Source organism: Primulina tabacum, chromosome 18 (genome assembly GCF_025594145.1).
Source record: "Primulina tabacum isolate GXHZ01 chromosome 18, ASM2559414v2, whole genome shotgun sequence".
Taxonomy (NCBI): domain Eukaryota; kingdom Viridiplantae; phylum Streptophyta; class Magnoliopsida; order Lamiales; family Gesneriaceae; genus Primulina; species Primulina tabacum.
The window spans coordinates 10681358-10753446 of NC_134567.1; positions in this window are offsets into that span (position 1 = coordinate 10681358).

A 72089-nucleotide genomic window follows, 5' to 3' on the forward strand; every position below is an offset into this window, starting at 1 on the left:
ATGCCATGACGACTCCACTGAACTTTCACAAGCGGAATAGTCTTTGTTCTGAGCTGCTTTTCTTTACGATCGAGAATCTGGATCGGCTTTTCAAAATAACTCAGAGTCTGATCAAGCTCGGCCTCATCTGGTTGAAGAATATGAGATGCATCAGGAAGATACGTCCGCAATAAAGATACTTGAAAGACATCATGTATTCCAGATAGAGACGGAGGTAAAGTGAGTCGGTAGGCACGATCTCCTATCTTCTCGAAAATCTCATAAGGACCGATGTATCGTGGAGACAACTTTCCTTTCTTGCCAAATCTGACAACGTGTTGGAAACTAAATTCCGGCGTTTGACAAAATATGAACCAACTGAAAATACGAACCAACTGATCGAGTAAAATGAACTCAGCAACTGGACTTAACAACTGAAATCAGCTTATCTAATAAAGAAGACTGATCAGTTTCCAACTGATCAGTTGATATATTCAGCCGTATGCTAAGCACCCTTCAACTAAACATGTCTCGGGAAAGAACATTCAACCGTCAAGAGACATAGAAGATTGCAACACCGCAGTTCAATCAATACAGCTTAGAAAACTTATTTCGGCGAAAGCAATTAAGACGCCGCATCACAATAAATGAAGCAAAAAATGTCCAAGGAATAATCAAGTAGAAATCAACGGATATAAAGATTCAAATTCATCTCAAGTTACCGTTGGAGAAAAGAAGCTTATAAATATGACAGAAGAACATCTGAAGGAAAAAGGGGGAGTCAACACTATTCAAAAGCTTGCTGTCACTCTTACTTGATATATTCGTAGCAGTTAAGGCTACAATTTGAGCTCACTAGCAAGTTGTAATAATCGTTGAAATTCGATAGTGCTAAGATCAATTACGCACTGAGAACATTCTGTTAAACTGTGAGTTTCAGTTTTTGGCAGTGTTAAGTCCAAACTGAAGTGGGTCAGTACAATTCTTGTATTTGATCAAAGTTCTTTAGTGGATATCCTATCCTTGAGCTAGAAGGGGTGACGTAGGAGTAATTAAATTCTCCGAACATCCAGAAACAACCCTTGCCTACTTTATTTCAGTTTCGTATTCTATCTTTCAGTCAGTTATTTTCCGCAACTACTTTAGTTTAACTAATTGTCATTGACCAACAAGATTCCGAGAATCAGTTTGTCACCAAACTTAACTCAAAATTAGAAAAGACCAGTTTTAACTGTGAGTGTTTATTCAACCCCCCCTTCTAAACACACTTGATACGTTAATCGATCTTATCAAGTGGTATCAGAGCGATTGAATCTTGTTCTTGAATACTTGTGATCTAAAAACTTTCCAGCATGACTTCATTCAACAAAATTCCCATGTTCTCCAGAGAAGAATTTGATGATTGGAAAATCAAAATGCAGGCTCATTTGGCTGCACAAGATGATGACATGTGGTATGTCATAACTGATGGACCCATGAAGATTCTAAAAACAAATACAGCAGTTGCCATTATAGAAGGAGCACCACAAAGAATAGAAAAGCCCAGAGATGAACGGACAACTGAAGATAATAGAAAAGCAAATCTTGATAATGTGGTTAAAGACATTCTGTACAAAACGCTGGACAAAGTAACCTTCAGCAAAATAAAAATGTGTAAGACAGCCAAAGAAATTTGGGAAAAGCTGATCCAGCTGTGTGAATTAAATGATCAAACCAAAGAAAATAAACTTTCTGTTGCAGTGCAAAAGTTTGATAACATCAAAATGAAAGCAGGAGAATCGATGCACGAGTATGATGAAAGAGTAAGCAGTATCATCAATGAGCTAAATGCACTTGGAAAAGTGTATACCAACAAAGAGATTGTACTGAAGGTAATAAAAGGTATTCCCAAGGAATGGGATGTCAAGACCATGGCAATGAGGGAGTCCAAAGATCTGAACCAAATCGAACTTCATGATCTGTTTGCTGATTTAAAGGCCTATGAATTTGAGCTGCAGACCAGAGAAGGAGAACCATCTACCTCTGCAGCCACAACTGCTCTAGCTGCTGTCAGAACTGAACCAATTAGGTCAGTCGAAAAATCTGCTGATTAGTTGAGTAATGATGCTATTTCATTGTTCATCAAAAAATTTGGAAGGTTCATGAGAAAGAATCAAGGGAACTTCCAGAAGCCATACCAAAGGAACAATTCCAAAGATGAACCAAATGCCTGCTATAACTATGGCAAATCAGGTCACTTCATTGCTGATTGTCCTAAACCCAAGAAGGACAGTCAAGGCTCAACTGATAGAAGAAAGAAATCATATGAGCGCAAAAGAAGACCCAAGGAAGATAAGAAGGTCTTCAGAAAGAAACATGAGGTACTCTTAGCTGAAGAAAACAAATCTAAATGGGCAGAAACTGACAGTGAAGAGTCGGAACAGAAAGCTCATGCAGTTCTAGTGATGATGAGGAAGTAAAGTGCTTGATGGCTAATGATGCAGCAGAAGAATCATCTAGCCAACAGGTATTTGATTTCAGCTCAACTGATTTCACACGAGAAGAACTCATTCTAACACTACATGACATGGTAAATGAGTATCAAAAGCTTGCATCATCATTTGAAGAAATCAAAGCAAAGCAAACTGATCCCACAGACAATAAAACCAAAACCGATGAATCAGTCGATGTGTTATGTCTAAAAATGGAAATTGCTGAGTTAAAAGCAGAAAGAAACAAAAATCAGTCATTAATACAGAAGTTGATGCTTGAAAACTCAAAACAAACTGAGCTTATTCAGTCTTGGAACAAATCATCTACTGCACTAAATGAGATGCAGATTTCACAAAAATCAGTTTCTGATAAAACTGGTTTAGGGTTCAACACTCGAGGAGAAATGTATCCAAATGATACTCAACCAAAGCTAACAATAGACAAAGGAAAATACATTCACTTTGTCAAATCAGCATTGGTACAAGAACAAATTGAGCTCAGTAAACTGATTGAGCAACCTACTGAGAATATGAACAAGGCTAGAAGATATGGGATTGGTTATAGTCAAAAATTCTCAACTGATTCACAAAGTCAGTCATCAAAGAGATTTTACAAAAACTATTCGAATGGCTATTCCAATTACTATAACTGCAAGCCAGTTCAGAAGAGATATAGACTGAACAATCAGTTGAATAAAGCTAAAACACATATTGTATCATCCGTACACTACACAAGCACACAAAAGCCGAGAAAACCATTTGGAATACAGCTACTGGAAAGTCTGTTAGACTAATCCAAGTATGGGTTCCTAAAGGACTAATCAGTTCAGGACCCAAATAGATATGGGTACCAAATTATATTATGTGTGTGACTGCAGGTAACAGAAACAAGAACTCAATATGGTATTTGGACAGTGGATGTTCGCGACATATGACAGGAGATGCAAGTGTGCTATCTCAACTGATCAAATACAGTGGTCCAAATATCAGTTTTGGGGACAATTCCAAAAGTAGAACTGTAGGTAAGGGTAAGCTTATCCATGGTAACTTTACTTTTAAAGATGTTCTATTAGTAGAAAACCTGAAGTATAACTTGATCAGCATCAGTCAGTTATGCGACAGTGGATTCTCAGTACATTTTGACAAAAACTCATGTTCAGTCAAAACTTCAACTGATGAAATCATAATAACTGGCAAACGTTGTGAAAACACATATAAAATCAGTTGGAGTGATCAAACTTATGCACCAGTTTATTTTATTGCTTCCAAATCATCTAAAAACTGGTTTTGGCATAAGAGACTAAACCATTTAAACTTTAAAACCATTGCCTATCTGAGTAAACATGAACTTGTAACTGGTTTGCCCAAAATAGACTTTTCAAAAGAAAAACTTTGCTCAGCATGTCAGTATGGTAAACAAGTACGATCTTCTTTTAAAAACAAGGGTTGTAAATCTTCATCCCGATGCTTAGAACTGTTGCACATGGATCTCTTTGGTCCTATACCAGTCATGAACTTAGGGGGAATGAAATACACCTTGGTAGTCGTAGATGATTTTTCAAGATTTACTTGGGTTATTTTTCTCAAATCTAAAGACCATACTGCTTCACAACTGATAAAGCTCTTCAAAAGACTTTTAAATGAAAAATTAGTTGGAATTGATCGAATCAGATCAGATCGAGGAACTGAATTAATCAATTAAACTCTTTCAAATTTTCTAGAGAATGCTGGAATTAAACATGAGCTCTCAGCAGCCAGAACTCCTCAGCAAAATGGTGTAGCTGAGAGAAGAAATCGGACCCTTAAAGAAGCTGCTAGAACAATGCTTGCTGATTCTGGTATTTCTCAAAGGTTTTGGGCAGAGGCAGTAAACACTATGTGTTATACTCAGAACAGATCAATGATTAATAAGAATCATATGAAAACACCTTATGAGATCTGGAATGGAAGAAAAACTATAGTTACTTATTTCAAAATATTCGGCTGCAGATGTTTTATCCTTGATAATGGTAAAAATTATTTAAAAGCGTTTGATGCTAAATCTGCAGAGGGAATATTTCTTGGATACTCATCAGTTAGTATAGCTTATAGAGTCTTCAACAAGAAAACCCTAAATGTTGAAGAATCAGCTCATGTTGATTTCATATAAACTGAACTAACTGATAAGCCAACTGATCAAGTTGAGCTAGTTGATCGATTTACAGATATCAGTTTGGAAGATGATGACAAAATTGAATGTCATAATAATCCAAACATATTTCAAACTCCTGAACCAGAAGTACTGGATAAATCAGATGCACATGAACTCGTTGCTAATGATCAGTTGATAGAGCATAATGATAACATTCAAATACCAGTTGACGAAGCACCAACTGAGACTGAAAAATGTATTCAGTTACCAACTGAAGAAATTGCTGATACAACAAATACTGAGTACAGATGGAGAATCACATCCACCTGAGCTGGTAATAGGAAATCCATCTGATCCAGTAAGAACTCGCAATCAAATGCTAAATTTATTTATCTATTCATCTTTTGTCTCACAACTAGAACCAAAGAAAACTGATGAAGCTCTTGCTGATCCTAACTGGGTAAATGCAATACAAAAAGAGCTAAATCAGTTCACTTATAACAATGTCTGGAACTTTGTTCCAAGACCAATTTCAAAAACTATATTATAGGGACAAAATGGGTATACAAAAATAAACTGAACGAGGATGGTTTAGTTGTGCGCAATAAAGCGAGACTTTTAGCACAAGGATATAGGCAAGAGGAAGGAATTGATTACGATGAAACATATGCACCAGTTGCAAGACTGGAGGCAATCAAAATATTCCTTGCTTATGCTTCATTCAAGAACTTCAAAGTCTATCAAATGGATGTAAAAAGTGCATTCCTAAATGGCCCGCTACAAGAGGAAGTATATGTTGAACAACCCCCAGGTTTTGTAAATCACAACTTTCCTGATCATGTATATCATTTGAACAAAGCATTATATGGTCTTAAACAAGCTCCCAGAGCTTGGTACGAAACTCTCTCAAAATTTGTAACTGATCATGATTTTTCTATTGGATCAGTTGATAAAACCTTGTTCAAATTTACTAAGAATAATCACATTTTATTAGTTCAAATTTATGTTAATGATATTATATTTGGGTCAACTAACCCCAAATTATGCGAGAAATTTGCTAAGCTAATGCAGGATAAGTTTGAAATGAGCATGATGGGTGAACTGACATTCTTTCTTGGACTGCAAGTGAAGCAACTGGAGACTGGCATATTCATCAGTCAGACTAAATATACAAATGAGCTGCTGAAGAAATTTGGCATGGAATCATGTTCAGCTGCAAACACTCCCATGAGCTCATCAGTAAAATTGGACACTGATCAAGGGGGAATATCAGTTGAGGCGACATTATATCGAGGTTTAATAGGGTCATTGTTATACCTAACTGCCAGTCGTCCTGATATTGTATTTGTTGTGTGTATTTGTGCTAGATTTCAAGCAAATCCTAAGCAATCACATTTCTCAGCTGCTAAAAGAATTTTGAAATATCTTAAGGGTACACAAAATGTTGGGTTATGGTATTCTAAAGACTCTACTTTCAATTTAGTTGGATATTCAGATGTAGATTATGCAGGATGTAAGCTTGATCGTAAAAGTACAAGTGGATCTTGTCAGTTTCTAGGAGACAGGCTGATCTCTTGGTTCAGCAAGAAGCAGATATCTATAGCTACCTCAACAACTGAAGCAGAATACCTTGCTGCTTGTAGTTGATGTGCACAACTGATCTGGATCCAGCAACAACTGAGAAATTATGGAGTAATTACAAATAATTCGCCCATAATTTGTGACAATACGAGTACAATTGCCATCACCTATAATCCAGTTCTTCACTCAAGGACAAAAGCATATAGATGTCAGACAACCACTTCATTAGAGATCTACCACATGCCATTCCTTCCATAACATTGCTTCTAACAGACATTTGTCATCAATCAGATCTGTAACATGCCTAACTTCAAAACGATCAATGTATTTTCTTGCTGTTGCTGCTTGAGCACGAGAAGGAACAGCACCACTACTACTTACCCTCTGCAAATCATGAATCTTGAACCATGTTGACATCACTTTCATCAAGACATATTCTTCCATTGTCTTCTTCAATTCTTCTAAATAAGGACTTAATTGCTCATTAACTTGAATATGCGAACTACTGCATGCATCAGAGTTACTTGAATCCGACATATTGAACTGTTATTGTCTCACATTCTATCATCTTATTTATAGACAGATGAAATTTAAATATTGAAGAAACTGAAGAGACTCAAATCAACCGAAGCGTCTTTCTCATTTACCGAGGCTTCTTAACTATCAGTTGTTCATTATCAACTGATATCAGTTTGACATTTATTACTTAACGCTTAACCAGTCATCAGTTCATCTGTTTATGATCGTAATTCATATATAATAACTAATGAAACTTATTATTTGCAGGAAAAAGAAAAACAAAGTTAAGCCAAAATAAATGTTTCATTCAACCATAAATATTTGCTTGGATTACATCATTATATTTCTCTTCTACAACAATTATCCACATCTTCAACCAAGCAGATAAAGGTCTAGTAGATGTCTTGGAAAAGCTGTGAGAACCAGCTATGCGCCTAAGGATCTTCAGCTCCTTTCGAAGCAGCAGCTGATAGATATGACCATCTGTGAAGATATCCACCCACACAGCTATGTGCAAGTGCTCCCGCACTTTTCTCAACTCTGCCATCAGCTCGGGAGTGGTAGCCTCGCCAGTATTATACAGGAACTCAAGCTTCTGAAGCTTCTCCCAGTAGTGAAGACTCTCATAGAAGACTTCATCTTCTATCACAGCCTTCCTAGTTTCCAAAGAAAATGGCGAAGCACTCGAGCTACTAGCATCTGCCATTCCTTTTAATTTGAATATGTTTTTCAATATGACTGAAACTAACCATGTCACTTCTACTTATAGCCAAGAGTCATGGAAGATGAAGGGTCGTCAACGTTTCAGCAAACGATAATCTTTCTGACCTTTAAATTTATTTTATATCGTCGCTTTAATTATTTTATGCATCGATTAAAGGGGGGATATCAGTTTTGAAGAGGTTAACTGAGAAGACAATTGTTTGTGAACTCTCAACTGAAATGAATTAGTTTCCCAACTGATCGTTCAGCTGGATATTTTACAAATCTTCTCACATAAGTTAACAAATTTAAAACTTATTATATTCCAAATCAACTGACGTGACTGCAGATTCATAACGTGGCCTATTTTAAACTATTCATCTTTTTCACAAACGCCCACATCACACGTACACATAGTTTTATTCAAAATTTTTAATGGACTGACACGTGTCCCGAATTTGAACAGTCACGAACAACTGTACTAAACCCGCTTCAATTCAGTTTTCTTCTTATGCATACAATCAGTTTCTAATAGCATACTAATTCCAAAGCTTATCGTTTACGAATTTCAGATCATTTTATCTGTCGAAATGGCGAATCAAATCCCAGCTTACATGTTGAACGCTATGGCCATTGATTTTGACTCAGTTTTATCAGTTCAAGAAGCTGATGTTAAGAACGTTTTTCTGAAGATTGAATCTGCTGGTCTCAGAATGTTTTTGGGACAATCTTCGCAGGAAATATACCCCAAGGAAGTAAATGAATTCAATATGAAGGGGTTTGTCACTGCTGATGGAAGCATCTCTGTAACTTTCAATAATCAGCTGTTGATCCTATCTGAAGAAACCTTCAGGAGAAATTTTGTGGGGACCCGTACGCTAATCATCTTCTTAATCATCTTTAGGATTTAATTATCAAATAAGATAAACAGGGTCTAAAAATTTTTCTTTTTAAAAATGTAAGTGCGGAACGTAATGGAATTTAACTAATATACATTTCAGTATAAAAGTACAATAATGTACAACAATTATTCAAACTAATCTAAGGTTCAACTACTAAATTTCAAGTATTAAACCAAGTCTACAATAAGTCCGGAATCACCACTCTAACTCATCTTCTCTCATCATATTTTTGACCCTGATCATGTCCCACCTGTTGTCATGCACACATACAAAACAAGACAACAGCCGGATACTCCGGTGAGAATAAATCCCAGTATAAAACATGTATACATGCATGTCATACCGTTTAATACAAATCATAACACATAATCAGTAATTATGACACATTAGTGAATACAGATAAAACAATCTGACTCTTACTCTTTAACTTGACTCGTATCTAAGTCTAGGGATCCCGATGTGAATAAGATGTAACAGGTCTCCCACCTACTCTCCCAATCGGGGTGGCGTTACATTTTATTCCTAAACTTCGGTCTGGTCTGTATCGAAATCTACAATCGGAGTGAATCTGATCCGAAGCATCGATATTACCGAACGTTTAGAAAATTGGCGTATCTACCAATGATACTCCTATCCAGTACATATATATAAATCAATATAAAGTACAAACAGAACAAGTATGTGATTTTGTTGGGAAACTCAAATTGAATCTCATTTGAGTTGTTTCTTCCAAAAACAAAACATGAATTATACCTTTCGTCGTACAGTCTTTATCGTGATCGAAGTCTCGATGTCGAATCTGTCAATATCAAATCTGAAATGGCAATGTTCAATAGATACAAGATCAACATTCAACTCAACCAATACATGTATGTAGCAATATTCATTATCGGTATATTTCGACGGCATAACGACGTGATCTTGTAATACCAAATCAATTCAAATATCAATACTCCATATCAATAACTCATAACCACTATCATATACACTTCAAACTCTAAAATTCTGCATAAGTTCATACATATATATGCTGGAAATTCATAACAATTACATACGATAACATTTCCTCTATCCGTTTTCAAATATACGTTCGTAATCATCATAAGAACACATAATAACAACCAATATCTGATTTCCCCAACATCTCAACTTCAAAGCATGTTGAAAGTGAACAATACTTACATCCTCTTGTAGCCTTTGATGTAAGGAACACAAATATGAACTCGGATTGAAAATCAGATGGCTAATTCTTTCACAACTCAAAGTTTACTATGAAGAAAGCTTTAGGGAATTTCTGAAGTTCTCTCGGTTCTCAGCTGCTAGAAGGAATGGAAATGAAGACACATACAACATATATGCATGGCAAGGACAAGTGTTATTATTTTTCAATAACCACGTTGCACCGCGGGTGCGGTGGCTTCTTGACCGCAGGTGCGGTCTGCTCTCGGCAGCCCTATCCAAAATGCAGAGCCATCGACCGCGGGGGCGCTCTGGTTTACACCGCGGGTGCGCTCACCCTATTGTAGCAGCACCGCGGGTGCGCTGCCTCTGCGACCGCGGGTGCGGTGTTGCTACTGTAATTCTATTCAACTTTCTGTCCATGCACCGCGGGTGCAGTCCTTCTTTAGGCGCGGGTGCGGTCTATATCTCATGCAACACTTCATAATCTCATTTAGTGCCTCTCATTACATGTCATGCACACTCATATCTTCCGAATATCACATCAATGAAGACTACTGAATCTCAAGCCTTACATTTCTCCCCCTCTAAGAAATGATTTCGTCCTCGAAATCGCAAACAATCTATCAAATCATATATGAAAAGCACTATATCAGAAGAAATGTATAACAGAGTTTAATCAGAACTCATCTCAATAAAATCATTCTGAAATCTCAGTCTCATGACAAATTCTATCTTTCAGATAGTCTCTTTGATGCCCTGTCAACTTACTGTATTTTCAATAATAGAATAGTCTTTATTCTGAAATATCTTTCTTGTACGGATCTGTGATTCTAAATTGGAATAATAATTCAAGAGCATAATATCATAATACCCTTCGAAATAACTCTGACAGAATCAATCTCACAATACTGGCTATACAACATCCGTATATACCAATCAACAGCTCATACCAAATCAATATCATCAACTGTTATCAAATCTGTTTATCCCAGTCAAGGATATATTAAATCTTCGGCCCCAGATACCCATCGTCACCATCCGACGTTGGCATATTAAGTCTGTCTGGTCTGAGCTATCTTCATTCTCTTCTGAATTAGCTACATTTTCTTTGTCATATCTCTGACCGTATCAAATCTTATCTAAGGTATCTCCGAGATATTATTCTTATACTAAAGAAATCTGCAGTACTCACTGTACAATATATCGTCTATAACTATTTCATTATCCATCTGGTTATCTGATAACTATTATCGTACAATAATTCACACAGCGACAATATGTCATATCAACTGGTGCTAGCATTCATCACTGCAGCTCTCTGGATATCTCTCAATATCCGGATAGTACACTTTGGCTATCTGTCAGTCGGTGGATAATATATGAATGAGTTCATGGTATGTTCTGCCACCATTACAAACTCAATCAAAATTCACAATCTGATATAATCTATTTTAACATTCTGATCAATCTGACCATTTTTTAGACATCGATCTTTGTCATCTGGTCATGTTTGTACGTCATCTTGTACAAACTAATAGATATAGATTGAACAATCTGTAAATCACAATCATATTATATCACAATCTGGAAAGTATTATAGTGATCTCATTACGAAATTCATCGAATTATACTCCCTATGTCTAGTCAGAAATATACAAATTCTGTAATAATTCTTCTGATTTCTATCTTTCTATCTTCATTTATTGGCGATTCAAACATTTCAGTACAAATTATGCCAACGTTTCAGTATAAATTCTGTCACAACTGATTTAATCTGTCTATGTCAAAACTATCTGTTCGAATAACATACATTCTCAGTCACCAAAATGAAAACTGAATCCACTATGGTGCGTTTTTGACACTATCTGACATTTCAGATTCGAACTATTTAGTACAAACAAATCAGTTAATAATATAAATTAAAAAAAATATACCTACCTGGTATTCAGTTCTGACTATCGATATCAAATTCTGTCGTGCAAATCTGACACATTTGACATCATACGATAATCATTCTCATACAGTAAAAATCACATATCTTTCACTCTGATCGATGTTCTGCTCTGATTATCGAATTTAAGTTCTGAACATTCTGGTTAAATCTCTGAACTGCCGAAATTCTCGAATTCAGCTCTGATTCGGTTTGAATAATCTGTATCAAACACTGACTCAGAATAACAGTACTATCAAATTAGATTCACAATATCACTAATCTATACTGATCTAGTGAGTTCACTAAACTCATAAAACGGCAATTTCTGGCAATATCGTCAATTCTGACTAATCAATCACGTCTTCATGTCGTTCTGATCAACTGCTATATATCATCTGCAATTATAATCTGCCCTCAAACAATATAAGTTGTCTCAAATATTGTTTTAGAACAATAACAATACTCAAGCAGATACAAAACAACAATCGTATAAGATAATCTGCCAACTCAGACAAATAATAAATTTCTGAAATTTCTGAAATTTCTGATCTTTTGGTATCGGTATCGTTCTCAGTCACTGATCACAATCTCAACTATGTCAAAATCAATCGGTATATTAACTTCAAATATCGCTTATTCTGAATACATTTTGTTTCAAGCAAGATTCTTATCTAAATAGTTTCTGTATACAATAATCACAGTTCTTAGAGTATTCAATATAATCTTCAGATATTCGATTCAATCAATCAGATGCTGCAAATATATCAAAATATCATAGATACAACGAGCATGAAATCATTAGAATATCTCTGAACATACTGAAACATGCCACAGAGAAACACTAAATCAAATGTAACTCCTGGCCGGTAGTCTTCTACAGATCTTTCAATTCTTTCAATTCATTCAGTGACATTCTGTACATTTTATGTACTGAATTCTAAAACACAAACAGTACCTGGTATCAATTCAATTCTGAAATCTATCTTCCTGATATAAATCAAATTCAAAATCTTATTTAGGAAGACGTCAACCAACTCGTACATCACTTGGCAAATCTGCCAATACTAGGCTCGATTTCAGTATGTCTACTGAATACATAAGGATATCATCTGCTCCTTTCTGTATCTATCGAGTCATAAACAATACAGATATCAAAGGAATTCTAGATCTAGAATCCTTACCGTGTAATTCCTACTCATCAACCAAATCTGGTCTGAATCTTATATTTTTCTGGAAGGAATCTACAATAGTTCTGTACTTTTTCAGCATATTAATATCAATAATGCGGTCAAATCAGAAACACAAGTGCATCATAATCTAACTCGACCTCATTCTCATCTTACTGTAGTATACAATATTTCACAGAAATCTCTGATATCCATCTTTCTTTCCCAAAAAGTAATGGAATCAATACTACAGTACAAACAGACTCAACAGATACAGCATATCTCAATGCAACTTAGTCAAAGATAATCGTAGGGAATGCATTAGTATATATCAATACCTATGCAATATAATCATAAAAGAACAGTACCTGCCACTCTATCATCAGGTGTGTCCGGTGTCTGTTCCTCGGTCTTCTGCTCCCTGAAATCTTCAGGAACTTCTCTGGGGACAAACTCTAGCAAAGTGTCCCGGCTGTCTACAAATATGGCAACTACCAGTCACTCCCTGGCATTGCTCTCTGGGATGTCTTCCTCCGCAAGTTCTGCAATATACTCCAGTATAACTCGGGCTGGAACCACTGGAGCTAGACGAATCACTCAGTCCGCTTCCTAAATTCTTAAACTGTTTCTTTCGAACTTTCAGCAAATCTTGCTTTCCACTCGTACTCCGTTTATCAAATCTAAGAGGGAGTTGCTGTGTCTGGAGTGGAATCACATCCAATCTTTCTCGTTGTCGAATCAGACTGCACCTCAGCTCTCTTTGCCCTACTCAAAGTATCAGCAAGATGGTAAGGTCGCTGCATATTTATCAATGCAACTATATCTGAATTCAATCCTTTGATGAACTGCTCAGCTACAGCTTCATCATTCCCAGCTATCTGAGGAACAAAACGCAGTAGAGTAGAGAATTTAGCAACATATTCTTCAATACTCAGTTGGCCTTGTCTCAAATTCTCAAACTCTACTCTTTTGTCTTCTCGGTATGAAACTGAGAAAAATCTTCGATATAATTCAGCTTTGAAGACTTCCCACGTGATCACAGTACCACGTTGTTGTAATATTCCTTTGATTGTAATCCACCAACTTCTGACAGCCTCTCGTAACTTGTTGGGCACCAATTTAATTCTCTGTTCATCTGAATACTTAAGCAAATCAAACAACAGTTCTATATCATCTAACCAATTCTGACACTCTTCAGACATCTCAGTACCCCTCAAAATCGGCGGTTGAAATGACTGAAATTTCTTCAACTGTATTTCCATCGGAGTTTCTGATATATCTATCTGTTCAACCGAAGTACTGCCTCGTTCTGAAATTCTTCTAGGAGGTATATCTGATTACCAAAATCATTAGTAACCCAAATACTACAAACCTGTTCCATTCTATCTCGGATCATCTTACTGCTGATCATGAATCAGATCTGGTTCATACTCAATAATACATAATACCAACTCAAATCGGATAATCAGGTAAACATGTATTTCAAAGCAGTAAATCCTAGTATCATGCTAGCATACATAATGTAAATCAACATTAAAATAAATCTCATGCTAGCAATCACATGCAAGGAAAGAAAACTCAATCTACCCCGCTCATTCTCTTCTATCTCAGTCTAAAGGATCTATCAGCTCTGATACCACCTATTGTGGGGACCCGTACGCTAATCATCTTCTTAATCATCTTTGGGATTTAATTATCAATTAAGATAAACAGGGTCCAAAAATTTTTATTTTTAAAAATGTAAGTGCGGAACGTAATGGAATTTAATAAATATACATTTCAGTATAAAAGTACAATAATGTACAACAATTATTCAAACTAGTCTAAAGTTCAACTACTAAATTTCAAGTATTAAACCAAGTCTACAATAAGTCCGGAATCACCACTCTAACTCATCTTCTCTCATCATCTTCTTGACCCTGATCCTGTCCCATCTGTTGTCATGCACACATACAAAACAAGACAGCAGCCAGATACTCCGGTGAGAATAAATCCCAGTATAAAACATGTATACATGCATGTCATGCCGTTTAATACAAATCATAACACATAATTAGTAATTATGACACATTAGTGAATACAGATAAAAAAATCTGACTCTTACTCTTTAACTTGACTCGTATCTAAGTCTAGGGATCCCGGTGTGAATAAGATGTAACAGGTCTCCCTCCTACTCTCCCAATCGGGGTGGCGTTACATCTTATTCCTAAACTTCGGTCTGGTCTGTATCGAAATCTACAATCGGAGTGAATTTGATCCGAAGCATCGATATCACCGAACGTTTAGAAAATTGACGTATATACCAATGATACTCCTATCTCAGTACATATATATAAATCATTATAAAGTACAAACAGAACAAGTATGTGATTTTGTTGGGAAACTCAAATTGAATCTCATTTGAGTTGTGTCTTCCCAAAACAAAACATGAATTATACCTTTCGTCGTACAGTCTTTATCGTGATCGAAGTCTCGATGTCGAATCTGTCAATATCAAATCTGAAATGGCAATGTTCAATAGATACAAGATCAACATTCAACTCAACCAATACATGTACGTAGCAATATTCATTCTCGGTATATTTCGACGGCATAACGACGTGATCTTGTAATACCAAATCAATTCAAATATCAATACTCCATATCAATAACTCATAACCACTATCATATACACTTCAAACTCTGAAATTCTGCATAAGTTCATACATATATATGCTGGAAATTCATAACAATTACATACGATAACATTTCTTCGATCCGTTTTCAAATATATGTTCGGAATCATCATAAGAACACATAATAACAACCAATATCTGATTTCCCCAACATCTCAATTTCAAAGCATGTTGAAAGTGAACAATACTTACATCCTCTTGTAGCCTTTGAGGTAAAGAACACAAATATGAATTCGGATTGAAAATTAGATGGCTAATTCTTTCACAACTCAAAGTTTACTATGAAGAAAGCTTGAGGGAAGTTTCTGAAGTTCTCTCGGTTCTTAGCTGCTGGAAGGAATGGAAATGAAGACACATACAACATATATGCATGGCAAGGACAACTGTTATTATTTTTCAATAACCACGTTGCACCGCGGGTGCGGTGGCTTCTTGACCGCAGGTGCGGTCTGCTCTCGACAGCCCTATCCAAAATGCAGAGCTTTCGACCGCGGGGGCGCTCTAGTTTACACCGCGGGTACGTTCACCCTACTGTAGCAGCACCGCAGGTGCGCTGCCTCTGCGACCGCGGGTGCGGTGTTGCTACTGTAATTCTATTCAAATTTCTGTCCATGCATCGCGGGGGCAATCCTTCTTTAGGCGCGGGTGCGGTCTATATTTCATGCAACACTTCATAATCTCATTTAATGCCTCTCATTACATGTCATGCATACTCATATCTTCCGAATATCACATCCATGAAGACTAATAAATCTCAAGCCTTACAAATTTTCTCTTTGCCAACCGATGGGTACGTCAACGTCTCTGAAATCAAAACATCTGACATTGAGGAAATGCAATCTTTGCTATCTTCTGATGGACGGAAAATCAAAGTTTCCGATCCAAAGAAAGAGCTGAAACCAGAAATACAGTTATTAGCCGACATTGTGGCGAAGGGCATATTGGCTAAGGCCGGATCTTATGAAGCCCTTACACTTGAGAAATTCCAGGTGATGACCATCATCATGGGCGAAAAGAAAGTGTAAGGCTTGAGATTATTAGTCTTCATTGATGTGAGACTCGGAAGATATGAGTATGCATGACATGCAACGGGAAGTATTAAGTGAGATGAGATGAGGAAATATTCAAAATAGGACAGAACAGATGGCGCACATGCGCAAAGAAATGCGTGCTCATGCGCCACAATTCCAGAAGCATCGGCGCACATGCGCGAGATAAGGCGCGCATCTGCGCGACACGTCCAGAGACATTGGCGCACATGCGCGAGATAAGGCGCGCATATGCGTGACACCTCCAGAAGCTTTGGCGCATATGCGCGAGATGAAGCGCGCATATGCGCGAGGTGTTAAGATTTGCATTGCCGAGACCAGTAGGTCTCGCGCATATGCGCGGGTGATGTCGCGCATATGCGCAAGACGTGTTGCTTGAAAATGATAACACTTGTCCTTGGCCATGCAATATAAGGGATATGTGTCTTCTTTCCTTCCCATTTCAGCTGAGGAATACCGAGAAGCTCCAGAGAAATTCCTCAAAGCTTCAACTCTTTTAGGACTTTGATTTTACAAGATTCAATCATCCAAACGTTAATCCGATTTCGGTTTTGAGCTCCTCTCTTCAAGGGCTACAAGATGATGTAAGTTTCATTCAATTCCTGCATGATTTGAGATATTGTGATTGAGGAAATTGTGAATTACACTAGATTATGTGTTCTTGTGAAGTTGGTGATCGTATACTCGTAGTCGGATCGAAGAAATATTATTGTATGCAATTATTATGATTTTCAGCATGTCTTGAATTGGAAATATGGAGGTTTCAGAATTGATATGAGTTGATGATATTGATTCTTGTTGTGTGAGTTGATCGGTATCGAAATAATACGTCGTTATGCCGTCCAAAATGTACCGAGAATGAATATTGTTACGTACATGTATGGATTGAATAGAATGTTGATCTTGTATCTATTGAACATTGCCATTTCAGATTCATTGTGCCTCACTTCGACTTCGAGACCTCGACATCGATAAAGGTTCAACAAGAAAGGTATAATTCATGTGACTTTGGGGAGACACAACTCAAATGAGATTCAATTTGAGTTTCCAACAAAATCATATACTAGATTATGTTTATATTTTGAATGTTTATGCCTTGTTTATAGATTATATTCAAGCCTTGAGATAGGAGTCATTGACAGATTTGTCAAACTAGATGTTCGGTAGTATCGTCGCATTGGAGCAGTTCGACTCCATGTGTAGACACTCGATACAGACATGACCGAAATCTAGGAATGAGACGTACCGTTACCCCGATCTGGACGGTAGGTAACAGACAGCGACGTCTTATTCACATCGGGATCCCTAGAGTAGAGTCGAATTGAGTTAGAACATGATTTGATTGATATTGCATGCTTATATTGATTTGGTTTCATAGACTATGGAACCTATTGCTTTTGATATTATTCATGATAGTTGTTTCATGATTTATATTTTATTTATGCATGCATACCATGTTTTATACTGGGATTGGTTCTCACCGGAGTTTCCGGCTGTTGTTATGTCTGTATGTGTGCATAACAACAGGTGGGGCAGGATCAGGGTCACGACCGAGATGAGATCGAGATAGAGTGGTGGCTTCGGGCACAGAGGACTGCTAATGGTTATTGTACTAGACTTGTACTACTTATTATTTGGAGATTGTATGGTATGGAACTTTTGTTTGGTATGGATGTATTAGGACAAACCATGTATTTACGTTTGTTGTAATTAAATAAAGAGGAATTCTTATGCTTGGTTTATATACATTTGACTAAAGTTAAAAGAAAAAATTTGACCCACGTTTTCTAACAACGATCCGATTAATCCCGTAAAGAACTGAGTTAGAGCCCGGGTGCCCACAACAGGTGGTATCAGAGCGATAGGTCCTTTAGACTGAGATAAGATAGGATGAGCGGGGTAGATCGAGTCTTCTTCCTTGCTTTTGATGTGCTAGCATGATTTAATGCTTTCCCTATTATATGTTGTATTGTTCTGAGTTGATTTACAGTATATAATTGTCAAGACTGAATCAGAACCGATTCTGGATCAGAGGTATATGATCAGAGGAGGACTGAGACAGATTGTATAGACTTTGTACTAATCATGTTTGATAATCAGATATGCCGCCTAGAAGAATACCACAACCGGCTGCAGGTCAAGTGCCAGAACAGGGTAATACGTCAGGTACTCAGATGGATGTTACTGCGACACCTATGGAGACCTTGTTGAAGAGATTTCAATCATTCCATCCACCTACCTTAAAGGGCACGGAGAATGCAGTGGATTGTGAGAGCTGGCTAGACGATATAGAGATGTTGTTTGAATCTCTTGCCTATACAGACGAACGAAGAGTGAAACTAATCGGGCATCAGTTGCAAGAAGTTGCGAAAAGCTGGTGGTTGACCACAAAAAGAGCCTTAGAACATCGAGGTATCGATATTACTTGGAAAGTATTTAAAGATGAATTTTATCAACGTTTCTTTCCAGTGTCATATCGAAAGGATAAAGGGGCAGAATTTGCAAATCTACGACAAGGGCAATTGAACATTGAATAATATGTTGCCAAGTTTTCTTCCTTGCTTCGGTTTGCACCCCATGTGGCAGGAAATGACGAGGCCGTCGCGGATCAGTTCATCAATGGCTTAAATCCTGACATTTTCACCTTGGTGAACACGGGACGACCCAATACCTTTTCTGATGCACTGAACAGAGCAAAAGGAGCAGAGGCTGGCTTGATTAGACAGCGAGGGGATTCCTATAGTGCTCAAAGTCAAAGACCGCCACAGCCCGCCGCCCTGTTACCACCACTTCCTCCTCGATTTGATAGTGGAAGCAGTAGTAGTGGCAAGAAGGATTTTCTGAAAGCAAAAGGCAGACAGTTAAGAAGTCAGGGAGCAGTTCGTCGAGCTCCAGTGGGTCAAGACAGAGAGGTCCTGGCCAGAGTGCAGAGTATACTGGTGTTTATTGCAGTTCTTGTGGTGGTAGGCATGCCACTAAGCAGTGTCAGGGAGTGATGGGCAGATGTAACATATGCAGGCAGCAGGGACACTTCGCTAGAGTTTGTCCCCAGAGAGGTGCACAGCGATCCCAGAGTGCAGGGTCATCTGCATCAGTGCCTCAGATTGAGAGACAGACATCTGTACATTCATTCCAGCCACCATCTGCACAGTCTCAGCAGAGACCAGGAGGTAGCCAGACTGTGAGTCAACCTCCTAGACAGCAGGCTAGGGTGTTTGCACTGACCGAGGAGCAAGCCCAGGATGCGCCAGATGATGTTATTGCAGGTAACTATTTTCTTTGCGGTTATCCTGCATATGTGTTGATAGACACAGGTGCATCGCATACATTCATCTCTGAACTGTTTTGCATTATTGCATTCATTACCTGTTGAGTCATTATCGACTGAGTATCTATTTCTTCTCCGTTGGGAAGTGGTCTTGTATCTGTGACTACAGTTAGAAATTGTATATTACAATTCGAGGGTCATGAGATTGACTTAGATTGCATTGTTCTTGGTTTGGCTGACTTTGATTGTATTGTTGGGATGATATGCTAACCAAGTACAGAGCCACCGTAGACTGTTTCCACAAGATCGTCAAATTCAGACCTGAAATGGCAGAGGAGTGGAAATTCTATGGGAAGGGTTCCAGATCTCGGATTCCCTTAGTATCTGCTTTGACTATGAGGAGATTGTTGCAACAAGGAGCAGAAGGGTTCCTTATTTATTCAGTAGATTTACTGAAGCCGAGCTTGACGTTGGCAGATTTGCCAGTGGTTTGCGAATTTGCGGATGTATTCCCAGAGGACATTCCAGGGTTACCTCCAGTACGAGAGGTTGATTTCAGTATAGATCTTATGTCAGGCACTGTTCCTATTTCGAGAGCTCCGTATAGGATGGCACCGATAGAGGTGAAAGAATTGAAAGCACAACTAGAAGATCTTCTAGCCAAGGGATATATTAGACCTAGTGTATTTCCTTGGGGCGCACCAGTGCTATTTGTGCAAAAGAAAGATGGTTCCATGCGATTATGTATTGACTACTGGCAACTGAACAAGGCGACAGTAAGGAACAAGTACCCATTGCCTCGCATTGATGATTTATTTGATCAGTTGCAGGGATCTTCTGAAAGAGGATCGGTTACGGTGACCGGAAGCGCAACGGAAGTTTAAAAAATCAAATTTCTCATCAAAATTTTCGGCCACCTCTTTGTTTGTGTAGCAAATACAATAAAACACCAATATCATACATAGGGTGTTGAGAAAATCGTTACCTATCAACCTCTTGAGGTTGATGATGGCACCAACCAAGTTGTAAACAACTTGGCTCTTCAAGGATGACAAATCTACAAGCTCTCCTTCCTTCAAAATTAAGCCCACCACTTGCTAGATAAATCCCCTCTTAATTTGCACTAGAAAATTAAGAGGATTTTTCAAGGAGAAGAATATTTCTTCCTCAACACTTGAAGAAGAAAAGAAAAGGAAAAACTTGGAGAGAAATCCCTAAAAATTTCGGCCAACATAGTGTAGAATGAGGGAGGGAAGTGTTGTCTTAGTAGTGCAAAAAGTTGATTCAAAAAGTTGCATGCCATGCCAATTTTTTAATCAAAAGTATTCCCCAACTCTTCACCTCCCAAGCATGCAATGTGATTTGGGCTTGTAACTATTACAAGGCCCATGGACTATTTAAATTGTCTCTAACATATTTGAGCCTAATTAGGCTTTACTTGATTTTACTCAGGCCCACTAGTTAAATAATTATTTCCAATTGGGCTCTACAAGGCCCAATGTTATTTAATTAATTCAACACTTGAATTAATTTAATTATTTAAACTCTACTAGGCCCAATAGTGTTTAATTAATTCAACACTTGAATTAATTTAATTTAGTCCATAACAATATTTATGAAAATCACAATTTTCAAATACATTATTTACTTGGCCTATTTTTAATTTAGGAACACATTCATAAATTAAAAATTACATTTCTCTCATAGAAGTCATACATCTATTTTTCTCAACGCTTATAAACTCATTTTTAAGCCGTTCAACACATTGAACTATTTTTACTTCTCAACGGGATCTAAAAAGCTAGTACTTGTGTGGCCCTCAATGGTTCATTGATACAATTAGCCGTGGGTTCACATCTCCATGTGATTCGGACTAAACATGTCCTTATATGAGCATACCCCAATTGCTCCATTCTTATTTATCAACTCCTTGATAACAAGAACGTCAGAACTCAAGTCTGATAGTACCCAACCAATCATGTTAAACGCCTAGCAGCATCGCTTACATGATTCCCTAGGTATCAAATGATAGTGCCTGCAAGAACCATTCAATTATGGTTAGCGTACAGTACGGTCCCTTCAACTCATATATCCCGACCGATTCGACAACCATTGGTTTATCGAGAGTTGTCAATGAATCGATACTATGTGTCATGTCGTAGTTGCATCGATGGTGTAATCTAAGAAACCCCTTTCTTAATTACCACCATACTCTGATCAGAGATTTCAAACTACATATACATGAGAACACATAGGATATCCATACTCGAAGGTAAGCGGTGAATCCCCGACTACAATGCATCGACTCCTATATGTTTCGACAGAACACCCAACCTTGCCACCTGATGACCCCATGAGAGTCGGTAAACAAGCCAAAGTGTAATTCTAGCACATAGAGTCTCAATGTTGTCCCGGGTCATAAGGACTAATGGTGTACAACCATAAACTAGGACTTTTCCACTCGATAAGTGAGAACCACTTGGAAAGTCCTTTATGGAGGGTTGTTCAGTGCACTCTACAAGGAGCACCTATCTGCATGCTCGGACATCACAATGTCCCCTACCAATGAAACATGGTACTCACATCGCAGATACTAGTCTCGAACTCGAGCGGCCTATATCCTTCTTAGCGGCGGCTGAATCGACTAGGAACTGTTTAGAATATACAGTATTCCAAATATGAGTTTCATGATACTCATCATATGAGCATCTCATATTCTTTCTACTATATGTATATTCAAGGGCTTTATCTATGCAACTAGCATGGGTATACAGTTAAAGATTTGTCAAAACAATAATTTCAAATATTATTAAAATAAAGATTGCTTATACATAGAGTTTCATTGTGAACACTCGGCCAACACTTGGCTCGACGGGCACCTACTCTAACATCTTCTGTTTATTCCAAGATCGATTTGAGATCTGGATATCACCAGCTGCGAGTACGAGATATTGATATACCAAAGACAGCATTTCGAACCAGGTATGGACATTACGAATTTATTGTCATGCCTTTTGGTTTAACGAATGCTCCAACGGTGTTTATGGGACTGATGAACCGCGTCTTTCAGAGATATTTAGATGAGTTTGTGATTGTTTTTATTGATGACATTCTGTTGTATTCTAAGAGTATGACTGAGCATGCAGATCATTTGAGGATTGTATTGCAGACATTGAGAAAAGAGAGATTGTATGCCAAACTGTCCAAGTGTGAATTCTGGTTGAGACAGGTTGTCTTCTTGGGTCATATCATATCTGGAGATGGTATTTCTGTGGATCCGAGTAAATTTGAAGCTGTGATCCGTTGGCCGAGACCGACTTCGGTGCCTGAGATACGCAGTTTCATGGGTCTAGCAGGGTACTATAGACGATTCATCAAAGATTTCTCTAGTATTGCGAAGCCGATTACCCAGTTGACACAGAAGAATGCACCATTTGTATGGTCTGAGGATTGCGAGTCTAGCTTCCTAGAGTTGAAGAAGAGGCTGACCAGTGCACCTGTTTTGATGATTCCTTCAGGTACTGGCAATTTCGTTGTATATTGTCATGCATCCCACAGAGGGCTAGGATGTGTTCTTATGCAGCAGGGTCATGTAATCGCATATGCCTCTAGACAGCTGAAGCCACATGAGACCCGATACCCAATTCATGATCTTGAATTGGCGGCTATCGTATTTGCATTGAAGATCTGGCATCATTATCTCTATGGCGAGAAGTTTGAGATTTACTCTGACCATAAAAGCCTGAAGTATCTGTTTTCTCAGTCAGAGTTGAACATGAGGCAGCGTAGATGGCTTGATCTACTGAAAGATTTTGATTGCGAGATCAAGTACTATCCTGGAAAATCAAATGCAGCAGCGGACGCCTTGAGTCGAAAGGTATGTTCCTTATCATTATCGACGATAGGTGTTTCAAATATGATTGAAGATTGTTGCTTGTCGGGTTTAACATTTGATACAGCTAGTAGACCTCTACGACTTGCTTCGATTCAAGTTGAACCAGATTTGATTATGCGAATCAAAGAAGCGCAGAGAACTGATCAGAATATTCAGAAGTCGATTCAGATGGTCAGATCAGGACATCAGTCAGAATATCAGGTACATGATTATGTTCTGTACGTGAATAACTGTCTTGTAGTGCCAGATGTACCAGAATTTAAACAACAGATTATGTCAGAAGCGCACTGTAGTCGGTTCAGTATTCATCCTGGTGGCAGGAAGATGTACAACGATCTAAAGACACAGTTCTAGTGGAAATAGATGAAGTCAGACATTGCCGAATTTGTGTCTAAGTTTTTAAATTGCCAACAGGTGAAGGCTGAGAGAAAGAAGCCTGGAGGTTTACTTCAGAGTTTGTCTATTCCAGAATGGAAATGGGATCACATTTCCATGGATTTCGTGACGAAGTTACCTCGATCATCCCGAAGCTGTGACGCGATTTGGGTCATTATTGACAGATTGACCAAATCTTCTTGTTTTATTCCATACAGAATGACATACCGACACGATCAGATGGCAGAGTTGTATGTCAGAGAAGTTGTCAGATTACATGGTGTACCGAAGTCTATCGTATCAGATCGTGATCCACGATTCATTTCACAATTTTGGCACAGTTTGCAGCAGGCTCTAGGTACAACATTACACCTGAGTACTGCTTACCATCCTCAGACAGACGGACAGTCAGAGCGGACTATCCAGACTTTAGAGGACATGTTGAGAGCTGTAGTGCTAGATTTCGGCACTAGTTGGCAAAATTCATTACCGTTGTGTGAATTCTCGTACAACAACAGCTATCAAACGAGCATCGAGATGGAACCGTTTGAAGCTTTATATGGCAAGAAGTGCAGATCTCCTCTATATTGGGATGATGTCTCTGAGGTACCAGAACTTGGGCCTGATATGATTCGTGATATGACTGAGAAAGTGAAGATAATCCAGAAAAGAATGAAGACGGCACAGGATAGACAGGCCAAGTATGCCAACATCAGACGTAGACCGTTAGTATTTGAACAGGGAGACAGAGTATTCTTGAAGATTTTCCCTTTCCGAGGCGTTGTCAGATTTGGCAAACGCGGGAAGTTGTCTCCTAGATACATCGGTCCACATGAAATTCTTGAAAAGATTGGCGATCGAGCATATCGAGTGGCTCTTCCTCCTTCTCTATCCGGGATACATGACGTTTTTCATGTATCAATGTTGCGAAAATATATGCCGGATGATTCTCATGTCATTCGGCCTGACGAAGCTGAGCTGGAGCAGACGTTGAGTTATGTTGAACAACCGATATAGATTCTTGATCGGAAAGAAAAACTGTAGAACCCGTAAATCAGTAGACGTATAAGCCATGCATAATTCTAGATATTTAAATTTAATTGACTTCATTGCATGATTATTTTAAATGCATTTGTTTGAAGTTAATTATTTTATTATTTCAGTTCAGTAGTTTGATCTTTAGCATTTCAGTTATTTCAGTGAGGCCGGACCGGAGTTGGAGTTTTGAGATAGAATTTAAGATTCGAGAAATATTTCCAGAAGTTAATTTAGCTAGCAATCAAGTTCATTTAAGTTAGAAAGGGAGGTTTGAGGATTTAATTTAATTATTTGAGGTGATTAAGAAATGAACTCATTTAAGTTATTAAATTAAGGGGTTAGCTCACTAAAATTATTTAAAGGATTAGTAAGGCTTTCAAGGATTATTAGTTGAATAGATAATCAACATTTCCCTTTATTTTATCATGCATTTTTCGGCCACCCTTAGTGCTAGAAGATTCATTTTCCAACTCATCAACTTTGACCAATTCTTTGCATGTAATTAGTAGGATAATTCTAGGATTTTTGGGAGCACAATTTAATTAATTAATGGACATATCCTAGACTAGAAAATAAGCAAAATTTCGGCCACTACCTCCTAGAAGCATCCACCAACTCATTTGATATCAATTCAAAATTTAAAATTCAAAGGGGAGTGGACTTGGTCTTGATTCTTCCTTATATTGTGCACCCTTCTCCTCACCCCTCATAACCATTTTTCCCCCCTCTCCTTTTCGAAAATTCAGAGTGAATTCACACTCATTTTCAGTAGAAAAATCGTGAGGTACCTAGCCAAAAAGAAGAGAGAAAAATCGAGAGCAAGGTAAGGTAGAAAAGAGAAGCGCTCCACCTCCTCCGTGCCGCGTCGTCGTTGTTTCGTTCGTTTTCTTTCGAAACGAAACCAGGCATGTCTAGATTTCTTTCAAACCTCAATCAAGTCATATTATCATTTATTTTTCAGTACATGATCATGTTTATTCAAGTAAAAATCGAGATCCAAGTCAAAACATTTTGAAACCACACATGCAGAATTTTCGAATTCCATGGCAAGCTTCACGGTTTCTTTTGTTTTGTGAGTTTCAGGTATTGGATCGACTCCAGGCTCCCAAGGCGGCTTATATACATGTATTAGGATGCATTAGGACCATTTTGGTCCATTCAAACCAGCCCCATGCTTGCTGGAAATTCAGAATGACAGCAACCTCCCCATAGGTGCAGAAATGTTGTTCGAAAATTCAGTTTCTTGTCATGGAGGAAGGATCTGATCTTGGCTGCCCCAAGGGCCTATAGCCATGGTTGGATCACTTCCCTAGCATGTCTAAGACGTGACTAAGTTGCCCTTTTGGTGGCTTGGTCCATGGCTCATCGGTTTTTAATAAAAACATCACAACAGCCCCTATACCCCTTCGGCTACTTCGGTTGGACAGCTTTTGGTTTCGGTTTGTGTTTGCTTGGTATGGATCTTGGTTGGCCTATGGCCCTTAGCCACGGTTCATATCATGCTCCTAGATGTCTAGATCGTGCCATGGTCAATCAAATGGCCATTGGAACGACACGAGACATCGATCATAGCATAAACACTACACACGCATGCACGTTGCTCTCGGTTGGACCCTTCGGTTGAGTTATGGTGTGATGCGGATTGTGGCTGGCCTAGGGCCCTTAGCCATGATTCAAATCATTCCTTGGGATGTTGGTAAGAGTCTCTGGTCGGTGGTTCATGCTCCTAATGGCCGATAGGCTCGAAACCAATGCAAGTCTTGTAGTTGCGCAGCTGCTGGAAATTACAGCAAGTTGCTGTGTCGGTTCAGAGGCTCGTTCGGGTTCTTGGTTGACTTTTAGCCCATGGCCTTGGACTGGACAGTGCCTCATTGAGTTAGAAAGGTCATGTTTTCGACCGTTTGTCATTTGGATCATTTTTGAGGTCGTACGAGAATTTACGGTGCAATGTGCCAAATTGACTCTTGAAAGAGCGTTTCGTGTTTTGGCCTCCATTTCACCTAGATTTCGACCCTATCATTTTAGGAGCATTATTTTATGATTTTTCAGCGTATTTTAATCATGACTATACGTCGGTTCAGTGTCGGTTCAAGTTGGCTCGGAGTCATGATTAAATGCGAAGTCATTAGGCGTCATAGTCGCATCTTTTGAACGTAAATTGCATAGTTGGTCAAGTTTAAGCTATTGCATAATTTTCATGGCACAGTTAGGTTGCAGCGAGCCTGGGAACGATCCAATCCAATCCAGTTGGTAAAATTACAGGAATTTTCATTACGCCAGTTAATTATTTTACGTGCATTAAATTGAAAATGATTATTTTTGAGATTGATGCGATATGGCTTGTGGTTCATTCACTATGTGGGAGTGTTATTTTATACGGTCGCCAGTGACCGATCAGTTCAGTATGGTACCACCCGGTCGCCAGTGACCGGCCAGCTCAGTTCAGTTTCAGCCTCCCCGGTAGCCAGTTACCGATCAGTTCAGCTTAGTGCAGTGGCCACAGGCGTAAAACATAATCTCAACAGAAAATTTTATCAGTTATTTCAGTACAGGCTCCAAGGAGCAAATATTTTTACAGTAATTTCCAGTTCAGTTATGCACGTATTATAATTGCTCAGTACAGATTATTTTCAGTATGCCTCAGGACAGGATATGTTAACTCATGCATATTTTAAATTCAGATTTTTACTCGTTACCTGCGATATATGCATGCTGAGTCTGTAGGCTCACTAGACTTGATTGTTGTAGGTACTGATGAGGCCAGGGCCGAGGGCGGGGACCAGTGAGCCAGCTTGGGTCGGCAGTAGTGGCACCCGAGGACCTCAGTGCAGCAGTTGTTATTCCGCAAACAATTTTATCAGTCGTTGGATAATTTTTAAATTGTTATTGTTGGCAAAAACTTTATTTTTTTTCCGCTGCTATTATTTTAAACATTGAACTTGATTCCCCAGTGATTTTATGAATGAGGCCATTTAAGTTCTTTTAAAAAAGAAAATTTTTAATTTTCCGCAAATTTCAAGAAAGGAGTTTTAGGCCCCCTTTACAAAAACAGCTCAGAACGAAGACTATTCCGTTAGTGAAAGTCCAGTGGAGTCGTCATGGCGTCGAAGAAGCGACTTGGGAGACAGAAGCAGATATGAGAAAGAAACATCCCAAGCTATTTACATGACTTAAGTAATGAAAGGGGATCGGTTTTAAGGTGTTCAAATGCACAACGGAAGTTTTAAAAAATTTCAAAAATCATATTTTCAAGGGCAAGAAATTCGAACACCTCATATACTAGTGTGTAGCAAATACGAGAACACCAAAATGTCATACATAGGATGTTTAGAAATAGTTACCTATCAATTTTAAAAGAATGATGATGGCTCCAACTAAGGTATAAACACCTTAGCTCTTGAATGGCAAGACAATCTTCAAGCTTCCCTTTGAGCCCACCTTGCTCAAATATTAAGCCCACCACCAACTAGCTAGAACCACTCTAATTTTGCACTAGAAAAATTAGAGCATTTTTCTTTGAGAAGTAATTTCTTTCTTCAACAATTGAAGAACAAAATGGAGAGAAAAATGAGGGAGTAATTGATCCAAAATTTCGGCCATTGCAAGGTGTAGGAGGGAAGGGAAGACTTTTCTTGGGTGTTGAAAAAGTTGAGTTAAGCATGTGCATGCCACGCCTTAGTTATACAAAAATTTGTCTCCCAACTCTTCACCTCCCCATGCACATTCTATTTGGACTTGTAACAATTACAAGGCCCATGGACTTTTATTTAAATGTCTCAAACACATTTGAGACCATTTAAAGTTTACTTGATTTTACTCAAGCCCACTAGTTTAATAATTATTTCTAATTGGGTTCTACAAGGTCCAATGATGTTTAATTAATTCAACACTTGAATTAATTTAATTATTTGGACTCTACTAGGCCCACTAGTGTTTAATTAATTCAACACTTGAATTAATTTAATTTAGTCCATAATAATGTTTATGAAAATCACAATTTTCAAATACATTATTTATTTGGCCAACTTTTAATTTAGGAACACATTCATAAATTAAAAGTTACATTTCTCTCATAGAAGTTATACTTCTATTTTTCCTCAAGCTTATAAACTCCTTTATAAGCCGTTCAACACATTGAATTATTTTTAACTTCTCAACGGGATCTAGAAAGCTAGCACTTGTGTGGCCCTCAATGGTTCATTGATACAACTAGCCGTCGGTTCACATCTCCATGTGATTCGGACTAAACATGTCCTTATACGAGCATACCCCAATTGCACCATTCTTACTTATCAACTCCTTGATAACAAGAATGTAAGAACTCAAGTCTGATAGTACCCAACCAATCATGTTAAACGCCTAGCAGCAGTCGCTTACATGATTCCCTAGGTATAAAATGATAGTGCCTGCAAGAACCATTCAATTATGGTTAGCGTATAGTATGGTCCCTTCAACTCATATATCCCGACCGATTCAACAACCATTGGTTTATCGAGAGTTGTCAATGAATCGATACTATGTGTCATGTTGTAGTTGCATCGATGATGTAATCTATGAAACCCTTTTCATAATTACCACCATACTCTGATCAGAGATTTCATACTACATACACATAGGATATCCATACCCAAAGGTAAGCGGTGAATCCCCGACTACAATGCATCGACTCCTATATGTTTCGACAAAACACCCAACCTTGCCACCTGATGACCCCTTGAGAGTCGGTAAACAAGTCAAAGTGTAATTCTAGCACATAGAGTCTCAATGTTGTCCCGGGTCATAAGGACTAATGGTGTACAACCATAAACTAGGACGTTTCCACTCGATAAGTGAGAACCACTTGGAAAGTCCTTTATGGAGGGTTATTCAGTGCACTCTACCAGGAGCACCTATCTGCATGCTCGGACATCACAATGTCCCCTACCAATGAAACATGGTACTCACATCGCAGATACTAGTCTCGAACTCGAGCGGCCTATATCCTTCTTAGCGGCGGATGAATCGACTAGGAACTGTTTATAATATACAGTATTCCAAATATGAGTTTAATGATACTCATCATATGAGCATCTCATATTCTTTCTACTATTTGTATATTCAAGGGCTTTATCTATGCAACTAGCATGGGTATTCAGATAAAGATGTACCAATTATAATTTCAAATATTATTATTAAAATAAAGATTGTTTATACATAGAGTTTCATTGTGAACACTCGGCCAACACTTGGCTCGACGGGCACCTACTCTAACAATCTCCCACTTGCACTAGAGCATACTACCCATATGCTTCAAACTCATTGATTCTCGATGCATCTCGAATAATGATCCAGGTAAAGGCTTAGCTAGTGGATCAGCAACATTATCTGCGGAGCCGACTCTGTCAAAAGACACTTCTCCTCTTTCCACAATCTCTCCGAGGATGTGGTACTTTCTTAATACATGTTTGGACTTCTGATGAGACCTTGGCTCCTTTGCTTGAGTTATATCTCATGTGTTGTCACACAACACCGGGATAGGAGCAACTCCATTAGGAATGACGCCCAACTCTTGGACGAAATTCCTCATCCAAACAGCCTCCTTTGCTGCATCTGATGCAGCAATGTATTCGGCCTCTGTGCTAGAATCCGCAGTATTGTCTTGCTTGGAACTCTTCCAAGAGACAGCAGCACCATTAAGCATGAATATGAACCCAGAGGTTGACTTCGAGTCATCGATATTGCTTTGTAAGCTAGAGTCGGTATAGCCTTCCAATTTAAGTTCTCCACCCCATAGACTAAGAACAATTTATTGGTCCTTCTCAACTACTTGAGGATGTCTTTCACAGCTTTCCAGTGTGGAAGACCGGGGTTCGATTGATATCTACTCAATACACTTAGTGCAAAAGCCACGTCAGGATGTGTAGATATCATCCCATACATGATGCTACAAATAGCAGATGCATAAGGAATGTGTGTCATCGCCGCTATCTCTGCATCAGTTTTGGGAGACACACTTGGATAGGGACACGCCATGACACATTGGTAGATGTCCTCTCTTGGACTCATCCATCGAGAACCGCGTCACGATGGTATCAATGTATGTGAACTGGGTGAGACCAAGCAATCTTTTTTATCTATCTCTATAGATCTGTATTCCCAATACATAAGATGCTTCATCCAAGTCATGCATCGAGAACTTACTCGCTAACCATATTTTAGTTGATTGCAACATTCCTACATCATTCCCAACAAGTAGAATGTCATCAACATACAACACCAGGAATGTCACTGCACTCCCACTGACCTTCTTATACACATAGGGTTCCTCAGGATTATTAGCAAAACCAAACTCTTTGATTGTACTATCGAATCTGAGGTTCCAACTCCTAGATGCCTGCTTTAGACCATAAATAGATCTTTGAAGTTTGCATACCATATGCTCACTTCCGATAGATGTAAACCCTTCGGGTTGAGACATGTAAATCTCTTCCTTAATATCCCCATTAAGAAAGGTTGTCTTGACATCCATCTGCCATATCTCATGGTCATACCATGCAGCTATGGCTAGCAAATTCCTTATGGACTTGAACATTGCAACTGGAGAAAAGGTTTCCTCAAAGTCAACTCCTTGTCTTTGAGTATATCCTTTTGCCACCAATTGCGCCTTGAAGGTCAATACCTTCCCATCCGCCGCAAGTTTTCTCATGTAAATCCATTTACACCCTATGGGAACAATTCCCTCAGGTGAATCCACGAGATTCCACACTTGGTTCGAATGCATGGAATTCATCTCAGATTCCATTGCTTCAAGCCAGTTGGATGAATCGGCATCAGATAATGCTTCCTTGAAGGTCCTTGGATCACATCCATGGATAGGCTCATCATGGCCCTCTTCAAGAAGCAGACCATACCTCATAGGTGGTCTCGAGACTCTCTCGGATCTTCAAGGATCTTGTATCTCCTCTCTTGGCTCTTCGGGTGTGGGTTCTATAATTGTGGGTGTCTCTCGAACCTCTTCGAATTCTATAATCTCCCCTTTTTCTATCCAATAGAAATTCCTTTTCCAAAAAGGTTGCATTCCTAGAAACAAACACCTTTGTTTCTTGGGGATGATAGAAGTAGTATCCAACCGAATTCTTTGGATATCCCACAAAGTAACAAAAAATGGATCGACTATCCAATTTATCTCCCACTACCTGCTTCACATAAGCAGGGCCCCCTCATATTCTAAGATAAGAATATTTGGGAGGCTTACTCATCCATATCTCATATGGTGTCGGCCTTTTAATGGACATTTAGTGGAATATCTTTCAATTTTAAGTTATAGAGATCGTTTTCAAGTTCTCCAGTACCAATTAAACATTCATTCTTGTAAATGTTGCAAACACCTTTGCTAAATAAACAAGAATATCCATCTTTATCTAGAATAGAAATGGAAACAATGTTTTTCACCAATTCAGGTACAAACAAAACATCTCATAAAATTAACTTAAAACTATTGTTCTACAATAAGTAAACATCTTCAACAGCCTTGGCAGCAACTCTTGCTCCATTGCCCATCCTCAAGAAGGTCACACCTTCCCTAAGCTTCCTACTTCTTCCCATCACTTGTAACTCATTACAGAGATGTGAGCCACAACCGGTATCCAATACCCAAGAAGTAGAGTTAATTGAAATGTTTACTTCAATGTAGAACATACCATTTTAAGAACTTTTCTGAGCAAGATATTTTTTGCAATTACGCCTCCAATGTCCAGGCATCTTGCATTGATGACAAACATCACTAGTTTTGTCAGCCTTAACTGGTGTGGCTGCCACGACGGGATTCGGAGATTGCCTCAACAAGGGCACGTTCTTCTTGGGACGTTGGAAAGAACGCTTCTTTCCCTTCCCATGTGGATCAATCTTCGTACCAGATGAAGAACCCACATAAAAAACCAGCTTCTCTTTCTTGATAGTGGACTCAAAGGTCACAAGCATGTTCACCAACTCGTCAAGGGTCGGCTCCATCTTGTTCATGTTGAAGTTCACCACAAAAGGATCAAATGAGCTAGGCAGCGATAGGAGCAACACGTCGGTGGTCAATTCCGAAGGCAACATCAGATCCATGCCAACGAGCTTGTCCACGAGCCCAATCAACTTCAGGCCATGCTCATGGACCGAGGCCCCATCTCGCATGCGCAAAGTGATCAGCTCCTTGACGGTAGCATGCCTAAGAGGCCGTGTTTGCTCACCAAACAGCTCCTTGAGATGCAAATGAATGTCAGCAGCATTCTTTGCATCCTCAAAACGCCTCTGCAGCTCATCATTCATAGAAGCCTGCATATAACACCTGGCTTTCAAGTCATGGTCACACCATTCCTTGTAAGTCTGCAACTCTTCAGGAGTGCAGTCAGTCGGAACCTCAACAGGGGGCGACTCAGTCAGTGTATATGCTATCCTTTCCAAATTCAAGACAATTTTTAGGTTTTTTAGCCAAGTGAGGTAATAGGTCCGGTTAATACGTGTTTGTCGAGTATTGTAGATAGCGGATTGCGAATCGAAGACATTGTCAAAAATTGTACTGAAAAGTATAACAGATAAATGTTAATGACTATTTTAAAATATTTAGTAAGATATAAAGTATGGACTTTTACTTTATAAATGTTTACTCCCACTATTTTGACATATTTCACTACCCTCTAGTGAAAACGGGAAACTCCTTTCCTCAGTAGGTACGCAAGGTCCAATTAGCGAATCATGATCCCGAATAATATCAGCCAATCACAATTCCAAAAAGGTAGTTTCCAATTGCATCACAATGCAACCCTCTATGTAAACTTTTGTCTCACGTTTGATTAGGACCCAATAATATGACGTCGTTCATCTTCACGTGTCAAGCCTTACCCATCGATGTTGAATCTTAATGGACGGTCGCCATGAGTTCCCCCAATAATATGAGACGAAATCATGGGAGTTCCACGTAGTTCACATCACCATGTCAATGGATGTCACAGCTTTCCGACACCCAGGGCCCCCCCAATAATATGAGCCGAACCCCGAGCACGGGTAGCATTCATCATGCACCCATTGTCGATGGAAGACATGAAAATTATAAACAAATTTATAATTCCCCTTTTCGGGCTTGATATTAATTTTGAATCTTATTTAAAATGAGGGTTTTTTAATTTTGAAAGGTCTCATCATTAATTTTATTTAAAAGCTCGCCATGTTTGATCGTATGTTTGCCGGATTCATGCAACTTTGTTATTATCATAATAATAACGCACATACTCATTATTTATAACATATCATGCATATATTATAAACAGTAAACAAAACAAGGATGATCAATCGCCCCAAAACTAATGGCCCGTGTGAGCTAAACACGGGCCTAGGTCCAATCCTAGGGTAATACAAGGGATGCAAATGCAACTATTACATTAGCTTCCAATATTTACATGTCATCGATCTTCATAATCATCATGGCCACCATCTTCCAATCTTGATCTTCCACTATACTAATATTTACAAATAAATATCCATGGCAAATAGGGATACATCTCATGGGGGTGGGAACGGGCCATAAACCAAGCCCACTTTAAATTTGATAATTATTACAATCATTCAACACAAAATATCCTAGCATACACCTAGCAAATCGGGCTTGGGCTTTTGATCATCTTTCATGCATAATATCACATATCATACACCATTAATTAATTATCACAATAATTAATTGATCCAATATTATATATCTTGATCCAATCACTAACCGCCACGATTATAAACTAAATTAACAAAGTATACAAACATCTTTGTCTACTTTCCAATTAATTTATTTATAAACGAATTTCTTGTAAATCACCATTTACTATAAATAATTAAAGTCCAACTTCAATTAATTATTTCATGAGAAAATATTTGCAACTTTTGTAAATTTAAACTTAATGGCCTAAAAAATCATTTTTCACCAAAAACATTTTGGCCCATTTAAATTCACAAATTGTATTAGCCATCTAATGGCCCAACAACTTCAAGACCCATGACACTTTGATATTTCAAAACACCTTTTGAAAACCCTAGTCGTCATCGTCGTCGCCGGAACTCCGTCGCCAAATTCCGGCCAACCTACAAAATTTTTTTTTTTATTTAAAATTCATGGAGCTGTTCGGGCAGCCCAAGGGGCTGCCCTTGCCGCCCGTTTCGGGAAGCCCCACAGGCATCCCAAGCTGCCCGAAATGGGCAGCAACTTGCTGCCCAAGAACGGCCCCAAATCGGCCTTGATTTTATTGCAACAAATCATATCATGCGGTTAGAAATCGACCTCAATGTAATATCATGTATAAGCTACTCAAAATAGTATCCATAGCTCATGATACCACTTGAAAGGGGATCGGTTTTAAGGTGTTCAAATGCACAACGGAAGTTTTAAAAAATTTCGAAAATCATATTTTCAAGGGCAAGAAATTCGAACACCTCATATACTAGTGTGTAGCAAATACGAGAACACCAAAATGTCATACATAGGGTGTTTAGAAATAGTTACCTATCAATCTTAAAAGATTGATGATGGCTCCAACTAAGGTGTAAACACCTTAGCTCTTGAATGGCAAGACAATCTTCAAGCTTCCCTTTGAACCCACCTTGCTCAAATATTAAGCCCACCACCAACTAGCTAGAACCACTCTAATTTTGCACTAGAAAAATTAGAGCATTTTTCTTTGAGAAGTAATTTCTTTCTTCAACAATTGAAGAACAAAATAGAGAGAAAAATGAGGGAGTAATTGATCCAAAATTTCGGCCATTGCAAGGTGTAGGAGGGAAGGGAAGACTTTTCTTGGGTGTTGAAAAAGTTGAGTTAAGCATGTGCATGCCATGCCTTGGTTATAGAAAAATTTGTCTCCCAACTATTCACCTCCCCATGCACATTCTATTTGGGCTTGTAACAATTACAAGGCCCATGGACTTTTATTTAAATTTCTCAAACACATTTGAGACCATTTAATGTTTACTTTATTTTACTCAAGCCCACTAGTTTAATAATTATTTCTAATTGGGCTCTACAAGGTCCAATGATGTTTAATTAATTCAACACTTGAATTAATTTAATTATTTGGACTCTACTAGGCCCACTAGTGTTTAATTAATTCAACACTTGAATTAATTTAATTTAGTCCATAATAATGTTTATGAAAATCACAATTTTCAAATACATTATTTATTTGGCCAACTTTTAATTTAGGAACACATTCATAAATTAAAAGTTACATTTCTCTCATAGAAGTCATACTTCTATTTTTCCTCAAGCTTATAAACTCCTTTATAAGCCGTTCAACACATTGAACTATTTTTAACTTCTCAACGAGATCTAGAAAGTTAGCACTTGTGTGGCTCTCAATGGTTCATTGATACAACTAGCCGTGGATTCACATCTCCATGTGATTCGGACTAAACATGTCCTTATACGAGCATACCCCAATTGCTCCATTCTTACTTATCAACTCCTTGATAACAAGAATGTCAGAACTCAAGTCTGATAGTACCCAACCAATCATGTTAAACGCCTAGCAGCATCGCTTACATGATTCCCTAGGTATCAAATGATAGTGCCTGCAAGAACCATTCAATTATGGTTAGCGTACGTACGGTCCCTTAAACTCATATATCCCGACCGATTCAACAACCATTAATTTATCGAGAGTTGTCAATGAATCGATACTATATGTCATGTTGTAGTTGCATCGATGGTGTAATCTATGAAACCCCTTTCATAATTACAACCATACTCTGATCAGAGATTTCATACTACATACACATAGGATATCCATACCCGAAGGTAAGCGGTGAATCCCCGACTACAATGCATCGACTCCTATATGTTTCGACAAAACACCCAACCTTGCCACCTGATGACCCCTTGAGAGTCGGTAAACAAGTCAAAGTGCAATGCTAGCACATAGAGTCTCAATGTTGTCCCGGGTCATAAGGACTAATGGTGTACAACCATAAACTAGGGCGTTTCCACTCGATAAATGAGAACCACTTGGAAAGTCCTTTATGGAGGGTTGTTCAGTGCACTCTACCAGGAGCACCTATCTGCATGCTCGGACATCACAATGTCCCCTACCAATGAAACATGGTACTCACATCGCAGATACTAGTCTCGAACTCGAGCGGCCTATATCCTTCTTAGCGACGGATGAATCGACTAGGAACTGTTTATAATATACAGTATTCCAAATATGAGTTTCAAGATACTCATCATATGAGCATCTCATATTCTTTCTACTATTTGTATATTCAATGACTTTATCTATGCAACTAGCATGGGTATTCAGATAAAGATGTGCCAATAATAATTTCAAATATTATTATTAAAATAAAGATTGTTTATACATAGAGTTTCATTGTGAACACTCGGCCAACACTTGGCTCGACGGGCACCTACTCTAACAAGTAATTCCTCAGTTTTGATTATATTACTTTTTATGTATGATTCGATAGTTTGCCTACGATTTCGAGAACGAAATCATTTCTTAGAGGGGGAGAAATGTAAGGCTTGAGATTATTAGTCTTCATTGATGTGAGACTCGGAAGATATGAGTATGCATGACATGCAACGGGAAGTATTAAGTGAGATGAGATGAGGAAATATTCAAAATAGGACAGAACAGATGGCGCACATGCGCGACAATTCCAGAAGCATCGGCGCACATGCGCGAGATAAGGCGCGCATATGCGCGACACGTCCAGAGACATTGGCGCACATGCGCGAGATAAGGCGCGCATATGCGTGACACCTCCAGAAGCTTTGGCGCATATGCGCGAGATGAAGCGCGCATATGCGCGAGGTGTTAAGATTTGCATTGCCGAGACCAGTAGGTCTCGCGCATATGCGCGGGTGATGTCGCGCATATGCGCTAGACGTGTTGCTTGAAAATGATAACACTTGTCCTTGCCATGCAATATAAGGGATATGTGTCTTCTTTCCTTCCCATTTCAGCTGAGGAATACCGAGAAGCTCCAGGAGAAATTCCTCAAAGCTTCAACTCTTTTAGGACTTTGATTTTACAAGATTCAATCATCCAAACGTTAATCCGATTTCGGTTTTGAGCTCCTCTCTTCAAGGGCTACAAGAGGATGTAAGTTTCATTCAATTCCTGCATGATTTGAGATATTGTGATTGAGGAAATTGTGAATTACACTAGATTATGTGTTCTTGTGAAGTTGGTGATCGTATACTCGTAGTCGGATCGAAGAAATATTATTGTATGCAATTATTATGATTTTCAGCATGTCTTGAATTGGAAATATGGAGGTTTCATAATTGATATGTGTTGATGATATTGATTCTTGTTGTGTGAGTTGATCGGTATCGAAATAATACGTCGTTATGCCGTCCAAAATGTACCGAGAATGAATATTGTTACGTACATGTATGGATTGAATAGAATGTTGATCTTGTATCTATTGAACATTACCATTTCAGATTCATCGTGCCTCACTTCGACTTCGAGACCTCAACATCGATAAAGGTTCAACAAGAAAGGTATAATTCATGTGACTTTGGGGAGACACAACTCAAATGAGATTCAATTTGAGTTTCCCAACAAAATCACATACTAGATTATGTTTATATTTTGAATGTTTATGCCTTGTTTATAGATTATATTAAATCCTTGAGATAGGAGTCATTGACAGATTTGTCAAACTAGATGTTCGGTAGTATCGTCGCATGAGAGCAGTTCGACTCCATGTGTAGACACTCGATACAGACATGACCGAAATCTAGGAATGAGACGTACCGTTACCCCGATTGTGTGGGGACCCGGACGCTAATTCATTCCTTAATCGTCTTTAGGAATAATTTAAACTAATTATAATAAACAGGGTCTAAATTTTTTTAAAAAAATTACAAAGCGGAAACGTAACGTAATTCAATTCAAATTACATATTAAACATAAATATACAAATCTTGTATTATCTACAAGAATTCAACTAGGTTCAACTATATCTCAGTGCTGAATCCTAAGTTGCTTCGAAGTCCGGATCTCCACGCTATCTAGTCTTGCCTCTTTCTCTTCTTGACTCTGATCCTATCACACCTATTGCCATGCACACATACAAACAAGACAACAGCCGGATAACTCCGGTGAGAATTACATTCTCAATATAAATCATGTATACATGCAATCATAAAAACAATATAAAAGCATATAACAGATATGTCTAACATGTATTCAGATCAGAATATAAATCCATATCAAGAATAAGTCCTATTCTAAACATGTACCATCATCAGGAACATAAATCAATATGAATCAATTTAACAGTCAATTAGACTCATGACGTCATATTTAAGACTAGACTCAATCCTAGTCTAGGGATCCCAGTTTTCAGAAGTTAGCATTCCCATATCGACCAACAGTAATAGAAAAGACTCCAGTTCTATCCACGTCGATATGATATGGATCACCAATAATAGAAGAAATACCAATTCTATCCACATCGATATGATATCGATCACCAGTAATAGAAGAAGCTCGTATTCTATCCACATCGGTATAGTATCGATCACCAGTAATAGAAATAACTCCGATTCTATCCACATCGATATAATATCGATCACCAGTAATAGAAGAAGTTATAATTCTATCCACATCGATACGGTACCGATCACCAGTAATAGAAGAAGCTCCGATTCTATCCACATCGATATAATATCGATCATCAGTAATAGAAGAAGTTATAATTCTATTCACATCGATAGCCAAACATCCGGTGACAAACTTTGGCACAATAGCCAATACACTATCTTGTGACATCGTGCAATGTGCCCGTGGCGATCCCACCACTATCAGGCACTTCTGTCACAAGATTACTCGTCTAATACCTGCTGTCTATAAATCAAGAGAACAAGTACATCAATCAAATCAATACAATAAGGTAAAGTATGTGATTTAGGGAAACTCGAGCCAAACTTCACTCGAGTTGTGCAATCCCAACTCAACATTAATTTATACCTTTATCTTCTCGGTCCGACTGAAGACGAAGTATCGAAGTCAACTCTGTCCATACCCAATCTGCTAATAACAATCGAATAGATACAATATCAGTACATAACTCAGTTCAAAACCTGTTCTGATTAATACTCACATTAAAACATAATCTAATCAATGCTAATCGACATATGATACCACAATACCATCTCAACCACTAACGAGTCGGATCAATATTAATCAACTGACGTTTCGACGGCATACCAATACAGTCTCGATAACCCCGTCAGTCCCAACATCACAGATATAATACCAGAACTCATAATTTCAACGATAATATAAATCTAATATCGATTCTCAATCAAATCGACTCCAAAATTCATAACAATTACGTAACCAGTCCGTTTCTTAATCTGACTTCGATTCAATGATGTCTAACATGTCAAGAACATCTATGAATTCCATTCAATTCTGATAACATCATAATTTCAAACGACATCAAAACGTAACAAAACTTACGCCCAGTTTTAGCTGTCATCGCTAGGAACACGTTACTGTCCTTGGATTCAAAATCAGACGAACGGATTTCTCGTAAATCGAATTCTAAAATCAAGAAGTAAAACTTACCCTCAATTCTCGATTTATCCTTATTAACGTTTGTATGTATATAATATACATAACTCGTGCATGATAGAAACGTGGCATGTTCTTGTTCTGCATGACTCGCGCATATGCACGCTCAAGGTCCGCGCATATGCGCCAGAAGCCTTATCCAGCTACTGGACTACTCGCGCATATGCGCGCACTAACATCGCGCATATGCGCGAGACCTACTGTCTCCGCATATATCAACTCGCGCATATGCGTGCCTTATGCCGCGCATGTGCGCCAACCTTTCTGCCCTGCTCGCGCATATGCGCCGTTCACGTCGCGCATATGCGCCGAGCACTCCACTAGGCTACTGTACACCTCGCGCATATGCGCGGAGTCTTCTGTCAAAACCGCGCATGTGTGCGCACCAACTCGTACATGTGCGCGCATGACATTTCCTTCGCACATATTTCGCGTCTGTTCTCGTCTTTCCCGGTCCACTCCGTTCCGTCTATAATCACTTCAATTAATCAAGAAATCATCCCAGAATAATCTCAGATTACGGTAAATACACCCAAATCAGTTCAGATTACGGTAATCAAATTCTCAGGCCTTACATTTCTCCCCCTCTAAGATATGATTTCGTCCTCGAAATAACAGGCAATCAAATCAGATAAAGAAGGAATATATAATAAAGGTTACTTCAGCAAATTCATTCTATCAAACCTATCTGATAAAATTATTTGCAAATACTGGCTATACAACATCCGTATATACCAATCAACAGCTCATACCCAATCAATATCATCAGCTGTTATCAAATTCAATCTCAGATATCACCGTAATGTCATTCCCATTCAGCGGAAATCCACAGTACTTACTGTACAATACCTCGACTAGAGCTATCTTGATACTCATCTAATAGCTATTATTGTATAATAATTCATAAAGTGACAAGACATCAGGTCACTAGTGCTAAAATCCAGCACTACAGTTCCTGGATATCCTCCAGTATCTAGATAGTTCGCTCCGACTATCCGTCAATCTATAAACCATAGATCAAAAAAAAATCACTGCTATACATTCTGCCAAAAGTACAAAAACAACCAAAATCATGGTATGATATAATTAACTCTGGCATTTAATACGATTTGACCCCTTTTCTGACATACCTCTCAGTCGTTTTGTCATACCCGTACGTCATCCTGTACAATATACATATGCAGATTTGAACAATCGTTCAATCATAACCACCTCCTGGTACATTTTTGGCACGATTTCGGTAAATCTATCACCAGATCTATAGAATTATCCTCCTATTTCTATTCAGGAATCGATAATCTGTATAACCAATTTCCTGGTTTCTATCTTCCTGTCTTCATCTGTCAGCGATTTAGACATTTCAATACAAATTCTGACATAACTGATTTCATTTGTTTACATTAAAACTGTCTGTTCGTATTATCACACATTTCTTTTTACTAGAATAATACGGAATCTACTACTGTATGCCTCTGACAATACCTGTCATTTCAAATTCGAAATATCTGGCACAAACAAATCAGCTAATTATATAAAATAAAGCATTACCTACCTGGTATTCTGATTGACACACTGTTCTGACTATCGAAATCAAGTTCTGAACAATTTGATCACTGTCTCAATTGTGCTACAATCAATCAGTATACTATCTTCAGATATCACAGACTCTGAATACAATCTGTTGCAATCTGGATTCATAGCCAAATAATTCTGTATACAACAATCTCAGTTCCCAGAATATTCAATACAAATTTCAACTATTCGATTCAATCAATCATACGCTGCGAATATATCAAAATATCATAGATAAAACGAGCATAAAATCATCAGAACACTTCGGAACACAGGATTTATCAACCCATACACAGAACTGAAGTATTTCCCAGAGAAACACATAATCAGATGTAACTCTAACTCTCAGGCAGTAAATCTTCTAACTGACATTTCAATTCTTTCAATTCAATCAATATCATTCTGTACAGAAGTCTAAAATGAAATCCATACCTGATATCAAATCAAGGCTGAAGTCGCTCTCCCTGATATAAGACAAACCCGGAATTTCATCTGGAACGACTATACCTTCTACTGACAAATCATTCCCAGATAGGCTCAACTTCAGTAATCAACTGAATACCTAAGGAATTATTCCATTCTTTTCGATAATCATCGAATCATTCATAACACGGATATCAAGGAATTCAAAATCGAGAATCCTTACCGTATATCATTCGTTCATCGGCCATTTCAGGTCCGAATCTTACCATCTCCTGGCAAGAATCTATAATAAATATGTACTTGTTAGTATATTAATATCAATAATGTAATCAAAATCAGATAACACAAGTACAATACAATCTAATTCAATCTCATTCTCTTTTTACTGTAGTACACAATATATCACAGAATTCACTGATATCATTTCCTTTCCCCAAAACGTACAAGGATCAATACTACAGTAATACAGACCCAGCAGGTACAACATATATCAATACAACTCAGTCAAAGATAATCGTAGGGAATGCATTAGTATATATCAATACATATGCAACATAATCATAAAAGATTATTACCTGCCACTATATCATCACGTGTGTCCTGGGTCTGTTCCTCGATCACTACCACCAGATGATTTGAAAAGGGCCTAAAACTCCTTGCTTGAAAATTTGCGGAAAATTAAAAATTTTCTTTTTAAAATAACTTAAGTGGCCTCATTCATAAAATCACTGGTGAATCAAGTTCAATATTTCAAAATATTGCAGCGGAAGAAAATAAAGTTTGCCAAAAATCACAATTTAAAAATTATCCAACGACTGATAAAAATTTTTTGCGGAATAAAATAACAACTGCTGCACTGAGGTCCTCGGGTGCCACTACTGCCGACCCAAGCTGGCTCACTGGTCCCCGCCCTCGGCCCTGGTCTCATCAGTACCTACAACAATCAAGTCTAGTGAGCCTAAAGACTCAGCATGCATATATCGCATCTAACGAGTAAAAATCAGGAATTAAGATATGCATGGGATAAAATATCATGTCCTGAGGCATGCTGAAAATAATCTGTACTGAGCAATTATAATACGTGCATAACTGAACTGATAATCACAGTAAAAATGTTTGCTCCTTGGAGCCTGTACTGAAATAACTGGTAAAATTTTCTGTTGAGATTATGTTTTACGCCTTTGGCCACTGCACTAAGCTGAACTGATCGGTAACTGGCTACCGAGGAGGCTGAAACTGAACTGAGCTGGCCGGTCACTGGCGACCGGGTGGTACCATACTGAACTGATCAGTCACTGGCGACCGTATAAAATAACACTCCCACATAGTGAATGAACTACAAGCCATATCGCATAAATCTCAAAAATAATCATTTTCTATTTAATGCACGTAAAATAATTAACTGGCATAATGAAAATGTCCTGTAATTTTACCAACTGGATTGGATTGGATCGTCCCCAGGCTCGCTGCAACCTAACTGTGCTATGAAAAATATGCAATAGCTTAAACTTGTCCAACTATGCAATTTACGTTCAAAAGATGCAACGTATGACGCCTAATGACTTCGCATTTAATCATGACTCCGAGCCAACCTGAAGTGACACCAAACCGACGTATAGTCATGATTAAAATACGCTGAAAAATCATAAAATAATGCTCCTAAAATGATAGGGTCGAAATCTAGGTGGAATGGAGGCCAAAACACGAAACGCTCTTTCGAGAGTCAATTTGGCACACCGCACCGTAAATTCTCGTACGACCTCGAAAATGATCCGAATGACGAACGGTCAAAAACATGACCTTTCCAACTCAATGAGGCACTGTCCAGTCCAAGGCCATGGGTTAAAATCCAACCAAGAACTCAAACGAGCCTTCTAAACGACACAGAAACTTGCTGTAATTTCCAGCAGCTGCGCAACTACAAGACTTGCGTTGGTTTCGAGACTATCGGCCATTAGGGGCGTGAACCACCGACCAGAGACTCTTACCAACATCCCAATGAATGATTTGAACCATGGCTAAGGGCCCTAGGCCAGCCACAATCCGCGTCACACCATAACTCAACCGAAACTCCAACCGAGAACCAACGTGCATGCGTGTGTAGTGTTTATGCTATGATCGATGTCTCGTGTCGTTCCAATGGCCATTTGATTGACCATGGCACAATCTAGACATCTAGGAGCATGATATGAACCGTGGCTAAGGGCCATAGGCCAACCAAGATCCATACCAAGCAACCAAAAGAAACGAACCGAAAGCTGTCCAACCGAAGTAGCCGAAGGGGTATAGGGGCTGTTGTGATGTTTTTATTAAAAACCGATGAACCATGGACCAAGCCACCAAAAGGGTGACTTATTCACGTCTTAGACTTGCTAGGGAAGTGATCTAACCATGGCTATAGGCCCTTGGGGCAGCCAAGATCAGATCCACACCCCTTGACACAAAACTGAAATTTCGAAACACAAATCTGCGCCTATGGGAACTTGCTGTCATTCTGAATTTCCAGCAAGCATGGGGCTGGTTTGAATGGACCAACATGGTCCTAGTGCATCCTACTACATGTATATAAGCCGCCTTGGGAGCTTGGGGTCGAACCACAACCTGAAACCATCAAAACTAAAAGAAAACGTGAAGCTGCCATGAAGAGCCGAAATTCTGCATGTGTTGTTTCAAAATGTTTGGACATGGATCTCGATTTTTGCTTGAATAAACATGATCATGTACTGAAAAATAAATGATAATATGACTTGATTGAGGTTTAGAAAGAATCTAGACATGCCTGGTTATCGTTTGAAATGAAAACGAAAAGAAGAGACGAGACGGCGCGGAGGAGACGGAGTGGCTTGCTTCTCTACCTTTCTTGGCTCTCGATTTCTTGCCTTACTCCCTAGCTATGGCTCATGACTTTTACCTCTGAAAAGGGGTCTTATTTTCTGTGAGGCCCGGGGCCGAAGAGGGCGGGGGGTGATCGCCGGTGCCATCAGTAGTTGCACGGACAATGAGCGGCTCCTGGCAGGCTTCTAGGTGGAGGGAACATGAATGAACCGACCCACACGGGAATGAGAGGGATTCCGAGACTGTTCAATGTAATGGACTGTACAGTTGAAGAGGTCTTAAAAGATTTGATTTGTACTACTCATATCACGAAGGTGCATCTTCTTTTCGGTAGCTCATCACATAAGAACTTCAAAGTTAAGCGTGCTTGACTTGGGGCAATTTTGGGATGGGTGACCTCCTGGGAAGTTTTCCAAGGTGCGTGTGAGTGAGGACATAAGCACGCTGGAAAGACTCGTCTTGATACAGTGAGGACAGTCGTCGAATCTGGGACGTTACATTTTCGGTGGAGGTGGAGGGGGAGTGATGGTTATGAAGGTGAGGAGAAGGGTGCACAATAATAGGGATCATATCAAGACCAAGTCTTCCCAAATTTGAATTTTGAATTATGGTTTGATATCAAATGAGTTGGTGGATGCTTCTAGGAGGTAGTGGCCGAATTCTCTCTTGATTCTAGACTAGGATATGTCCACTACTTAATTAATTAAGGGTGGTCATTAAATGGAAAGATTAACATGCTAATAGATGGCAAGGAAATGGTCAAAAGTGAGTTGGCATTACATAGTTGACACACTAATGGGGTGGCCAAAATTTGCTAAAAAAAGAAGGGGAGATGTTGATTATCTAGTCAACTAATAATCCTTAGAAGCCTTACTAATCCTTTAATTAATTTAGTGAGCTAACCCCTTAATTAAATAACTTAAATGAGTTCATTTCTTAATCACCTCAAATAATTAAATTAAATCCTCAAACCTCTCTTACTAACTTAAATGAACTTGGTTGCTAGCTAAATTAACTTCTGGAAATATTTCTCGAATCTTAAATTCTATCTCAAAACTCCAACTCCGGTCCGGCCTCACTGAAATAACTGAAATGCTAAAAATCAAACTACTGAACTGAAATAATAAAATAATTAACTTCAAACAAATGCATTTAAAATAATTATGCAATGAAGTCAATTAAATTTAAAAATCTAGAATTATGCATGGCTTATACGTCTACTGATTTACGGGTTCTACAATTCTGCTCCCTGAAATCTTCGGGAACCTCTCTGTGGACAGACTCTAGCAAAGTGTCCCTGCTGTTTACAGATATTGCACCTACCAGTCACTCCCTGGCACTGCTCCATGGGATGTCTCCCTCCGCAAATTCTTCAATAAACTCCAGTATAACTCGGGCTAGAACCACTGGAGCTAGATGAACCGCTCCCTAACTTCTTAAACTTTTTCTTTCGAGCTTTCAGCAAATCTTGCTTCCCACTCGTACTGCCACAATCTAATCGGAGAGGGAATTGTTGTGTCTGGGGTTGCATTGCACACACCCTTTCTTGTTGTCTAATCAGACTCGTCTCAGCTCTTTTTGCTTTATTCAAAGTATCAGCAAAATTGTAAGGTCTCTCTACCTTTATCCAGACAATTATCTCAGAATTTAATCCATTGATGAACTGATCAGCTATAGCTTCATCATTTCCAGCTATCTGAGGAACAAAACGCAGTAAAGTAGAGAATTTAGCAACATATTCTTCAATATTCAGTTGGCCCTGTTTCAAATTCTCAAACTCTGCTCTCTTGTCCTCTCGGTACGATCCTGAGAAGAATCTTCGATAAAATTCAGCTTTAAAGACTTCCCACGTAATCACCGTACCCCGCTGTTCTAATACTCTTTTGGTTGTAATCCACCAACTTCTAGCGACCTCGTGTAACTGATTGGGCACCAATTTAATTCTCTGTTCCTTTGGGTAGTCAAGTGAATCAAACAGTATCTCTATATCATCTAACCAATTCTCACACTCTTCGGAAATCTCAATACCCCTCAAAATCGGCGGTTGAAACGATTGAAACCTCTTCATCTGTGTTTCCATCAAAGTTGCTGTCTCATCCATCTGATCAGTCGAAATACTACCCAATTCTCGAATTCTTCTTGGAGGTATATCTGATTACCACAAGGGTTAGTACCACATGAGATAAATCAATCTCAGTCCCTTCCTGATCAGCTTACCTTGTGATCAAGAATTGGTTCTGATTCATTTTCAAATCAGACATATTACCAAATCAACTCAGGTATTCAGGTAACATGTATTCAAACGCAGTAAACATAATATCATGCTAGCATACACAATGCAAGTCAACATTATGAGTAGATCACATGCTAGCAATCACATGCAGGAAAGAAAACTCAATCTACCCCGCTCATTCTCTTCTATCTCAATCTCAAAAACCTACAATTCTAGAACCTACTGTTCTGGAACCTAATGCTCTGATACCACCTGTTGTGGGGACCCGGACGCTAATTCATTCCTTAATCGTCTTTAGGAATAATTTAAACAATTATAATAAACAAGGTCTAAATTTTTTTAAAAAAATTACAAAGCGGAAACGTAACGTAATTCAATTCAAATTACATATTAAACATAAATATACAAATCTTGTATTATCTACAAGAACTCAACTAGGTTCAACTATATCTCAGTGTTGAATCCTAAGTTGCTTCGAAGCCCGGATCTCCACGCTATCTAGTCCAGCCTCTTTCTCTTCTTGACCCTGATCCTATCCCACCTGTTGCCATGCACACATACAAACAAGACAACAGCCGGATAACTCCGGTGAGAATTACATTCTCAGTATAAATCATGTATACATGCAATCATAAAAACAATATAAAAGCATATAACAGATATGTCTAACATGTATTCAGATCAGAATATAAATCCATATCAAGAATAAATCTTATTCTAAACATGTACCATCATCAGGAACATAAATCAATATGAATCAATATAACTATCAATTAGACTCATGACATCACATTTAAGACTAGATGTCACACCTCGACCCGTTTACAATAACAGTAGCAGCGGAATTTAAAATTTTCTTATAAAATGAAGGAAGGTTTCAAAATACATCACCATAAAATGTTTAAAAGTAAATAAATGATCATTCAAATGATATAACAAAATACAAAATATCATTCCTATGATCATGATCCAAAAATACTTGCAAAATAACATCTTCCTTCCAACTTCGTATGCATATGACTCCGGGCCACAATCAACGTCCTGGTCCGTCGCTCTTATCTGCATCACATGAAATAACTGAAATGAGTATAAAACTCAGCAAGTGGAACTCTTACATAGCAATGATACATAGTATAATCTGTAAAACATGGCTTTGAAAACATAAAATACCATCAACTCTGAAACATGTATATCGTAGCAATAGCATAACAATGAGATGGTATTTCTCTTTACTATGGTGGATTGATATCAATAGTAACTCTGTCTGTGGTACTCTTATCCCATCGATATAAATCGACAACTCTGAGGGATATAAGCCTATGGTCGTTGATCAACTAATTGCATGCAATCTCTGACTTTGTATCTATCAATCCATAAAACATTTAAACTCTTTCTTTGGGACATTTCATCAAACACTTTGATATTCTTTCTCTTTTGTATTCCCTTTTCAAAGTTGAGACATCAATTGCCTCCACAATATACAACAAAGGTGTCAATACATAATAGTGAATCAGATGAAGGGAATAACACAATAAAACCTTTGAAACACAATACATATATAATCATGTGAGCACAAGGGATGAATTTCCACTTACAAAACACAAGAACACCTTGAACCTATAATCTTGGTACAAAACCTACAACAATAAACCATGTATTGAACCATCAACAACTCAATAATCATAAACCCATATCAATTAATCCATAAAATCAACACATCACCGAACCCATGATTTCTCCCCAACACCAAAATCCAAGAATAAACAAAACCACAAGCTTACCTTAGCTCTTTGAACCCAAAATAATCTTGCTCTCACTTCAACAACCCAACAAGAAGCTTGAATCAAAGGAAATGAAGAAGGAATGAGAACCCTAGCTCTCCCTTGAAGTGAAGAAACAAAAAGAATGGAGGAAATGAGAGAAATGAGGGCAAACACTTGTATTTAAACACTAAAAATACCAAAACACGATTTTTAAACATTGCTGGCCGCCCGGGCGAACATATTTTTCCGCCCGAGCGCAGAACTCACGGCCAGAAATCCAAAATTGTCGAAGTAGGCTCGCCCAGGCGGACATTTATTCCCGCTCGGGCGCGCACTCTGCGCACTGCCACTTCAAAGATCGCTTCTGAAACGCATCTTCCTTTCATAATTTGGAAACGTGGTAAACTACAAAGTTGTAGCTCTATGTCTTATCTTGAATCCCTCAAAAGTTCAGATCAATTGGACGTATGTGTAAAACGTTATGCCCATTCTCCCAATATGTGTCACTGGAGGAACGTCGAAACACACGAAACACTTCGGGGCACTTTTGGCTAACCTTCCACAATGATTTGAACAAAACTCAAAATAAGAAAGTTATACCTCTATGTCTTATCTAACCACTCCAATTAGCCTCATACCAATTGGCTCAACATACGAATTATCATGAATTTAATCGTAACATCGCTACAAAAGCACTACACATCATCTATAACCAACCATACTATAAATCATAAATCGAAACTCTTAACATCCAAACTATACCTAAACTTGACCAAGTAGTCAATAAACTTATGAAAACTTAAACTGTACCGTACACCAGGCTTGGCTATTACACTAGACTCAATCCTAGTCTTGGGATCCCGGTTTTCAGAAGTTAGCATTCCCATATCGACCAACAGTAATAGAAAAGACTCCAGTTCTATCCACGTCGATATGGTATCGATCACCAGTAATAGAAGAAATACAAATTCTATCCACATCGATATGATATCGATCACCAGTAATAGAAGAAGCTCGTATTCTATCCACATCAGTATAGTATCGATCACCAGTAATAGAAAGAACTCCGATTCTATCCACATCGATATAATATTGATCACCAGTAATAGAAGAAGTTATGATTCTATCCACATCGATACGGTACCGATCGCCAGTAATAGAAGAAGCTCCGATTCTATCCACATCGATATAATATCGATCATCAGTAATAGAAGAAGTTATGATTCTATCCACATCGATACGGTACCGATCACCAGTAATAGAAGAAGCTCCGATTCTATCCACATCGATATAATATCGATCATCAGTAATAGAAGAAGTTATAATTCTATTCACATCGATAGCCAAACATCCGGTAACAGACTTTGACACAATCGCCAATACAATATCTTGTGACATCAAGGCAATGTGCCCGTGGCGATCCCACTACTATCAGGCACTTCTATCACAAGATTACTCGTCTAATACCTGCTGTCTATAAATCAAGAGAACAAGTACATCAATCAAATCAATACAATACGGTAAAGTATGTGATTTAGGGAAACTCGAGCCAAACTTCACTCGAGTTGTGCACTCCCAACTCAACATTAATTTATACCTTTATCTTCTCGGTCCGACGAAGACGAAGTATCGAAGTCAACTCTGTCCATACCCAATCTGCTAATAACAATCGAATAGATACAATATCAGTACATAACTCAGTTCAAAACCTGTTCTGATTAATGCTCACATCAAAACATAATCTGATCAATGCCAATCGACATATGATACCACAATACCATCTCAACCACTACCGAGTCAGATCAATATTAATCAACTGACGTTTCGACGGCATACCAATACAGTCTCGATAACCCCGTCAGTCCCAACATCACAGATATAATACCAGAACTCATAATTTCAACGATAATATAAATCTGATATCGATTCTCAATCAAATCGACTCCAAAATTCATAACAATTACGTAACCAGTCTGTTTCTTAATCTGACTTCGATTCTATGATGTCTAACATGTCAAGAACATCATATATGAATTCCATTCAATTCTGATAACATCATAATTTCAAACGACATCAAAACGTAACAAAACTTACGCCTAGTTGTAGCTGTCGTCGCTAGGAACACGTTACTGTCCTTGGATTCAAAATCAGACGAACGGATTTCTCGTAAATCGAATTCTAAAATCAAGAAGTAAAACTTACCCTCAATTCTCGATTTATCCTTATTAATGTTTGTATGTATATATATATACATAACTCGTGCATGATAGAAACGTGGCATGTTCTTGTTCTGCATGACTCGCGCATATGCGCGCTCAAGGTCCTCGCATATGCGCCAGAAGTCTTATCCAGCTACTGGACTACTCGCGCATATGCGCGCACTGACATCGCGCATATGCGCGAGACCAACTGTCTCCGCATATATCAACTCGCGCATATGCGTGCCTTCTGCCGCGCATGTGCGCCAACCTTTCTGCCCTGCTCGCGCATATGCGCCGTTCACGTCGCGCATATGCGCCGAGCACTCCACTAGGCTACTGTACACCTCGCGCATATGCGCGCCCTCACGCCGCGCATATGGGCGGAGTCTTCTGTCAAAACCGCGCATGTGTGCGCACCAACTCGCGCATGTGCGCGCATGACATTTCCTTCGCACATATTTCGCGTCTGTTCTCGTCTTTCCCGGTCCACTCCGTTCCGTCTATAATCACTTCAATTAATCAAGAAATTATCCCAGAATAATCTCAGATTACGGTAAATACACCCAAATCAGTTCAGATTACAGTAATCAAATTCTCGGGCCTTACCGATTGGGAGGGTAGGTAACAGACAGTGACGTCTTATTCACACCAGGATCCCTAGAATAGAGTCGAATTGAGTCAGAACATGATTTGATTGATATTGCATGCTTATATTAATTTGGTTTCATATACTATGGAACCTATTGCTTTTGATATTATTCATGATAGTTGTTTCATGATTTATATTTTGTTTATGCATGCATACCATGTTTTATACTGGGATTGGTTCTCACCGTAGTTTCCGGCTGTTGTTATGTCTATATGTGTGCATAACAACAGGTGGGGCAGGATCAGGGTCACGACCGAGATGAGATCGAGATAGAGTGGTTGCTTCGGGCACAGAGGACTGCTAGTGGTTATTGTACTAGACTTGTACTACTTATGATTTGGAGATTGTATGGTATGGAACTTTAGTTTGGTATGGATGTATTAGGACAAACCATGTATTTACGTTTATTGTAATTAAATAAAGAGAATTCTTATGCTTGGTTTATATACATTTGATCTAAAGTTAAAAGCAAAAATTTGACCCACGTTTTCTAACAACGATCCGATTAATCCCGTAAAGAACTGAGTTAGAGCCCGGGTGCCCACAAAAAGCCAACTGGAGACATATTATTTTCAATACACTGAAGAATATGCTTCAATCAACCAAACAGTCAAGAGGCTTTGCCATCCCAATCAGTTATCTTTTGAGACTAAATGGATTGGTAGCTGACAATGCTGGAACATCATCAAAGTTCAAAGTCTTCACTGCTAAAAACATCTTGCCGCCAAAAACCAAACAGGAGAGTGGATCGCAATCACCTGCTCAAAATCAGCTAAGAAGGCCAACACTTTGGCCCAACTGAAAACTGCAAAACGAAAACTGATTCTCAGTGAATCAGATTCGGAGAAAACTCCTTCTCCTAAGCTTGTCAAGAGACTGAGGACGCAAAGAACTAAACCAATAACAGCGGTGGAAGTCATTCCAATTGAGAAAATTACTCAATCAGCTGCCCAACAGCTTATTCAGGCTATCACTTTGCAGGTAGTCCCACCTGATGATTCAGTTACTAAAGAAAAGGCACCCGCTAAGGTAAGAGCTCCTTTGACTCATGTAAATCGACCTACCATTTTGCCTCGGGCCAGATCTAAAGGTGTTATATTGAGGGAACTAGTGGAAACCACTCACTCTGGTTTGGATATTCCTCACATTCTCACAACTGAAAAAGGAAAGGGCAAGCTAGTTAAAGAACCAAGGCCATCTAATACCATCCAAACTCACATTGACCTGGTTTGGGAACAGTTCAACGCATTTGCCACTTCGAAATTAAAATCTTTTGATAATTGGAAAAGTTTAGGACTGAGATTTTTGCCAAACAGTTGAAGCATAAATCCCAACTGAAAAAGTTTATTAAACTTGAAGCAATTGTAATACCCGAAAAACCAATATGCGTATATATGTGTATAATTTCTATTATTTAATTTTAAATGGTTATTTTTTTAAGGAATGATTGATTTAATTGAATTTAAATCATTTACGTTATTTTTAAGGATTTTAAATCGTGTATTTCAAATTTTAGCTTTTTAGATATTTAAGCGAGACCGAACCGGAGATAGAAAATCGGAGATGAATTTTAAGATCCAAAAATATTCCTAAATTTTCTCCGAGCTAAGAAATAATTTATTTTTTTAAAATCAAGTGGATTTAAGTCTACTTTAATTAATTAATCACCAATTTAATTATAGGCTTCTTAATTCATCTAGATTGTGCTTAATTAACTTTTAATCAAGCTTATCTAACATAGGATTCTACTTAGCAAAACTTAAATAAAATCTTACACTAATTGAGAAGCCAACTCTCGGTCATTCCCACTCCACACAATCCCAAACCATTTAACTCCCCCAACAATACAAATGACAACCATTCAACATGCATGTCCCCCCCCAACTTGACATCATTTACTCACCCATGCACCACCTTATTAACCACCAACCTTCACCACCTTCTCCACTCTCCCTAGCACGAAAATTCAGAAGAAAAATCATCAAATAATCGTGAGCCATCAAGAGAGAAAAGATAGAAAACAAGCAAGAAAAGAGAACTCCGTCTCCGCTGCGCCGCGTTCGTCGTAATCGATTTTTTTTCGTTTCAAACAAATCCAAGGCATGTATATGTTATTTCTTTGCTCTTCAATCAAGTCATAATATGATTTTTAAACATCACACGTCCATGATTTTCATGAGAAAACCGAAATATTACAGCAACTACATAAGAAAATTCTGCTTAGCTTTTTCTCCATTTTTATGCTTCACGGGTTGCATGATTTTGATGATTTCAGTGTGTGGTTCGATTCCAGGCTCCTAAGGCTGCTTATGGTCATGTTCTAGGGCGTGTTAGGGTCAAGTTTGATCAAGGGTTCAAGCCCAAAAACCGTGAGTTAGATGCTCCAAACAACAAGCAAGAAACAAGTGTCATAGTTGGGTTTCATTTACTGTCATTGGCTTGTTTGGGGTAGAGTTCGAGACATGGCTGGCCTAGGGCCAGTAGCCATGGCTAGGACCCTTCCCTAGCAAGCATAGGACGTGGTCAAGTTGGCCCTAAGTGGCTGGAGCCATGTCCCAAGTTGTTTGGACAGAAACAACACAAGTGTCCCTCGGTTTCATTTTTCTGTTCTCCTTCGTGTGAGCTGGTTTCGGTTTTTATGAGGTTGGGTGAATCTTGGTTGGCTCTTATCCCTTAGCCATGATTCATACAATACCTCATCATGTCTAGATCAAGCCATGGTCGATCACATGGCCACTGGAATGAAATAAGGCAGCAAGTTCAGTCATACTCCCCACGCGCGCAGCATGGTTCCTCGGGTGGGAGTTTCGGGTTGTCCTACGGTTTTGCCCTTAGCCATGGTCTGAGCCACTGGCTTTTGCCCTTAGCCATGGTCTGAGCCACTCCTTAAAATTTTAGGAAGAGACTCTGGTCAGTGGTTCAAGCCCCAATGGCCAAAAGTCTCGCAAACGAAGCCCCGGAAGCGCAGCAGCCGCTGCTGTAATTTTCTGGACAGCAACTTTAGCTTCGGTTCAAAGGTGTGTTTCGAGTTCTTCGTTGGCTTTTAGCCTATGGCCTTGGACTGGACAGTACCTCATTGAGTTAGGAAGGCCATGTTTTTTACCGTTTGTGATTCGGTTAAGTTTAGAGGTCGTACGATAATTTACGGTGCAATGTGCCAAAGTGACTCTCGAAATAGCGTTTCATGATTTTGGCCTCCATGCACAATTTTCGTGTATTACAGCCCTTGGTAATTATTTTTCAGTATTTTAGGTGTATTTTAATCATGACTAAATAATGGTTCGATGCTGGTTCGGGTTGGTACGGAGTCATGGTTAAATATTAAGTTTGTTGGACGTAATAGTCTCGTTTTTAGTTCGATTTTGAAGCGTTGGTCAAGATAAGTTATTTGCATGGTCAAGCCAAGTTATTTGCATGTTTTTCATGTTAGAATTTGGTCGCAGCGAGCCTGGGATTGATCCAACCCAATTGGTAAAATAACTCAGGAATTTAATTATAATACGTGCATAAATATAAAAGTTTATTTTTGAGATTTATGCGATATGTCTTGTGGCCACTTCACACTCATGGGATTGCAGCTTATGGGATTATTACTTCACCCGGTGACTTACGACCGGTTCATGTTCATGTATGGGTACGGATACAGTCCAAGGGCTGTGGTGATCTCTATCGCCCAGTATACTGTGGTTTAGTCTGATCAGACGTGCATGTTATGTTACGTTACGTTATGGGCCACTTGCGTAGAACATTATCTCAACAGAAAATTATGATATGCTATTTTACGACAGGGCTCTATCGAGCAAACATTTTACATACGATTTTCAGTTATGCACGTATTTATAATTATTCATGGCACGATTTTCACGTTACGCTTTACGATACGACATTTTTATATTACGCCAAATTTTATGATATATTTACATGTTATTCACGATATATGCATGCTGGGTCTTTAGACTCACCAGACTTGATTGATATAGGTACTGACGATGCAGAGGCTGAGGGCGGGGACTAGTGAGTTAGCTCGGATCAGCGGTAGTACGAACCCGAGGACCTCACGTTTAATTATTCAGTTTTATGTTCAAACTCTTGTTATAACTTTTATATATTTTAAGTTATTGTTTAAAACATTATTCAGTTTCTGCTAGCTATGTTTATGTTAAACCGTTGGGTTATTTTACGAAAGTTTTTATACGTTGCAAGTTTATTTATTTAAAGAGAATTTTTAATAATTCCGCAAAATTATGAATACGAAATACGGGTCGACGGAGTTGGTATCAGAGCCGACCTCTCTTAGTACGGTGTGGTTCGGGGACGAACCAAGTGGAAGCTGGTGGGCATGTGAGGCCCGGGCCCGAAGAGGGCGGGGGGTTATCGCCGGTGCCATCAGTTGCACGGACAATGAGCGGCTCCGGGCAGGCTTCTAGGTAGAGGGAACATGAATGAACCGACCCACACGGGAATGAGAGGAATTCCGAGACTGTTCAATGTAATGGACTGTACAGTTGAAGAGGACTTAAAAAGATTTGATATGTACTACTCATATCACGAAGGTGCATCTTCTTTTCGGTAGCTCATAACATAAGAACTCCAAAGTTAAGTGTGCTTGACTTGGGGCAATTTTGGGATGGGTGACCTCTTGGGAAGTTTCCTAGGGTGCGTGTGAGTGAGGACATAAGCACGCTGGAAAGACTCGTATTTGTACAGTGAGGACAGTCGTCAAATTTGGGGCGTTACAGTTTCCCAGGGTGCGTGTGAGTGAGGACATAAGCACGCTGGAAAGACTTGTCTTGGTACAGTGAGGACAGTCGTCGAATCTGGGTCGACTAGAGTTGGTATCAGAGCCGACCTCTCTTAGTACTATGTGGTTCGGGGACGAACCAAGCGTAAGCTGGTGGGCATGTGAGGCCCGGGCCCGAAGAGGGCGGGGGTCATCGCCGGTGCCATCAGTTGTACGGACAATGAGCGGCTCCTGGCAGGCTTCTAGGTGGAGGGAACATGAATGAACCGACCCACACGGGAATGAGAGGAATTCCGAGACTGTTCAATGTAATGGACTTGTACAGTTGAAGAGGCCTTAAAAAGATTTGATATGTACTACTCATATCACGAAGGTGCATCTTCTTTTCGGTAGCTCATAACATAAGAACTCCAAAGTTAAGCGTGCTTGACTTGGGGCAATTTTGGGATGGGTGACCTCCTGGAAAGTTTCCTAGGGTGCGTGTGAGTGAGGACATAAGCACGATGGAAAGACTCGTCTTGGTACAGTGAGGACAGTCGTCAAATTTGGGGCGTTAAAGTTTCCCAGGGTGCGTGTGAGTGAGGACATAAGCACGCTAGAAAGACTCGTCTTGGTACAGTGAGGACAGTCGTCGAATCTGAGGCGTCAAAGTTGGTATCAGAGCCGACCTCTCTTAGTACGGTGTGGTTCAGGGACGAACCAAGCGGAAGCTGGTGGGCATGTGAGGCCTGGGCCCGAAGAGGGCGGGGGGTGATCGCCGGTGACATCAGTTGCACGGACAATGAGCGGCTCCTGGCAGGCTTCTAGGTGGAGGGAACATGAATGAACCGACCCACACGGGAATGAGAGGGATTCCGAGACTGTTCAATGTAATGGACTGTACAGTTGAAGAGGGCCTTAAAAAGATTTGATATGTACTACTCATATCACGAAGGTGTATCTTCTTTTCGGTAGCTCATAACATAAGAACTCCAAAGTTAAGCGTGCTTGACTTGGGGCAATTTTTGGATGGGTGACCTCCTGGAAACTTTCTCAGGGTGCGTGTGAGTGAAGACATAAGCACGCTGAAAAGACTCGTCTTGGTACAGTGAGGACAGTCGTCAAATCTGGGACGTTACAGCAATTGTGCTGAAAATAGTCAAAGCTGCTACTATTGGCCAGGCATTGGAAAGGCAAAAATATTTCTTTGATCAAATTCGAGCCAAAAAGCTGACTAGAATGGTTGCAAAACTGAAATCCAACTACAATCCCACAGGTCCAACTGCATATAATGATAGAGCTGTGATCACCCAACTGGACACAGATCTCAGTGGTCTACAAGGTGAAATCAAATTTTGGGAACAGGATCAGGAATTGGTTCTTCCTGACAAATCCTCCAATTCAAATGCAGAAAAAGATTCATCCTTCTCCCAACAGAACGAGCCATCTCCACAACCGGCTGCTGAAGAGCCAGTTCAGGATATGCCACAATCTTCTCAGGTTGAACATCAGTTGTATTCTGAAACTGTAACTATCTTTTGCAAATATTGATGAAATCATTCAGGCTGTAGCTCTAGAAGCTCAGCTAGAAGAAATACATTCTGAATCAGTTGCTCCTTCAACTGAACAACCAGAACAAGAAGTTCAGATACCATCTGAAGAACTAGTTGAACCACTTGCTGCTGAAGAGCCAGTCCCAGATTCAATGCAAGAACAACAAGAAGCACCAGTTCAGCCAGAAATCTCTGCTGAACAAGTCACTCAAACTGATGAACTAGAAAAATCTTCAGGCCAAGCAGTTGCTGAAAATGTGGTGAGTCGATTGCTCATTCAAACAAAGAAGCCAGAACCAAGTTCAGTAAACTCTCAACAAGAGGCACCAGTGGAAACTGACCAAGCGTTATCTGTTGATCAAAATCCACTTTCACCACCTCAAATTCACGAAGAAATTGCTGCAACAGCCATTCTAGCACAGACTATTTCTGAAACGATATTATCTGATAGGACCATGGTGGTCTTTGATCAAGTCTCACATGAACCAAGAACATCTAATCAGTCACCTCCTCTTCAAACCACAGAAATGGATCTTGTTCTTGAAGAAATCCAGAATATGCAGCAGATGATTACTGAAATCAAGAAAATTCAATCCACACAATTGTCTCATACTGTCAAATTGGATTCTTCAATTGAATCTGATTCAGCAAAACTAAAGACATTCAAGCAAAACTGAAAGACATTCAAGAAAACATGGATTCTCTTACCCGAACTGTACTTGAGATGAAGAATAACAGAGGTCTAGCTCAAAGTCTCTATACAAATCAGGATATAATTAGTCAACGAGTTGGCGATTGGAAACTTCTGTTTCTAATAAAATGGAATTGCTGCAGACTTGTTTACAAACTGCTGTCTCAAGTATCTCCGCAGATGTCAAAATTATTTCCACTGACGTTCGAAAATTATCTGAGAAGATGGATTTGTTTGACAAAAAGGGGGAAGAAATCAAAGATCAAAGAGCATCTTGAGAAACAGCAGAAGCAGTTAATCAGATTATTAGATTCAGCTGTTATTAAATCAAGATCCCTTTCAGTTCAAGAAATTCAATCTCTTATTTTATCTACAATGAGCTCAGATGTTCAGTTATTATTTACTTAGTTTTGTCAAACACCATAAAGGAGGAAATTGTTGGAAACTAAATTCCGGCGTTTGACAAAATATGAACCAACTGAAAATACGAACCAACTGATCGAGTAAACTGAACTCAGCAACTGGACTTAACAACTGAAATCAGCTGATCTAATAAAGAATACTGATCAATTGGAAACTGATCAGTTGATATATTCAGCCGTATGCTAAGCACCCTTCAACTGAACATGTCTCGGGAAAGAACATTCAACCGTCAAGAGACATAGAAGATTGCAACGCCGCACTTCAATCAATACAGCTTAGAAAAACGCATTTCGGCGAAAGCAATTAAGACGCCGCATCACAATAATTGAAGCAAACAATGTCCAAGGAATAATCAAGTAGAAATCAACGGATACAAAGATTCAAATTCATCTCAAGTTACCATTGGAGAAAAGAAGCTTATAAATATGACAGAAGAACAGCTGAAGGAAAAAGGGGGAGTCAACACTATTCAAAAGCTTGATGTCACTCTGTCAAAATCTCAGCTCACTCTTACTTGATATATTCGTAGCAGTTAAGGCTACAATTTGAGCTCACTAGCAAGTTGTAATAATCGTTGAAATTCGATAGTGCTAAGATCAGTTACGCACTGAGAACATTCTGTTAAACTAAGAGTTTCAGTTTTTGGCAGTGTTAAGTCCAAACTGAAGTGGGTAAGTACAATTCTTGTATTTGATCAAAGTCTTTTAGTGGATATCCTATCCTTGAGATAGAAGGGGTGACGTAGGAGTAATTAAATTCTCCGAACATTCAGAAACAACCTTTGCCTACTTTATTTCAGTTTCGTATTCTATCTTTCAGTCAGTTATTTTCCGCAACTACTTTAGTTTATCTGATTGTCATTGACTAACAAGATTCCGAGAATCAGTTTGTCACCAAACTGAACTCAAAATTAGAAAAGACCAGTTTTAACTGTGAGTGTTTATTCAACCCCCCTTCTGAACACTCTTGATACGTTAATCGATCCTATCACAACGCCTCTGAAAGGAGGAATCTTCAGAAATACTCTATCTCCTGCCTCAAATACCAACGGTCAACGACGAACATTGGCATATTTGGCCTGTCTGTCTTGAGCTGTCTTCATTCTCTTCTGAATCAGCTTAATTTTCTCAATCATCTCTCGAATCATATCAGGCCCAATCTCAGGTACCTCAGAAATATCATCCCAAAAAAGAGGGGATCTGCACTTCTTGCCGTACAATGCTTCAAATGGAGCCATCTCTATACTCGTCTGATAGCTGTTGTTGTACGAAAACTCACAAAGAGGCAAAGAATCTGGCCAACTAGTGCAAAATCTAGCACTACAGCTCTAAGCATATCCTCTAATGTCTGGATAGTCTGCTCTGACTGTCCGTCTGTCTGAGGATGATATGCAGTACTCAAATGCAACTTCGTACCTAGAGCTTGCTGCAAACTGTGCCAAAAGTGCGAAGTAAACCGAGGATCACGGTCTGATACAATAGACTTCGGCACACCATGCAATCTAACCACTTCTCTGACATAAATCTCTTCCATCTGGTCATGTCTGTATGTCATCTTTTATGGAATAAAACATGCTGATTTGGTCAATCTGTCAATCACTACCCAAATCGCATCGCAACCTCTGGAGGAACGTGGTAGCTTCGTCACAAAATCCATAGAAATGTGATCTCATTTCCATTCAGGAATCGACAAGTTGTGCAACAGACCTCCTGTTTTTTTTCTTTCTGCTTTCACCTGTTGGCAATTCAAACATTTGGATACAAACTTTGCAATGTCCGATTTCATCTGTTTCCACCAAAACTGTCTTTTCAAATCATTATACATTTTTCCTGCCACCAGGATGAATACTGAATCGACTACTGTGCACTTCTGACAATATCTGTCGTTTCAAATCTGAAACATCGGGCACAACAAGATGATTATTCACATATAATACATCATTACGAACCTGATATTCTGATTGATGCCCAGATCTGACCATCAATATCGTGTTTTGAACATTCTGATCAACTTTCTGTGCTTCTTTAATTCGAAGCATCAATTCTGGTTCAACTTGAATGGCATATAATCTCAGAGGTTGACAATCTGTCTCAAATATCAATCCAGAAAGACGGCAATCTTTAATCAAATTTGAAACACCAATCGTCGATAAAGATAAAGAACATACCTTTCGACTCAGTGCATCAGCTGCTGCATTCGATTTTCCTGGATAATATTTGATTTCACAATCAAAATCTTTCAATAAATCAAGCCATCTTCGTTGTCTCATATTCAATTCTGACTGTGAAAATAGATACTTAAGACTCTTGTGATCAGAATAGATTTCAAATTTCTCATCATATAGGTAGTGTCGCCAAATCTTCAATGCAAATACAATGGCAGCCAATTCATGATCATGAATCGGGTAGCGAGACTCATGTGGCTTCAATTTTCTTGAGGCATAAGCAATAACATGTCCTCGCTAGTTCTGAAAGCTGTCTTCGAAATATCAAAATCTCTGACTCTCAACTGATGAGATCTAAATCTCATATCGATCATAGAATAAACAGAAGAACCTTGCAACTGATCAAATAAATCATCGATACGAGGCAAAGGATATTTGTTCTTTATCGTCGCCTTGTTTAGTTGCCGATAGTCAATGCAGAGTCTCATTGAACCGTCCTTCTTTCTGACAAACAATACTGGAGCACCCCAAGGAGAAACACTTGGTCTGATGTAACCCTTGGCCAGTAAATCTTCTAACTGCTCTTTTAATTCTTTCAGCTCAATCGGTGCCATTCTGTACGGAGCTCTAGAAATCGGAACTGTACCTGGTACCAATTCAATGCTGTAGTCTATCACTCGAACTGGAGACAAACCCGGAATCTCATCTGGGAAGACATCAGCAAACTCACATACCACTGGCAAATCTGCCAATGATGGGCTCGATTTCAGTATATCTACTGAATACACAAGGAAACCCTCTGCTCCTTTCTGTAATAATCGAGTTATAGATAATGCAGATATCAAAGGAATTCTAGCTCTAGAACCCTTACCATAAAATTTCCATTCATCAGCCATGTCTGGTCTGAATCTCACAATCTTCTGGAAACAATCTATGATAGCTCTGTACTTGGTCAGCATATCAATACCAATAATGCAGTCAAAATCAGACAACCCAAGTACAATACAATCTAACTCAATCTCATGCCCGTCATACTGTTGCATACAACGCTTAACAGCATTCACTTATATAAGACCTCTCCCCAAAGGTAAAGAGACAGATACTACAGCAGATAATGACTCAACAGGAAAATCATGTATCAATGCAAATCGCTCAGAAATAAATGTATGGGATACACCCGTATCAATCAATACTTAAGCAGGGTAACCACAAAGAGAACAACTACCTGCAACAACATCATCTGGTGCTTCCTGTGCCTGTTCTTCAGTCAAAGCAAATACTCTGGCCTGCTGTCTCGGAGGCTGGCTAACAGTCTGGCTTCCTCCTGGCCTCTGCTATGACTGAGTAGTAGTCGGTGGCTGGAAAGAGTGAACAGCTGATGATCGTCTATCAGTCTGAGCCACTGATCCAGGTGATTCTGCTCCCTGGGATCGTTGCGAACTTCGCTGTGGACATACTCTAGCAAAATGTCCCTGTTGTCTACAGATGTTGCAACTACCAGATATTCCTTGGCATTGATCGGTAGGATGTCTTCCTCCGCAAGTTATACAATAGATCCCTGCAAAATTCTGGCTCTATCGTGAACCACTGGATCTAGACGAACTACTACTAGGCCTCTTAAACTGTCTACCTCGGGCTTTCAAATGATCTTTCTTTCCACTGCTGCTACTACCACTCTCAAATCTGGGAGGGGGTTACTGAAATTCAGTAGGAGGTTGTTGATGTTTCGGTGCTGGGGCAACATACAAAGCTCTTTTCTGCCTAATCAGGCCCGCTTCTACTCCTTTGGCTATGTTCAGGGCATCAGCAAAGTTATTCGGTCTTCCAGCATTAACTAGTGTAAAGATCGCAGGATTCAGCCCATTAATGAACTGATCAGCAACAACTTCATCATTCTCAGCAACATATGGAGCAAATCGTAGCAAGGTAGAGAACTTGGCCACATATTCTTCAATATTCAACTGACCCTGTCTCAGATTGGCAAACTCTGCACCCTTGTCTTTCCAGTACGATACTGGGAAAAATCTTTGATAAAATTCAGTCTTAAAGATTTTCCAAGTAATAGTTGTACCTCGATGCTCCAAAGCCCTCTTCGTCGTAATCCACCAATTCTTTGCAATGTCATGCAACTGGTGCCCAATCAGTCTAATCTTGCGCTCATCTGTATAATCCAGTGAATCAAACAGCATCTCAATGTCATCTAACCAACTCTCACAGTCAACAGAATTCTCTGTGCCCTTCAACGTCAACGGTTTAAACAACTGAAATATCTGCAGTAATGTTTCAATAGGAGTTGCTGTGACATCCATCGGATTATTCGAGGTACTACCCTATTCTGGGATTCTTCGAGGAGGCATATCTGATTATCAAAAGGATTAGTAACCAAAAACAACAATTCTGTTTCAGTCCTCCTCTGATCATCTTACTACTGATCAAGAATCGGTTCTGATTCATTTTCAAGTCATACATGTTTCCATTCAAATCAGATAATCAGTAAAACATGCTAGCACATACAAGCAGGAAAGAAAACTCAATCTACCCCGCTCACTAGCTTCTATGTCAATCTAAGGAACCTACGGCTCTGATACCACCTGTTGTGGAGACCCGGACGCTAATTCATCTTCTTAATCATTACTAGGATCAAATGTAACAATTAAGTAAATTGGGTCATAAATTTTTTTTTTTAAATACATGAGTGCACAACATATGAAATAAATCTTATTTCATTTACATAATCAACATCAAGATCTAAAGTACAAGCCTTGTACAAATACAAATCATAACAAACTAGGGTTCATCGACTACATATCAAGTGATAAAATAAATCTACTTCTGGGTCCGAATCTCCACGCGAATCTAAATCTCTCATCCTCTTCTCGACCCTGATCATGTCCCACCTGTTGTCATGCACACATACAAACACAACAACAGCCGGATAACTCCGGTGAGAAATATATTCCCAGTATAAACAACGTATACATGCAATCATATAAACAGATATAAAAGCATGAAACAGTTATCAATAACATGTATCATAATCTGAAAGACATGAATCGATGTAAAACTGTAAATCAAACTCTTGACTCATAATCTCTGACTCCACTCTTCTCTAATCTATGGATCCCGGTCGAATAAGAACGCAACAGTCTCCCACCTACTCTCCCAGCTAGATGGTCGTACGTTCTTATTCCCAGACTTTGGCATTTTGTATCGATTCTCTGCAAATAAGAGTCGATCTACTCCTAAGCACATTGATACCACCAAAAGTCCAGTGTCTTGGCGGCTCTGCCAAAGACTAGGCACATCTGTCCATGACTCAATACATGTTGTGCTATAAATCAATAGACTAAGCATATCAATCTCATGAATTGCAAATATCAATGCAATAAAATAAAGTATGTGGTTTTGGGGAAACTCAAGTTAGATCTAACTCGAGTCGTATCTTCCCGGTTTAACATTGATTTATACATTTCTTTTCGTAGATCAATCTGATCAATGAAATCAATATCAGTCTGGCTCTGATCGTTCTTTGAAGTCGTCAATACCCACTCTGGAATGACATATTCGAGAAGTACAACATCAATATACAATTCAAAGCAATACTGGATATGATCAGAACTCAATCTAATTCTATTTTGACAGCATAACTGCACAATCTCGATATATCCATCAAAACAATATCAGCAGATACAAATTATAACTCATAATCAATCTAAAGACACAATCTGATACCAAATATGTATAATCTCAATCAAATTCAATCTGAAAATGATAACAATTTCATACGCTGTTTGTTCTTCAATTTGGTTTCGATTATATGATTACAACAATCTCAAGAAAAGATAATATAGATCAAACTCTGATTCCTTCAATATCATAATTTCAAATCATCATGAAACATAAGAAAACTTACGTCCTTTTGAAGCCTTTATCGAGAGGAGCACAAAACTCGAGTCGGATTGAAATTCTGACGGACGGATCTTTCGTAAAACCGAATTCCACAAGACTTGAAGCTTTCCCTGGAGCTTTCGTTCTTATTTCTGAAGATTTGAAGGGAAATGAAATCGTTTTACATATTATATTGCACTGTCCAAGCCATGTGGCTTCTCTCTTGTGCTGCACGTCTCGCGCATATGCGCGACCTTCCTCGGTGCATATGCGCGAGACCTACTGGTCTCTGCGCATAACATTTCTTCTGCTCGCGCATATACGCGCCCTGACCCCGTGCATATGCGCGAGACCTACTGTCTCGGCACTTGTATCTTTCAACTGCTCGCACATATGCGCGTCCTCTTCTCGCGCATATGCGCGAGGTTCTCTGTCTGTCTCGTGCATATGCGCGCCTCTTGGTCGCGCATATGCACGAGGGGTTCTGTCCTCGCACATATCTCATGTATTATTCTTGTCTTTCCCGGTCTATTTCTTTTCGTCTATAATCACATGAATTATCAATTAATCGTTTCAGATTACCATAATAAAATCTCGGGCATTACAGCGTCGATCTTCTATCTGATCACTACTCCCTTAGTTCTGGGAGGAGGTAGGGAGGAGTACCCAAAAATAGTGATCAGTGGAGCCTTAACTCCAGCAAGTTTCTTCTCTTCACCAGATTCGGTGACCTTCTTCTTTGGTAGGATTTTAGAAAGAGGCAACTGGTCCTCAGTTGAGGATTAAGTTGGGATAGCCTTCAGTGGGATAGCCTTGATAGGCTTTTCAGCTCCTGACTGTATCAGTCGATCAGTTGGGATGGTTCCAACTGCAGTAATTGGCTTGGTCTTCAAAGTCCTTGGCTTTTTGACGACCTTGGGAGAAGGAGTCCTTTCACAATCAGTTTCGCTTACAATTAGCTTGCGCTTGGTTGTCTTCTTCTGAGCCTCTTTTCGAGCTTTCTTAACTGATTTGGGAGCTCCTTCCGTCCCAATTTCCTTCTTCACCTGAATGAACTGCTCAGATTACATGTCCATTTTATGCTTAGGTGCCTGGACAGACTTGGCATTAAAAATCTTTATTTTTGATGACTTCTTTGAATCATCAGTCATCATTCCCTTAACTTTCAACAGATGGCAGATGTAATGCCCTAGATTGTATGTGGATAAAATGAAAAGATGAAGTGTTGCTTGAAGAAAGGGACCGCACCCGCGCCTAGAGAAGCACCGCACCCGCGGTGCATGGACAGAAAGTTAACCATTTTTACAGTAGGGTCACCGCACCCGCGGTCCAAGAAGGAGTGCACCCGCGGTTGATGGACAGAGAGTTGGAAAGTATTTACAGAAATGACACCGCACCCGCGGTGCAAACGTAACCGCACCCGCGGTAATGTCACCGCACCCGCGGTCTTATATGTACCGCACCCGCGGTCGTCGAATTTCAGAAAATGAAAGGCATGCCGTGGGCACAGCGCACCCGCGGTGAAGAGCGACCGCACCCGCGGTGCTGCTTGCGAGAAAGCCACCCTTAATTCTTAGGAAGACACATGGCATATATATATATACACTTGGGCTGAGTCATTCTTTCTTCAGACTTGCTGGAGAAAATCGAGAGCCATTCCATAAGAAATGAAAGGGTTCTTTCATTTAGACTTGAAGTTGTGCAAAAGATACTCATCCAAACTTCAATACAAGCATAAATGTGTTCCTTGTATCAAGAGCTATCTAAGAATGTAAGTTTGGTTAAATTTCAGCATGATTCAGATTCCATATCTTGAAAGAATTATAATATGATAGTTATATCGTGTTCTTGACATATTGAGCATAGTATATACACAACTGGATCGAAGAACGGACGTTGTATGCTATTGTAACTATTTTCCAGCATGTTTAGAGTTAACTTGTGTAGATTTTGAGTACAATCATATACCTATGATGATGATTATGAGTTGAGACCTATGAATTATTGATATATGTTGAGAGTTGGACGACCGGTATCGCAAGATTACGTCGTTATGCCGTTAAATTGTACCGAGATTGAATATTGATCCGTATGTGTACTGAATTGAGTTAGAGATTGATAGAATGCGTCTTGAATATGTCGTTTCAGATTGATATTGACAGATTCGACAACGAGACTTCGACTGCTACGAACGACAAGAAGGTATAATGCATGTTTTGTTTGGGGAAGATACGACTCAAATAAGATTCAATTTGAGTTTCCCAACAAAACCACATACTAGATTAGTTGCTTGTCTTTTGACATGATTATGATTTGTTTATGGATTGTATTCAAATCTTTTGATATGATTATGCATTTATAGATTTATATTCATGCATTTGAGATAGGAGAGTCATTGGCAGATTTGCCAAACTTCTAGACGTTCGGTGTATCGACGCATAGGAGCAGACATCCTCCGATTGTAGACATTCGATACAGATATGACCGAAGTCTAGGAATAAGACGTACAGTTACCCCGATTGGGAGGGTAGGTGACAGACAGTGACGTCTTATTCACACCGGGATCCCTAGAGTAGAGTCGATTCGAGTCAAGACATGATTTGATTTGAGTTGCATGTTTAGATAGATCGGTTTCATAGACTATGGAGCCATTGTTATTGCTTTCATGCATGATTTATGATTTCGTATTAGCATGTATACATGTTTTATACTGGGATTTGTTCTCACCGGAGTTTCCGGCTGTTGTTATGTATGTATGTGTGCATAACAACAGGTGGGGCAGGATCAGGGTCACGACAGAGATGAGAGATCGAGATAGCGTGGTGACTTCGGGCGCAGCAGATTACTAGTGGTTTCTTTTACTAGACATGTACCATATTTTGATTATGGTTGGGATTGAACACTAGTTTGTATGAATGTATTAGAATAAGACATGTAAAGATGTTTATTGAAATAAAATAAAGAACTATCTTGTGCTTGAGTTATAAACATTTGATTTAATGTTAAAAGCAAAATTTTGACCCGTATTTTTGAAACGAGGATCCGATTAATCCCGAAAAGAATTGAGTTAGAGCCCGGTTCCCCACAGCAGAGCTGCACTGCAAAGCCCTTTGACTACTTCGATGACTGAAACATATTTCTCAGAATGTTAAAAATAATGTTTCTGCAGTTCATCTTCTTTTCAGCCATGATTACAGTCATAGCTTGAACTTCTCGAGAGTGAGGCCAGCAAATGATCCTACCTTTGCCAAGAGTCCCTTGGCTACAATATCAACCAACAGTTGTACCTCTGGCTTCAGTTCTTTCTTCGGATCAGAAACTTTAATCTTTTGACCAGCATCAGAGAGATTAGTTTGCATCTCCTCAATATCTGATGCCTTTACCTAAAATATTGTCTAGCCCCTCAGTGGGTAGTTGGAAAAGGTTGCAGAAGAACTCCTCCTCAATGATCAGCAATTGACCATTTACACTCGACGCTATATTGCCTTCTTGAGTGACATAGCTGGTGGCGTAGAGTTCTTGAACCTCTTTAACATCAATTTCTTGGGAAGATAATCCCAGAAATTGCTTCAAACCGGCTGTTTCCAGTTTCAGAAAGACATTCTTAACTCTTTCGTCTTTCACAGTGAAGATAGAGCCAAAATCAATTGCTATTGCGTGCATCATATGAGAAGGAATTTGGTTGGCCATTTGAATAGCTTTGAAATCTGCGAAACAAATTTGCTTGAGTAGAGTTTTGCTCTGGATGCTTGAATGTATGCGTAAAAGAAAAACTGAAATGAAGCGGGGTTTTGTACATATGTAAGTGACTGTACAATTTCTGGACACGTGTCAGTCCTCGGAAATTTAAAAAAATGTGTACGTGTGCTACAAACGTGTGTACAATTTTAAATGGTTCAAGTAGGTCCACGTTTTAAAACACTGTTCATCATTTAATGTGAAAACTGACAGTCACATCAATTGATTTGGAATAAAATATGATTAATGAGTTAACTTATATGAGAAGATTAGCTAAATTATCAACTGAACGATCAATTGTGAGACTGAATCATTTCAGGTGAAAATTCACTAACTACTGTCTTCTCAGTTAACCTCTTTAAATCAATATTCCCCCTTAATGAATGCATGTTTAAATTACGAAAATTTAAACAACAAATAAAGTGATGTAAAAAATCTTATGCTTCAGAAGATGAAACATCGAGTGTAATGATTACGTCCCTTCAGTTGCTTTGAACCTGGGTTATAAATAGGAATAACTAGATTAGTCTTAACACATTAACAAATAAATATTTCAAGAAATATAATGGCAGGTGCAAGCAGTTCTAAGGTTCCAGACATGGCTGAAGAGTTCATGGATTCAGCGCTGGAAACAAGAAAGACTGCTATGGAAGATGAAGTCTTCTACAAGATTCTCCGATTCTGGCAAAAACTTCAAGATCTTCAGTTCCTTCAGCAGGGAGGAGCAGTTGCCACCCCCAAACGGGTGGCACAAATGAAGAAATATCGGTGGCGTTTGCGCGTTGCTGATGAGGTGGACATCTTCATAGATGAAGGTGTCTACCTGCTGATGCTTAAGAAGGAGAAGTGGACTCTAAAACACACAGCTATTTCAGAGAGCTTCTGAAGACTACCACTGGGGTTTTAAATGGTTGGTTGACCTTATGGCGGTCTGCTGTTAAAAAAAAATCACCAATGTACGCTCCGTTTATAATAACTGAAAGGTTTAATTATTTTATCGTTGTCTTTTATTTTTTTGCATACAAACAGGTCTTAGACGAATAACATGCAACTGAAAATAATTCAACTGAAATGTTATTAACTGGCAACTAATTGACTGAGTAATTAACAGATGATATGATCTCTGATAAAGTAATGCCTGACATCTATGTGATTGGTCCTTGAGTGAAGAACTGGGATGTAAGTTATAACAATCGTGCTAGTATTTTCACAAAATATGGGTGATTCTTTAGCAGTAACTCCGTAATCTTTCAGTTGTTGCTGGATCTAGAGCAGTTGAGAACAGCAGCTTCCAGCATCAAGATATTCTGCTTTAGTTGTGGAAGTAGCTATGGATGTCTGCTTCTTGCTGAACCAAGAAATCAGTCTGTCTCTTAGAAACTGACATGATCCACTTGTACTTTTACGATCAATCTTACATCCGGCATATTCTGCATCTGAATATCAAACTAAATTGAAAGAAGAGTCTTTAGAGTACCATAACCCAACATTTGGTGTGCCTTTAAGATATTTTAAAATACATTTGGCAGTTGAGAAATGTGATTGCTTAGGGTTTGATTGAAATCTAGCACACATGCAGACAGCAAATACAATATCAGGACGACTAGCAGTTAGGTATAATAATAAACCTATTAAACCTTTGTATAGTGTCGTCTCAACTGATATTTCCCCTTGATCAGTGTCCAGTTTTACTGATGAACTCATGGGAGTACTTGCAGCTGAACATGATTCCATGACAAATTTCTTGAGCAATTCCTTCGTGTATTTAGTTTGACTGATAAAAATACCAGTCTCCAATTGCTTCACTTGCAGTCCAAGGAAAAATGTCAGTTCACCCATCATGCTCATTTCAAATTTTTCCTGCATATAATTTGGGGTTAGTTGACCCAAATATGATGTCATCAACATAAATTTGAACAAGTAAAATATGATCATTCTTAGAGAATTTGAACAATGTCTTATCAACTGATCCAACAGAAAAATCGTGATCAGTTAGAAATTTTGAAAGTGTCTCATACCAAGCTCTTGGAGCTTGTTTAAGACCATATAAAGCTTTGTTCAAATAATAGACATGTTCAGGAAAAGAGTGATTGATAAAACCTAGAAGTTGTTCAACATAAACTTCTTCTTGCAACTAACCATTCAGGAATGCACTCTTTACATCCATCTTGTAGACTTTAAAATTCTTGAATGATGCATAGGCAAGGTAATATTCTTATTGCCTCCAGTCTTGCAACTGGTGCATATGTTTAATCGTAATCAATTCCTTCTTCTTGCATGTATCCTTGTGCTACTAACCTTGCTTTGTTGCGCACAACTGAACCATCTTCGTTCAGTTTGTTTCTGTACACCCATTTTGTACCTATAATAGTTTTTGAAATTGTTCTTGGAACTAAGTTCCAGACATTGTTATGGGTAAACTGATTTAACTCTTCTTGCATTGCATTTATACAGTTAGGATCAGCAAGAGCTTCATCAGTTTTCTCCTGTTTCAGTTGGGAAACAAAATCTGAATGAATAAATAGATTAAGCATTTGATTTCGAGTTTTTACCGAATCACATGGATTACCTATTACCAATTCAGGAGGATGTGATTTCTTCCATCTGTACTTTGCATTTGTTACATCCAAGTTAGCAACTGCTTCAGTTTCCAACTTAGTATTTTCTCCAGTTTCAGTTGCTGCTGCATCAGTTGGTAACTGAATATTTTCAATAGGTTCCACCAACTGATTGTCAGGAGTAGCTTCATGTTCCACTGGTTGATCCAACACTTCTGG